Here is a 72089-nt window from a genome sequence, read left to right as displayed (position 1 = left end):
ACGCGGCGTCCAGTCGAGTCGTAAAAAAATTAAAAAAAAACACATGACCTTCTCAGTGGGTCATGCTTACCCCTGTGAGCAAGCAAAATATGCCATGCATGGCTCATACCCCTCTAAAACTGAGGCTACCAGCGCTCAGCAAATTGAAGCGAACAGTGCGTACATTAATCGAAATCACCCATACAACACTCAGAAGAGCATACGTTTCAATCCCCTGCTGGGAGGATACATCGTCAAGCCGAAGAGACACGTCGTTGGCGCGAGTCTGACCCCGCTATACACTGCAAACTGATTTACACGCTTAAGGCTCCTTAAGGGTGCAAATCGGGCTATAATGTACGCACTTACACCCGCAGGTGGGTAAGGGAGGGAGTTACGGGCAGAGAAGCATCCTTAAAGATGCAAATTGGTTTACAGTGTACGAGCGCGCGAAGCTTAAGCGTCGAAAACGAGCCGAAGTCGAACTGCGGCGGCAGCAAGGCGGCGGCGCGAGAAGGCGCATTACCAAGCGTGCAGCAGGCTTTCGCCTTCACGTGTTACAGAAGCGTAACATGCTGCCGAACTTTTCAATACGAAGCGACGTGAACGGTGTTTGAGTTGCAGTGTTCACTGCTTGTGATCCCCCTGTTTTCTAGCCAGGGGGAGCGAATGGAGTGCTCAAATTTTCCACGTGAGGGCTATGCGCGGAACGGTGTGCATTCTCTCTGATACTCTGACGTCCTACTGAACGGTGGTATAATCGCCGTTGTGGCAACGTGGCTGCATTAAGACCTTGCAGCTTAACTTTTAAAACGGATGGTGAAGTACACACAAAGCTCAATCAGGCGGTATCTTCACGTGTATGTGAAGAGGAGACCGCCTGGCGTTGTGCTTTAGCTTCAAGGAGACCGGCACGGAGTAACATCCCCTGTATTCATGAACTGGAAAGCACTTCTGTGGTTAAGCTCTTATACGCCATGCAGGTTCATGGCTATCGGCGATGCTATATTTCGGCCAGAGAGACAGCGCGAGTGGTGTGAATGTGTAGCGGCCGTGCATGGTGTCGTATGCCATTGCTTTCCATCGTATTTTTTTTTAACTTCTCACAAATGTACATTTGCACTGTACAATTATTCAAGAAGAAGGTGACTTGAAGGCAGCAGACTTGAGAAGCTCGACTGGATCCGCCTAATTATACTCGTCGTATGTTATACTGATATAATCGTATATTAATACGTCGAATTGCACAGCAAGCAACAACGCAGATTAGTCAATAACATGCCTTTACCACGCGCATCCAAGTTACCTGGGCAAGAAATTAACATATGAGCAGGTGAGGATTGTAGAAGAGGCACTTAAACACCGATGAAAAATACATTCTTGCATGTTTTGCATAACGCGAGGACAACGGTACTCTACGCGCTGGAACACAATGTGATTACGAGGTACGTTGTAGTGGGAGACTCCAAAATAATTTTCGCCATCTGTGGTTCTTTAACGCGCACCTAAATATAAGCACACGATAGGATTTTTTCCATCTCGCCCCTATCGAAATGCCGCCTCCACGGTCGGCATAGAATTCGCTACTTCGAGCTCAATTAACAGTGCAACGCTGTATCTGCATCCAATAAGCTACCGCAGTGGGCTTTCTGCTGGTAGCCATATACTATATATATAGTATAGTACTAGTACCTGTATAATAAGCATGTGGTTGGGGCATGTCAGTCAACTCTGTTGTGTAAAGAGAATGAATATATTATTGAGAGCTACCTGATCTTTATAAATAAATAACACGAAATACAGTAACGTCTCTCTCGTCTCTCTCGCCATGTACATTCAATTTGTGCGCTACACATAGAGCACGCGCATAAATTAGCGTTACCTGATCTATCTAAATAAATAACATTACATACAGCAGCGTCTCTCTCGTCTCTCTCACCATGGATATTCAATTTGTGCACTACACATAGAGCACGCGTATAAATTAGCATCGCAACGCAAGTGAGAGGCGCTAAAATACGGACACTTATTTTCCCGCTTCCCGCCCACGGCGGCCGATCGCTGCATTGCGCAGCACTCATTCGTCGACCTTCGCCCATCCTTCATGCAGCTCGCGCACAGCTGCTCGACGCGACGACCGCGCGACCGCACGTATGTGCGCACCGCAGACCGCGCGCCGTCGCCCGCTATCGCGACTTGCGACACCGGCGCTCGGGTTCACACATGTGCGCGCGAGCGTCGCCAACTGCACGCGCCGCCGAGGTCGCCGCGCCTCCGGCGTTGTCAGTGTGGCGGCGATTCTCTCACTTTCCGGGAAAAGCGGCGCCGTATATGCGTCTCTATACACGCGTATACGCGCCGGGACAGGGCACGTACACCTATACTGATACGCTCGCCGAATCGCAGTGTGTCTGCGGTGCAAGGCACGTGCATTGCAGCCGGGATATAGCGACGTGTGCAAAGTGGCGAGCGAGGGCGGCACGAACTCGGGGCAACGCATCATGGCGAAGAGAGAAACGCAGTTACCGAGTGTACCCGTATATATATATATATATATATATATATATATATATATATATATATATATATATATATATATATATATATATATATATATATGTACATGCAGGCGCAAACATTCAGCGCTGTACACCAAAAGGGTAAACAGCGCCTGAAAGATTACGACATGGTTACAAAATATCACGACTATGACCTGTCAGTAAAGACATGGGAAATGAATCTTACTTCTTGGCACACGCGAAGGAGGATAGGATAGGAATAAACTTTATTTGTCCAACGGTTATTGATGTTGGTGCCCGGGGCTAGGAATCTGTGTAAATACCACCACTCTCTTTGTCAGGGCCCCCGACGGTGCTTTCACTCTACTGTATGGTGGTTATGAAAGCGTGCATATACTATGTCGATATGTATGCCAGCAGTAGCGACCGACTATGAACACACCTTGAAAGCAACTAGCGACTGGGAGAAATCGAGCTCTACGTATGTATCACTATAGTATAGCACAACTCTCAGGGGCAGTCACAATGGCGTGAGAAACATTGCAGAGCTCTAACAATAAGAATCGGTGCTATACGCTACTGCGTATTGTATATATCATAAGGAGCGCTCAAAAAAGATGAATTTTTGCCTTCCCTTCTGTCATGTATTTGAATACTATTGCCTCTTAGCGGGACGTTTTGGTAATGGTTGATAACGATTGCTTGCGTGGTTCTCATTAAAGCACAATGCACTTGTATTAACTACAAAGCGGATTTTCGTAAGTACCCTACTTACCTTTTCTTTTTCCTATGCTCTTCAAATCGTCTCAGTCAAGTTCATCTAAAAGCAGCAATACTTAGATCCACAGCCTTCATTCAACTTTTTGTCCCTCTCTCTTTTTGGGTATATAGAGGTATATCATAAGCTTGCAGTTTGGCATCTCAACTCTTATGGCGAAATTAGTTTGCACGCTACGTATTCCAAATGCTATTACTCGGGTACTTTCGTTTAATTAAAGAGTTACGCAGAGCTCATTAATTATGTATGAGTAATCAGTGCTACCGCAAGCTCTACAAATTTCGATGACGTGTATAGCCTTATCACCAGGAAAGAAAAAAAATACCATCCTCAATAACCATCCTAGAAGGATTCAGTTTTCGTTACAATGCGTATATATAGTGAAACAGTTGCAGTTACGAAATAGTTCCTGTGCCCCCCCCTCCCCTCTTTTTTTCTTCGTTATTTTCAACTGCACCGTCAAGAAAGGACCTCAATTAAAAGTGCGTCACGCTTATATCATTCCGTAATTAGACATTTCTCGTTTGCGTTTCCAGCTCGTTCATCAGTGCTTTTGCAGTTTATCTCATTACGCCTCGACAGCTTCGTTACTGGCTTTTAATTCCTGATGCGCCTTTGACTGAGCGGGCACACCTCCAGGGCTCGCACACTTCGGAACCGGTTCTGCGATTCGCGAATCCGTCAAGTGCACAGCCGAACTGAGTGACAGGGTCGGCATTGCGACTTTCGTTTACGGCTGTGTGCATATATATATATATATATATATATATATATATATATATATATATATATATATATATATATATATATATATATATATATATATATATATATATATATATAAAATATATAATATTAGCGCAGCGCAGTTGCCGATGTCGAAATCTGGCTTATTGCATTGCATGGTGTCTCCAGCCTGAACGATAACAAAGAAGGAAAAATGCACGCGTAGAGTATATGTACCGCGTGGCCACGTTGACGGCAGCACGTGCTTTAATTACGCCGGAGCAGGGCGTGGTGCGAACAGACAACGTCCAAAGCGCGGCCGTCATCGTGTGCGGTGTGCGCGGCAGTACTGTGTATTTTTCGCGCATACGCGACGCCGTCGGAGCATGCGCAAAGGGGTGCGCGAGAGTGGTGCGTCTGTGTAACCTCCCGGTGTGTGGATGTGTGTGCGTATATATATATATATATATATATATATATATATATATATATATATATATATATATATATATATATATATATATATATATATATATATATATATATATATACACACACACACACACGTGATAGCTGTAGCTCGCACGATTTTCCACCCACGACGTTGGTGGTGGGACGGGGTTATACAGCGAGCCTCTCGAAACGGAACTGCGCGCGGCGGAGCACGTTTGGTGGTGTGTGGCTGCTGGGGTGTCTGCACGTACGTGCGCGGACAACCGCACACGTACACACATGCGGTGCGCGTTCGTGGGAATGAGCGCTCGCACGTAGCTCGCGGGCTGCGGTCGGGCGAATCGTTTGAAGACATGTCTGCGTGCCGGCTGCGTATTACCCGCAGCCCATCTCTCGCTTTTTCGTTCTTATCGATTACTTTTTTTTTTTCTGGCTGAGTTGTGTCCGGCGACTGCAGTGGCGATTTGCGCCGAGGCGCAAATTAATGTAAAAGGCCCCCGCGTATATAAAGGTTCCTTTTTTTTATTGATGCCAAAAATAAGGAGACGTTGGCAATAGCCTGTGGTGTACCATGTGGCGTGGTGTGATTGATGCACACAGTGCGGCAAGAGAGAGGAAGTGACACAAATCATTCTTTCAGAACGAAAATGCATATACGCTCCAATAGATGTTGTGATGCTTGTGCTGTCGATATAGCTGATGTTTGATAGTGTTACACCGACAACGTCATTATTTGCTGAACATTCTAGCAACCACCTTTAAAGGAACACATGGGTGCACACGAAGGCACGCACACGCATGTATACACATACACGCACACATACAGAACAAGATTGGTCTCGTGCTCACAGACCACTTCGTATATACACGCATGACGGCTCACGTATTCGAAGAGTTAGGGCGAATCGGGAGTGCGAACATAAAATTAGTGAACGCAGACTCGCTAACGAGGAGAACACTTTACGAAAGCATAAAGCTTTGTGAATTTCACGCCAGCCTAGCATAACGTTCCATGCTCTTCTTCTCGTATATCTGGCAGCCGCACGAAGCACAAGCGAGGATGGTATTTTAAATCACTTCTTGAACCAAACCCCGATTATTTATGCTGAGTCACATAGGCCAGCGGCATTGCCTCATCAAGTGTAGTGGGGCATACACACATTTTCAACTGCGAATTCCGCTTGAAAATTGCGTGGTAATCATCTTCATCGGCCTATTTTATGTCCACTGCTGGACGCGAAGGCCACTCCGAGGGATTGAACATTACCCCTACATGTCTTGCGCCAGCTGACGCCATCTTATGCCTGCAGATTGAAAATTGCGTACGAGCGCCGAATATTCTTGACCCAAATGGCATAATGTACTGCTCATCGCGAAATAAATCATATTTTTTTATTGGACTCTTGGCCACGAGATATAAGACTTATATATAGTATATTATATAGTATATTGACAGTATTTATAGACGATCAAACTCATGACTCTGCTACATAGTTTCGGCAGCATACTTGTCATTGCTATGACAGCGCTTAATTTAATTCCATGCTAATAGCACGGCTGCATATTAATGTGTTGTATATAGTGTGAAACGTAATTCGTAGGTGACACGTTTAGAGGAATAATATATGAGGTTTTACGTGCCAAAACCACTTTCTGATTATGAGGCACCCCGTAGTGGAGGACTCCGGAAATTTTGACCACCCGGGGTTCTTTAACGACGTTTAGAGGAAATGAAGGTGGTATGGTTGTTTGGAGCAAGTGGGAGTAGCTGATATCGTGTAGTTGCAGGCATGGAGGTGAGTTTTTGTTTATTAGTGTGACCGAAGGGTGTACTATGAGTGAAGGAAAATATGTCGATGAGCACGGTACATCATTGCATGGCATAATGATGTTAGGGCATAGGGTATATTTTCAGCTGATGCAAAGCATGCACGGGTCATTGGAGATCGCTGAGAGAGACTCTATATAGTCCTGCACGTGGATGTGAAATGGGCTGATGATAAAAGTTGCCAAAGATATCAGCTCAAAAATCACTGCGTAAAAACGCGTTTAAGTTCAACAGCTTTATTCGGAAAAAGGTTAGCGCTATATTTTGACGCTCTTTGTAGGCCTTTGTACATTATAGGGAGTTTACAAGTGTATGTGCTTACAGTTGTGGTCCCTTCATTTAGTTCACCGAATATATTGGTCGTTGTGTGTTTACAATATATAAATTATGTGTGTACTTCTCGATAGAAGACCCAGCTATAATACACTGCCTTCTATTATCGTTGAAATATCGTACGAAGGCCTACAAAAATAAACTTTTTTATTTTAATGAATGGATGCTTATGCGATAAATCTTGCGATGGGCTGGTTAAAACGACGCCTTGTGCTCCAGTTCAGAAATATATCTCGTACGTCATCAGAAAGAAGTCCATTATACATGCTGCGTCCGCCTGAAGCAAGCGAAGTTGCATTTTAACGAACAACTTGCATAAATGGTAATGTGCCTATTATTCTGGCCGGGCACCTGCTTCGTCGATCACTGTGGCGTCTTGGGCAACATTTAATTATACGCTTCATTGTATTCCCAAAATATATATATAATATGAAATGGAATGAGGGCAGTGTGGAAAGGACGAGCGCTCTTTCTGCTAACGGCCCACAACCACCAGGCCCGCCAGGTGTGAGGTTTCTCCGTAGCCCGTGCCCGACAGTTTCCACAGTTGAGACATCGGCTTTACCCATATGGATGAGGTTCGATCGGCGGGCACGGCGTGTTCGCGGCCTTCTTGTCTTGCCTCATCCGGGAAGTGGACGCTGCACATCCCGATTGTTGCGACACCGAGAACCGAGGTGTGCCATGCCGGCCATTGCGAGCACTGTTCGTTCGCTCACGATTCCGCGTGTTCGCTCATCCCGCAATCTGCGGCGGGCGAAAAAAACGAAAAGAAAGAGAGCAGAAGGCCCGCTCTTCTGCAATATGCGTGTGCAATGGCGGCGGCTACATCAGACGCGTCCCTGCGCCAAGCGACGGCCATGCCATACGCTATTAGATCGACCCCCAAACCGAGGCAGCACGCTTTAATTGGCGAGCGGCGCGCCGGGGGGGAAAGAAGGGGGTGGTGCGCAGCTGAGAGAACCGCGAGAGATGCCGTGCGCGCGGCACGTATGCCCACCTGGTTCAACCTGCCCTCTCCCCTCGTCTCCTTTCCTTCGCGGCGACTGCGATGATGGGATGCACAGTCTTTTGCCCGCTGCAGCAGCAGCAGCAGCCGCCGCCTGCGCTCACAACACGGCACAAGCTCCTCCTCCCAGCGGGCTTCAGCTCAGTGGACGGCCTCCGTCCGCCGCTTTGGGAGAGGGAAGCTCCGGACGGCCAAGAACAAACTGGCTGCTGCTGCTGGTGGCGGCCCCCCCACCGTGGCACAGTCTCGCGCGGCGGGTATTCCCCGCCTTAATTGGTTCGCGCGACCACCGCCGCTTCTTCCCATGAGGCTCCGACAAGTCTTGTGGGCAGGCAGGCAGGCAGGCAGGCAGGCAACGCTTATTTTCCTCGGACGCGATTGTTTCTGCTTCTTTCCCCCCTCCCTCCCCCCGGGCTTCTTCTTTTTGTCTTGCTTTCTTGAACCATCGAGCCTTCTTGGGAGGAGGGGGAGAGAGAGAAAGGGACCGCCCGGCCCCCTTTGCGCCGACGCAAGTTCTTCGCCTGCTGAGACGAAGAAGACTGTGCGCGGCCAGGCTGGCTAATTTTTCTTTGTTCCTTCATTTAATGCTTCTTCTTCCTCTCTTCCTCCGTTCTCCTTTCTTCGCTTCTTTCTTTCTGCCATCGCGTACCCAAATCCCTCACCCTGGCCGCCCTTCCGCGACTGCAAGAGTTCCCGCAATTTTCTCCTCTTCTACGGAAAGGGGGGATTATTATACCCACAGCGCTCGATGCGGTGTTCCTCTCTCATCCGCCCTCACACCTGGCAAAGTTTGCGAGCTTGTTGGTGCGCTTCTGCGGCCCTTCGCGTCATCCGTCGGCTTGCTGGACGTCCAGCCGGAGGACTTCCCCACCTGACCTCCTCTCTCTTCCCTCCCTCTTTGTGCGGAAATTCCTCCGACAACGTACCTTCCCTCGGCCCTTTGTGAAATTTACATTTATCGCCCCATCTTAGGCTTCCCTCCTCCCTCCATGAATAATAACAATAAAAAAAATGCGCTCGGCAGTAATTCCTCATCTTAGCCCTGCGACCTTTTGAGATCTGATCGCTCGCCCGTCTACTGTTCTTTGTGGTTCAGTATATAGTTACACATGGCTTTCTCCCTTTAATTCACCCTTGACTATACTTCCCACAGCCTCCTCTAAATGTGTGTGAGTTGGCTTGCATGGTGTGCGTTTAGTTATTTTATCTCCGCACTCATGGGGCGCTGTAGACCGAGAAAACTGAAACGACAGCCGTAATTGTAGAGGACGCTTTTGCGGTACACTTCCTTTCCTTGTCTTTATTCGACTTGCAGACCCCCCCCCCCCCCCCGCCTCACCTTTCCGAGCCAGCGCTTGCGCAGGCAGGCGTATTATACTCTGCCTGCCAGAGCGCAAGCGGTCTTGCGGTGATGGATACCTCCCGAGGCGGTCATGCGATACGATATTAACGAGTAATTAGGCGGCAAAAAAAAAAAAGTCCCACGCGGGTGTTTCGGGCCGGGGCGTCGTCGGACCGCCTCGTCTCGCAAGAACTTCCCTGTCGTGACTGTGCGGGCCCCTGGCTGTACATAAATTGGTACACACGCGCCCGCGCGCCGTGCCTCAATATTAAAAGAAAAAAAGAAAATCTTTACACGCTCGCGGTCACGGCGTGACGTCCAACGATAACGAAAACCAACGCCGCCACCGACGACGAACCCCTTGTGGAGAGCGGAGTGTGCGCGTCGATCTTCGAAATTAGATTCTTTCTTTATTTTATTTTTCAAATAGTTTTGTTGCTTGCGGAACAAGAAAACGTTCTTTTCGTTTCCAAAGTGAATTTTTTATGAGCTCAACTCAGTTTATGATATATCGTGAAATAAAAGCTTGCCAGGGGGCGGAGTATATCCCCATACACGCCTTTCAGAGAAAAAGGATCACTCTGCGTTGACGCAATATAAACGCTGGTTTCTGGCGAGTCGAACCTTGACATCAAGCTCCGGCTTTTAAAATAAATAATATTTTTATGTGCATAATTTATAAAAGTAAAGTCGATATACTTAATTGTGCAGATTTCAAATGCACAAATTGCGAGGCTCCTTCGGAGGGAAACTTTGCTTATACTTTCTCCAGTTTTGTGCATTCCTCTTCCTCTTATGTAAAAAGGTCAGCTTTATTTACTCGGACAACGCAAAAAAAAAAAAAAACGGTGACAGTTCAACAGGCGTTGGAGTGACGGCGAATAAATATCTGATAAGGGATCAGACCACTTTCTCTAAGTTTGCCATCGAACTCGCAGCAGGGAAAAAAAACGAAAAAGAATGAGACATAAAAAACATAAGGCGGGTATCAGAGATATATTTCCATAGATACAAATTGACGCCGTATCCATCCTTCTGAGCTCATTTGCAACGTTAATTCGATTAGCAACCTCTTCGCGATGGGTGTGTAATCGATGAAACGAGTTATGATTTGTGTGCTCATTATATGTCACGATGCTTATTGTCATTATTCTATCCCCATTACATATGTCCATGACATCCTGGAATCGCGAGACCTTATGGGCACAGCAGCGACAAACTCGCTACCAGCCACAATGCCGAGGTATACCATGGCATAGTGTATACATGTAGCGCTCCTCGATATCAAGTAAAACACGATAATTATACATGTTTCCACCCCGAACAAGTTTGGTCAAAATCGGGTTGAATACGATTTCACGATATATATCACATTACTGATAATATTAGTAAGAATAATCATACGAGGGCCGTTTTTTTTTCAACCTCCGATAGGCTATAAATAAAAGACAAGTTCATCTAAAACAATAATTTTATTACCAAAAGGTTAGTACAGTTACGGTTACTTTTCGAAATAATCACCGAAGAGATTGAGGCATTTGTCATATCTGTGGACAAGCTTTGCAATACCCTCTTCAAAAAACGTTGCCGCCAATGAATTCAAGTAGTCCTTGACGTCGGTTTGAAGGTCGCCATTGGTTTTAAAGCGCTTCCCACGAAGCCACCTCTTCAGTCCAGGAAAAAGATGAAAGTCACAGGGTGCTAAGTCTGGACTGTATGGCAGATGATCGAAAATGTCCCATCCAAATTGTTCGAGAAGCCGTTGAGTTGCTCCAGCAGTGTGTGGACGGGCATTGTCATGGATCAGAACAACTCCAGCAGTCAGCTTTCCTCTTCGTTTGTTCTGAATGGCTCTACGCAAGCGTCGTAAAGTTTCGCAATAAACAGCTGCAGTGATTGTGGTTCCGGGCTCCATAAACTCCACAAGCAACACACCTTGTTGGTCCCAAAACACAGTAGCCATGGTCTTTCTGTTGTTGAAGGTTTTTTTGAATTTCTTTGGCTTGTTTGGTGAATTTGAATGCATCCATTGTTGTGATTGTCGTTTTGTTTCCGGTGTGTCGTATTGAATCCAGGTTTCATCCCCAGTCACGATTGATTTCAAAAGGTTGTCTCCTTCATCCTGATAACGCTCAAGGAACTCCAAAGCTGACGCCGTTCGTCGAGTTTTGTGGCCGTCTGTCAACATTTTTGGGACCCAACGTGCACAAAGTTTTTTGTAGCGTAACTGTTCAGTAACAATAAAGTACAAAACGGACCTTGAAACTTCTGGAAATTCCGTAGATAAAGCAGTTATGGTGAATCTGCGGTTTTCTTTAACCATTCTGTCAACTCGTTGAACCAGGTCATCTGAAACGACAGATTTGCGTCCTTGGCCCCCTTCATCATGCACATCATTACGTCCATCTTTAAAATTTCGACACCATTCACGCACAACACCATCACTCATGAAGTTTTCCCCATACACTCGACTCATTCTCCGATGGATTTCTGCAGCACTATGGCCTTCAGCCTGTAGAAAACGAATAACACTTCGCAATTCACACTTGGCGGGAGCAACAATAATGGCAGCCATGTTCACGTGGCTGTAGCACAATACCGACTGACGCCTGAATGTCAACAATGGCGGAGTGTGTAGTGCGAGAGCTGCTCAGTTGCCTGCAGCGCATGTCCGCGTTCTGCTGCCCGCGTAGCGCCTGCGCGGAGCGATCGGAGGTTGAAAAAAAAACGGCCCTCGTATGTAGCTATATGTATTCCCTTTCGCTAAATCCTCAAGCGCAAACCGGCGAGTATACGTATATGATATAGTCAGCTCTTGCCGGTCTTCAGTGAACGAAAGCTTGTCGCTTTATTTTTTTAGTTGCCTCATTCACAGGAATACGACAATGATGCATCGCATTGCAGTTCCCGCACGTAGCATACAAGTGAACGGTGGTATAATGCGCTAAGAAACGTACGCGGCGCTGACGTTTTTCTGCACTGCGCACGACATCTGTTATATGTTGAAATGACGTTTACCCTACTCTGTTACGTTTACAGAATCTCTGCATCTTCGGCTAGTCGGTGGTCCACTAATTTGGCTGTAAGAACATATGGCGGGAACCATGCAGTAAAACAGGGTGGCAACAAACGAGGACTAAAAGCCCGACATGTTTCCGATAGACACACGAATGCTAAAAAGTTTTAGGATAACGTGTCACTCAACAAGGCTTCTTCGCCTTACACAAGTAAGGCGAGAAAAAGCATCTCATCTCTTGCTAGGCCCATGCCCGTGGGTACTGCAATTCTTTCTTTCTTTGTGAAATAAAGTGCAGAGGACAAAGTAAGGGGCGGTACACAGCACATGTCTCTATTTGTTGTGTTTGGTTACGTGGTTTTTTTTTAATACCATAATTAATGTGGTGCCAACAAGGATTTGTACAAATTAGTTCGTCATACGACTAGCGAGCAACACTCGTTGTTTTTGCATGTTCCCGTGAGTGATTTCACTCGTTTAAATACGCCTGTGTCTAAAGAAAATCGAGCATTGTGCACGTAAAATTCTTAATTAAAATTACCAGGAAAATCCTATGAGCTTCATGCTTCCAGACAGCGAAAACGCCGATTTCTCACCGGCTTCCATCTTCAAAAATAAAACGCCATTTTTACCCTTCCCCTCCCCCAAGTTAAAAGAACAAAGGGCACCCGAAAAGGAAAGACACTAAGTATATATCCTAATCACTTCGTCCCAGCTGAACCCCGTAGCAACCCACACTATCTCTAAGTATCTATGCTTGCAACTAAATTGCAATGGCTATTCATCAATCGGTTGCGAGCGACGCGCCGGTTTCGGTTGTGGATGGGACGCTATCGTTTTAATGTACTTAATCCTAAATACCCCTTCTGCCGCCTTGGCACATCGATTCTGGCCGAGAATGGGCACATACGAATATCACATACGCAGTGTCCAGGTTGCCTGTTCGTGCCCATCCACAGTGGCACATAGTCAGTAGTCAAAGTTGTCTGCCCGTGGAGACAGCAACTAAAACACATACTTAGTGGCACAACCCAGTATGCAGCCAACTTGGCTCACCGGGTGAAGTAAGTTAGGTGCAAACGGACAAAACCGGAAGGTGGGTAAAGTTCCCAAAGAATGCTAATCGCGTTAAATGAACGCGTACAGACGATTAGGAATAATTGTCGTTGCGAATATACTTCACGTTCAAGCACACAATGCTCCCTAACCTTCCCATGATGACACACAAAATAATCCACAATGGAAATGACGCACCATGATCGTCCGAATCAGGTATTTCAAATAGAAGAATTCGCTACACGTGTGGCAAAAAAAATAAATTAAAAGTTCCAGACCAAACAGCAGGAAACACAAGGTTCTATAAAGCGATGCCTTTAAAGCGTTGAACTAAATGAATCTAGTCTGTTAAGATACGGGCAATATGAGACTGCAATGGTCTGGGTGCATGCATTTCGATTTCCACAACGCAAATTACTATACCACACAGAAAGAAAGCTGCGCACATCCCAAAGAAGATAAAGTCACAACTTATTTATCTAAAATTAGTTTTGTCACATTATCATTTAGGCATATTACTTTAAATCTATTTCCATACGCTTACTTCAAATTAATATAGTACTCTGTTTCGAGCGCACCGTGCAACAAACAACCACATAAATGCAGGCTTCATGCCCAGTCTGCTGTTGCTTGTGAACTCAAGCATATATATATATATATATATATATATATATATATATATATATATATATATATATATATATATATATATATATATATATATATATATATATATATATATATATTGTTACGAGCCACCTACTCGTACTACACTGTTTTGCATTACAGAAAGGAGTTATGTTTCCGGTTTTGAATTTTTCATCTTATTTCACTATCATTTTCCTGTCTCATTTTATGCGAATTTTATGCGTAAGGACAACTTTATATTTTCAGCCGCACAAATAGTTCCAGTGTTTTTTCTTTTTATTTTTGTTATATCGCATTTTATCCGGTTTCACTTTACAGAAATTTGATGTGGAAATACAATTTTGGATTTTCAGTCACAGAAATTGTTTTCTTTTTTTCATTTTTCTGTTATTTCGAATTCTTTTTCTGGTTCACTTTGCAGACATGTGCAAATGCAATTTTTCATTATGAGTCACAGTTCAGTTTCTTTTTTTATAGAAGCATGTTTTGTTTTAAAGCAACACATACTACTGAGTAAATAAGCAGCTTGACAAGAAAGCGGAAACAGCGTCCTTCGTGACACTGTACAGGGCGAACCAGCTTACATATGAAGTCATTATGGTAGGAAAAAAAAAACTAAAATTGGCCTTGCCATGCTGTTGAAGAGTTTTAGCCTCGAATGGAAAGGAAGGTTTTTTAGCCCTTCATTGCAGCGCATCTGGATGTACCCCGTTGTTCGAGAAAACAAAAGTAATCTTTACGCACATGGACGATCGCTCGCTCATCTTTGTGGAATCAGCTAGCAGGGCACGTGAAGAATGCCCACGCATAAGTAAGACTTCCCCGGCCTTACCACAAAGGGAGTTGATATTGAGCGGTGATGGCACCATTGTTATGTTTTTTTTTCGTTTTGTTTCTTCTATTTAAAACCTTGTATCAGACAATAAAATTTCAGTTTGCAGTAAGCGCTTGTCCTCGTTGTTTTCTCCTGTGGCTCCTGTCCCACTTCGCGCAGCACCACTCATCCTCTGTCACGCTGTAGTGAGAGACGAGCCGACTGGCATTAAAAAAAAAAAGAACAGTCGTGTTTTATTATATATCTGACAGCTCATTTGCGTACAGAGTAGTCAACGAGGTCACGCAGTGTATGCACGAACAAAATTAGTTATCTAAAATGAGTCATGGTTATACCGACCCACTTGGACAATGTGAAATTCCAGTGCCACAATATTAGTGGGCTCCCAGGACACCGAATATTTGATAACAGAGCCCATGAATCACTTCCAACCATATGGCCTGCTATACCAAAAAAAAAATAATAAATAACATTAGAACCACCATCGCACGTGCTTTCGCAAAGCATTGGCAATGTAAGCCGAAATGTCGGAACACATGTAGTTGCGGAGATCTGCACTGCATGTCCGCCTGAATTTTCTTTCCAGGCATTGTAGTATATTTCCATTTCATGAGCAGTTGAACACGCCGAAAGCATAGAATGAAAGAATACGTCGTATAATCCTTGTAATAGACTGCTGAAAAGCAAACCTGTAACTTTTCTTGATGGGCGAAAGAAGTATCGGAGCAGCCCAGGCGTTTGTCAACTCAAATGGCAGCCATGCACTTTGAATATACCGTGGGGCATCAAATCGGAACAGCAGACAGCACGTCATGCATGACATATGCAAAAGCCGCGGTGTAGAGAAGCAGAAAAAGCTCTAAAAGGTCATTTTGATAGGTTTGTGTGCATTTACATTATTTAGGACGCCTATACTGGCCGGAGATCAAGAACGGCAATTTTTTTAACAAGTTCTATCATGGAGCATTCACAGAAAACAGGAAATTTCTTGTGCGGAATGAAAAAAAAAACAATTTCTTTTATTTGCAGCAATTTTTATATTGTATGTCATAAGTGAGAAGAATAATTTAAAAATGTATAATTTAATGTGTCTTTCTCTTTTTTTTGCCGAACCAACTTCATTAAAATTGGCTCATCGGCTGCCAAATTACAGAATTCCCCTACTAAGGCGTTGAATAGGGAACTTGAGAACTAAAGTTTTTTTTTTTTCTTAACGGCTGCACATTTTTGCTGTAAGTGATAGCGTTTCAAAATGCGCATATAGCAGTTGCGAGAGGGTGATGATATTGATCAGTTTCTGCCGTCGCCGTGGCGTCCGTCGTGGTTTTTCATTGCACTCATTTTTGACTTACCTCACTTTAGGCCACATCAAATGATGTATTTTAACGAGCTGATTAAAATGGCGTGTCAGCCATAACTGTAGACGCAGAGAGGGCAAACGCTGTCACGGGGTGCTCTGTTTAGCGCTCTGTGTCCATGTTCAGTGCAACATTGTGCTTGACAGTGAGTTAGGCGCAACTTTGATGCGTTGCACTACTTTCAGCCTTTCAGCGGCTGATGCTGTCAGCCCAGATGTACGGGAAACAATTTTTTTTCTTGGGGGGGGGGGGGAGACATGTTTGTGCACTGCTCAAGCAGTGCGAAACAATCTCGTTTACATGTCACTCAGCGCTTTTTAAATAGCCTTGTTTTTGTGCTGTATACACATAGGTGTGTGAGCCACTTGATCAAACGAATATTTACAGTATAGAGAGACTGCTTCAGGCTCTCTGCATATTGTTAAAGCATTTTAACGCGACAGCGTTAAGGAGCTCGAGTCGCAGAAAAGCCGGTGTTGTCGGCGTCGTCGGCGTTGGCCGTGAGCGATAAATCCCAGCAGGCACTTCATGAATAGAAAACAACTTGCAACATGGGCTGGGTGGGAATCGAACCAGGTTCTCCGGAATGTGAGACGGAGACTCTACCACTCAGCCACGAGTTCGATGCTTCAAAGCGGTACAAAAGCGTCTCTAGTGAATGCGGTGTTGCCTTAGAAACGAGCTGTTTCTAAGGCTCAGGCGCGCGTCGCTTGCTCAGGCGCACCTTTCGTTGCCGCGCCGAACGCGGCGCTGATCGACGCTCACCGCGTCCGATGCGGGGCGCTTGGCGGGTCGACGGGAACGCTGTCGCGTTCCACTCTTGAAGGCGAAGCTTAAGCGTCCTCCAATTTTTTTTACTCTCTGATAATACACAATCTTACAATATTGTTCTAAATTGAACTCATTTCTTTGGTGAAGCAACTTTCGGAGAGCAATGCGGCCTCTAAAGGTAGATTAATTGGAGGTGCACATCATCCGTTTAAAAGAATTTCGCCATTTGGGGCTTATCACTGCGATAGCGATTATACGGAGGCCCGAGGTGCGCTCGCGTCGTCAGCGTTGGCGTCGTCGTCATTGCGTTGCCCCGCTATCAACGGGACATGCACCGCTCACGCACGGAGAGTGAGACGGTTTTGAGAGACGCGGAGCCTGCGCCTGGCTGCAAAAACCCTAGAGTTTCGTACAATAATTATTGTACGAAACTCTATGGGAAAAACGATGAAGCGAAGTGGACGCATGCTGCGAAGGCTCCACTCCCTCGCTCAGTGGAAGAGCCGCCGGTCAGTTTTGCCTTCGGCTGCTAACACCATCATTCCTACATTGCATCATCATCATCATCATCATCATCCTCATCATCCTTTTTATAGCCACTGCAGGACGAGGGCATCTGCCAACGATCTCTAATCGCCCCTGTGGTGTGCTAGCTGATTCCAATTTGCACCTGCAAATTTCTCAACTCCATCACCCCATCTAGTTTTCTGCTGTCTTCGAGTGCGCTTCCCTTCAGAGTGCGCTTCCCTAAGTAGATGTATTCCCTTACCACTTCCAGTGCCTCGCTACTTATTGTAAATTGCTGTTCTCTTCCGAGACTGTTAAACAATACTTTAGTTTTCTGCCGATTAATTTTTAGACCTGCTATTCTGCTTTGCCTCTCCAGGCCAGTGGGCATGCATTGCACTTGGTCCCCTGAGTTACTAAGCAAGCAGGGGCGTAGCCAGGGGGGGGGGGGGGAGGGCTTACGGGGCTTCAGCCCCCCCCCCGTAATTTTATCGTGCTGTCCATGCACCGCCGACCAAATCAACCCCCGGCACCAGAAATAATTCTCGATTTTGTCTATAATGTCTTTTTCACGCTCGAAAAAGCAAAAACATCGCGGACTCGGACGTGATTTCGCGACAAGATCCATGCACCGGAAGTGACATAACGCAAGCAGCCCCATCCGAGCACAAAGTTTCGAGGGAGTTTTGCTGGCGAACGGGCTCGCCGCGGCATCTCGCGGAGGCCGCGGAATCTACGGAGTGCATGGATGTCAATTCTGAAACTTTACGGGTATAAAGTTCTCATGAACTTTTGATGTGAAAGGTGCATTGGCATTTCCAAAGTTGTACTTTCGGTTTTCAATTGCAGAACATTGTTGGTTTAATGCTGTTATTAACATTTGACGCCAAAGGTGTATTTACTTTTCTAAAGTGGTACACCGGAACCAAGCGAAATCAACGCACTATCAGACAAGTTGACAAAGCACGTAACGAGGTCCAATGAGACGAAGCGTTGTGGTGGTTCATTTGTGCCGCCATCTCACACAGAAAAATATCAACATTTGTTTTCACCTACTCCAAAGCATCCATGTCAAGACACTAAAGCCAGCAAAGGTAGCTACGTCCTTATTTATTTTTTCTACTTTGAATTTTATTCACGAGGACACATTGAGCCTCTTCATTTTGTTTGTTCTCGCTACCCCTCCCGCGGGCTGCCAAAACCATCCAGAGCGCATGCGTTTTTCACGTGTTGCCGTCTACCACGGCGCGGCGCACTTCGATGCGCATTCGGTTTTCTCTGGCGGAGTGCATTTTCGCCTAGCAGAGTTTTGGACGCTTTCTGGCTAGCAGACGAGAAAAAAAAAAAAAACAATGGTCGCTCGCCGCCATCACTGTGGGGACTCGACGGATTGCACCATGTTCGCTCGAGAGCAACATCTCCGGAAAGTCTTGTCTAGCCGGTGTAGGATACCGAGCAGTATGCACATGGTTCTCGGTGGACCAAACCTCTTACGTTTTTTTCGATATTCCTTCGGTAGCCCCATTAGGGCCCCAAAGTAGGCATTCGATTGTGCCCAAGATACTTTCCTTTGCGTTTTTTTTTTCATTTCGGTGCCCACGCCCCACAAAAGGAAAAAAAAAAGACATTCTTGTGGCGCCGCGAATTGTCGCATGGTGAAAGTTCGATTTTGTTAGCGCTTTTGCGGAAAGAAAAGCAATGGACCACGGGAAGCTTCACTTACCGGGTAATCTTATTTTATTATCGGTTATACGGAAACTACCGGCGCATTTCTGCCATCACCGTCGCCCTCACGTTCCGCATAATGTCCAAGGGCGATAGCATCGGTACTGCTCACCGCATGCTGTATGTGCGAGGGAAAGCGTAGGGGAGCGGGGGTGGCATGGGCGGGCCTACGATGGTGGCTCAGTCTTGTGTGCGCAAAGGAGAAAAACGGAAAAGAAGCGTTCCGCCTTCCGTCGCGGGCGATACATCGGGGCGATTGGATGGAATGGGGGTGGGATCTAGTATTCCGTGAATCTGTGATTGTGCTACGTATTTATTTGCCTTATTTCATGGATTATATACAGTGACGTTTTCTTAGATACGTAGATTTATTGGAGACTTATACGTATATTTAAATAACTTGTTGCGAGGTTTTGTGTTTACGTGCAGCGAACTTGGTTTCCAGTGACACTTTTCTGCCCTTTATCAACCTGTATCTTCGAATTTGTATATTCCATTGTCTCTTAGAATTTCTAATGTATGAGGGCGAGTCAAATGAAAGTGAGTCTACCCACCCCGCGCAATAATGGTTCAGTTCGTTATCCGCGAAGCATGCGCGTAGCACACAGGCAGCTCTCATTTACAAAAGTGATACGCAGGTTTGAGGATAAATGTTCTTTAATGCTCTCATACACTGGGTTGAACATGGTTGCGTGAGGTAATGGACGCTGTAGAAGTTTAGCAGCGTGGTGCCGTGATGTTTTTGACAGCTGAAGGTGTTTTCTAAAAAGAAATTAGTCATTGTACGGCTGCCGTGTACCTAGAACATTGCACTTCATTGGCCACTGTGAAGAGTTGGAGCAAACGGTTCAAACAAGGACGTGAAAGTTGCAAAGACGATCAAAGACCGAGCCAAAGCCACCATGCAATCACCCCCAACAAAACTGCAAAGATTGATGAGCTGATGAGGCAAGAACGGAGGATCAGCATTGATGAACCGGCTGAGCGTGTGAACATCAGTCATGGTTCCGTTCACGGCATAACTCATGAACTGCTTGGTTATCGGCTCTTGTGTGCTCTATGGATGCCCAAGATTTTGAACCACCGCCAGAAGACGGATGAGGATGACGACTTCTTGTCTGCAATTGTGATCGGGGACGAACCATTGTGCCATTACTACGAGCCTGAAACACGACGGCAAAGCTTACAGTGGAAACATTCGAATTCACCAGCCTCAAGAAAGCAAAGGCCTTCATTTCCTCCGGAAAGGCGTTGACTTTTTCGATCTTCAGGGGCAATTACTGATAGAATTTGCTAAATCTTGAGAGACTATCAATTCTTTCCGATATTGTGAAATGCGGGATCGGCTACCTGTCGCAATCAAGAACAAACGACGTGGAAAATTGACAAATGGGGTCATCTTGTTCCACGACAATGCCAGTCTCCACGTCGCTGATGTGGCTAATATAAAACTGGCGAAGTTCAAGTGGGAAACTCTGCAATATCCGCCATACAGCTCAGACCTGTCGCTTTGTGACTTCCACATTTTGGGCCAACTGAAAAAAAAAAGTTCAAGCGAACCAGATTCTTGTCATACGATGACGTGAAAGAATCAGTTGCAGACTTTTGGAGCAGCAACCAAAGGAGTTTTATGAGACGGGAATCACGCGACTGCTTAGTCAATGGGACAAATGTCTAATTGCTCATGGAGACTACTTTTAAGTAATGTATTCCGTTTGTCATATATCCGCATTGGATAACTCTTATTTGACTCGCCCTCGTGTATTTTGCAGAACGCCTCCTTTCTATACACGCTCTTTGTTGAGACTATAATTTCGCTGCAATTACTCACGATACAGGACCGCTGACAGCTGCTCTTGCGTAATACATCGGAGCAAATGACAGCGTCATTGAGATTTTTCCCTGGCCATTGCATGTGTGCAAGAATGTAAACAAGGTGCTGAATGACAAAGTTTCATTAACATGATTGTCCTAAACTTGTTCATTTCATGGGCTTTAGATTTTTCACATCAGCGGTATATATGCAATGCTTTGCTGGTTTCGAACTGATATAGTTCTAAAGTTCCTCTGATATTTTCTTTACATATTAAATAGGCAAAAACATGGAAGCAATGATATCAGTTACATGGGTACAATTTTTGGCACATAAGAGTATATTTTTTTATAAAAAATAATTATTTTACTTGTTTTGACAGTGCGTAGCGTTCAAGAATTCGTTTGCAGCGTCTATGGCAATGACAATGCAGTCATTATTAATGTATTTGATCCCTCGACAAATCGTTTAAGAGGAAGCTTTAGCTCGGGCCCAACTCCAACACGATCTATTCTGATACATATAAAATGCAGAAACGCTTTTCTGAGATAACCCCTGGATCGCTTTTAATAAAATCTGTTGCATTTGAGATAGAAAGTTGAATTCTACTGTCTGTTGGAAGAGGAATTTCGATTTAGGGCCGGAATATTGTTTAAATATTTTGAAAAATTCGAAATTTCGAAAAAGTAGGAGCACGATGTTTACAAACTAATAGCTCTGCATCAAGAACAAATATCGAGGTTCTGTACACGGCATCTACTCTAACCGTCAAAGCGGACAAATTTTGTATGTCAGTTTGTATCTTACCTAAATTGGTTACGTTGTGTACAATGGTTCTGCAAAAGCCGCATTTCCATAACACTAGATTTTTCCAGATTCATGTGTAACATATCAATTTTGTCCGCTGTAGATGTATCATTACGTGCATTTCACAGAATTGTGATATCATTTTTATTGTTGAGTTACAAAGTTTTAAACTTGATAGGTTCATTTTCTCAATATTTGCGATTTTTGCCAATTTTTAATAAAGAATTCACAATCCAAATGAAAAATACATAAAAAAAACAGTCTTCAGAATTTAAGATTTTCTTTTAAATGCAACAAACCTCGTCAAATTTGGTGCAGTGGTTGCCGAGAAAAATGAATTCTTTTTCTACATGTATTTTGATAGGAGCACCCGAACTAAAGCTTCCTCTTAAGGAGGAGGCCGAACTACAACGTGAGCCCCCCCCCCCCCCCCCCGTTGGCCCCGCCCCCCCTCCCAACGAAATTTCTGGCTACGCCACTGATGGTAATAGTGCCTGGACGAGGACTTCGTTCGGAACGAAGGACCGCAAGAAGAGGCAGGTTACGTCAGTTACCTGCGGACCGACGGGAACGACAGGACAACGCTCGCCACCGATGACAAGGCAGCCAGCACCGACGATTAGAGCCATGGAAGCCATGCTCTTGACGGTGACTTGGAAGTTGAAGCCTCTCATGTGCTGAACAAACGCAATAGACCTCAGAGAGACCAACTATAGAGGCCGTTGCGTCGACGACGGTGTCGGGACCATTCCCCGCAGGGACAATAACATCGAATCTCTGGGCCTTCGAAGGATTCCGCGGCACTGCAGGCGCCATGGCGTGAGATTTCAACAGATTGATAAGGAAATTTATTCACCCGTAGGCACACTTACAACTGTGGTAGGAACGAAAAGTACAATATGAGGTACATCACATGTAATACATCATACTTGATGTAAACAAAACAGATTAACAAACACATATTCGGCAAACATGCAAGCAGGGTTGAGTGACGTGGTTAGAGCCGGTCATTACAAGCGCAAGCCCACGAGTTATCACTCATAACCACCGCAATTACTCTGGCAATCTTAGTCATTGTCTGACAAATACTTCTTCATTGTATGATCTACAAAAATTCAGAACAGTACTCGTAACTATACTTCGGTGGCAGCGAAAGCCTCTTAGCTCAATATCTCCCATCCATAGCCCTTAAATAGCACAAACGTGATGTTGAAGGTCATATTTGGCAGGAACGCGCTTCTCTATAGAGCAAAAAGAAACCACAAAGTCGACGCCAACCCTCACATGGAAGAAAAATTGTATGGCGTGAATATCTCCGTGCAAGTGTGATGTTGTGACGCTTGCAGTGACACAACTTTACGTCAAAAAAAGTTCATTGAAGAGCGGCAGATGCCCTTTGGCCTCTGGGGCACATACCCAGTGGGGCACACCCAGCGGCCCCATGAATACATACCCAGTTGCATGTATTTTATACGTTTTTCATACATCGTCGGTGATATCTTATTTCTTTGTCCTCTTAACCCTGTTTAGAAGGCTAAGTACGGGACAATGTGAACGTGCACAGCAAAAGAACACCTGGAATATAAATGTTGGAGTTTCACGTCTTAGCTTCCTGCGCTCTGAGTTCTGTTGGCGGGTTGCATTTGTATCGCAATTCTCACTAGTTTTCTACTTTATATATTACCTGGTGCCATGAATGTGACCTGCCTCGTACAAGTGGCGACTTTTCTCAAATGTAGACGGACGAAAATGCGTTTTCCCGTACGTCAGGCCTAAAAACTCGCAGTGCGAAATCGCTGGAAGCACCATGAGCGTCTTCTTCTTATCGTCTGTTTCGCATGATAATACTTCTGCCATTCGCGGTGCTGTTCACCAGCACGTCGCTGACGCGCAGCTGGTGCCTTATACCACGGCCGCCCGGTGCCTATAGTGCGAGTGGTGCTTTCGGCACCCAATAAACTTTGTAGCAGCTGTGCTAAAGTGAACAAAAAGTGCAAATAGCCAATCAAAAACAGACAATCCGAGGACACCTAAGCACTTCTCATGAAGTGTGAATGCAAAAGCATTAATGTCGAAATGAACGCAGCTGAGCGGTCCTTCGAGTTATAAACTCCTTGAAGGTAAGCGACAGCATTGTGACGCTTGGCCAACGCGTCCTATACAGAAGGCCGGTACACTTCGTTCCGTGACGACCTGCTACCTTGCCCGGCTACTATATAACTAGGGCTTCGTGTTTTCGGAGTTTATATTTTGGCGGAAATTCGGCATTTATCGGAGTTTATTTCTCGTGAACCCCAATTCTCCGAAATTCGGAGTTTAATTTTGCATTATTTTCAATACTCCAAAATCTTAGATGAAATGATATCTGAACACGCAAACATCAGAACACGCGAAACGTACTTTTGTTGTTTTGAAGGTTTGAATGCACGAACACATAAACACACAAGCATCAATACTTGAATACAAAACGCCTATATTTGTGCGTATTACAACTTTAAAGCTTGTTGTAATATATGCAAGCACACTTTCGGAGGTTGCTGTTACTGATGGACGCATGCACCTTTGGATTGATGATTCTCAGCTTTGAAAATGCCCTTTCAACGTTTGCGCTAAAAGCAGGGAGAGCCAGAAGACTCAGCGCGTAGCGAGAAAGCGCTGGCCACTGGACGCTGTGAATTCTACAAAACAACAGGGGTTCAACAATGTTACTGATTCCACAGCTCTGATAGTTTGCAATATCACTCATGAGCTGGCTCATGTCGTCAATTTCAAGAAACACTAACTTAAAAATCGGCGCGTAGGGTTCGAACGTGCGGAGTAGCTCATGCTACACATTTGGATTCGCAATTTGAACACTGTACCAAAACAATTCACTTGTGTACTGGAGTGCATCGCAAAGGTTCCTCCCAACTGTCTGTCTCCACTTTTCAGCCACAGCAGCGTAGTATCCATGAAGATCTGCGACAGCCGTTGAGCGGTCATTCTCGTCAAGGAGATCCGACAGACTCGCGACATCTGATGTGAAGACCTCAGGTGGATCACGCCATGGACTGAAGAGTGCGAGCAAACGAACTCCCAATATGGGGTAAACCTGGTCCTCCAGGGTACTCTCTGTTCCAAGTTCCTTAATGATTGAGAGCACAGCACACGAATTCGTCTTAAGAAACCTCAGCTTAATCAGCAAGTTCTGCACAACTTCAGGCGATGAAACAAGAGTTCTGAGCTTCTCACACTTCTTTTTCTTGGGATCGTCGCTTCTCAAGAAAAACTAAATGGCACGCAAATAGTCCAGGACATCTTCTAGGGTTTCATGAAAAGAGAACCATCAAGACGGAAATACAGTCTTCAGGTACTTGATGGTCATGCCCATGGCCACTCACACAAGACCAAACTTACCACGCATCTCCCGCGACGACTTCAACAGGGCAGAACAGTGCAGAACAAAATCGTGAACTACTCTAAACGAGCTCGTCTTAATTCCATCCTCCAGGGCGTTGCTAAGTAGGTGGCATGGATCTTTGAAGTGAAGTGCCTTGAAATCGGGACTGGAGAGTTGCAAGTCCTTGTGAAGCTTCTGCATGTAGGAAGCTGAATCGGAGCACAACACGGCTACGTCGGCTAAAGCCTTTCCAACTTTCTGAAGAGCAATTTTTATCAACATGCCAATTGATACTGCGTTACACTGCTGAACTAGTTGGAAATCTATCATGAGAGTCCTACGTCTAGGAAGCTCGTCATCGTAGAAGGCTGCAAGCATCGCCACTGCCGAATGTCCGTGGAGTTCCGGCGACTCGCCAGTGATGGTGGAAATGGGGCGGACTTTCATCGAAGAGCTTATCATCGCAATGTCTTTCGCACGGACATCATGTGGGTATTTCCGTTATAGTTGATAACTACCTGGCATCGTACGTGCCGCCGAACACTTGCTTCGAAAGGGGCTGCCAAGAGGTCCATCAGCCTGGTGCTGTGGAATCCCAGCATGACTGAGTGCACGGCAAAACTGGTGCGGGATGTCATGCACGTCTTGTCTGTTGGATCGGGCCCGTGTGATGCATACTTGCAGCGAGCTTTGCTGTGATGAGTTGCCAAAGGGATACGAATGGTTGGTTGGTTTGGGTTTAATGGCACAAAGAAGGGATAGGAATAAGAAGATGTTGCGAACCAATTGGATTGCGACCATGTGAAGTCTGTTGAGGCGCCTGGTATAGAAGGAAGAGCGCACAATAAACGGAGAAACCGTGTCAGGCTGCACGATCGCATGCTACACACACTCTCACATAGCCGTAAATTCAGAGCACCAACAGTGAAAAGAGGACTCACCTGTGTCTAGACGGGGCTTCTTCAGCTGGACGTGGCGTTGTAACTGTAGGTGCACCGCAATTCTCAAGGCGCCCTTGTCGTTGGCATTGCTGTCACACGACAAACCTTGCGAACAGTGACTCCTTCAGATGACGTTGATTCTTCAAAATCACTAAACATCCTTGCGTAGTCTCTGGAAAGCTTTCGTTTCCTTCCCATTTTGCTTATTCAATATTTCTGTTCACGCGTTACGGAAATGCGTGATGTTAGCATGCCATGCTTTCCACAAGCAGGCTTTCTGGGCTCGATTCGATCCCCTGGCGCCCCGGTGCCGCCAGGGGAGTGTATGTCAAGATGTTGTCTCGCGCTTCCGGGGGTGACAAGCCCTTTGCTAAATGTGCGATGGGTGCGGTTTACGAGATACTGTTAACGTGAGACAATGTTTATATCGGCCAGACTGGCCGATGTATCAATGACCGCTTAGAACACGCCCTTTATCGAAAGGCTTTCGATAAAGAGCGGTACAGGGTCATATTGGCCGTTAAAATCGGACTTTATCGGATAAATCTCATTTGTCAAAAATGTTAACGACGAGTGTATATCGAGCATTCTCGGATTTATCCGAAAACACGGACCGCTGCATATATAATGACGACACTCCCAAGTAAGCAGTGGTATTCTTGACGCTACAGCTTTCGTCACACCGGGCTTGACAATGGAAATTTTAGTCCAAGTAGCACGATGTCATAAAGCGTACTTGCCGTGTTTTGCTTTGCCTTCCTCATTATGAACCCCAGACACTATTCGATTACTTTCGATAATCTTCGATGGTTTCTGCATAAATTTTGAATACATTACTCAAGTTTGGGTAACAGCCACGGTGCTACAGTGATTCCCACGCTACACCTTTAAATGAGAAAATTAATTACAATTCTCGAGATGTCACTTTAACGGATATGTGCTTTAGGGACGCTTAAGATGGACTGTATATGCAGGTACCGTCACGTGATTTACTGTTTGATAGCAAATAACAAAAGTAGTCACTCTGCAGAAATGTAAAATATGTTGTTACAGGTTTTCATATATAGTGTGACCTACAGGGAACAACGAAAAGACGCCCAGATCGAAGCAACATGGTGTCACCATGGGGTCGTGTGCATGTTTCGTGGTGGCCTGTCAGTCTCGCCTCGCGCTTTAAAAGTAATCTTTTATTGTCTCATTCTGGGCCTACGTTAGTGCAATTTAGTCTTGTGTGCAACAGCCTCCTGCAATAGGCCACATTACTTTACTCAATAAGAGATCGACGCATATCAAATACCGTAAACCTTAAAAGAGACGTACGCCTGAAGTAAAATTTTGCTATCCGCGGAATCAGCTCTACTTTGCACTGTTGATAATTACTTGGGCAAGCATTGGTGCTGTTGTGAGAACCGGAACAGCATTAGCACTTTTCCAATGAGATGTTATCACCAGTGTATTCAAGAGTTGTTTCAGCGGTTAGCAAAAGCTGAATTCGCGCAGATACGGCAAGCTTTCGCCCACCTCCTCACCATCCACGTTCCTTGAGAAACCCCGGCGCGTTGGAAACCAGTTTCGCCAGAAGCGGCTACATGATGCGCGTTGGTCTATCTTAGGGAAACAAAGCTCATGGACCAATTCTAAGGTGCCGAGGACCACATCTGCCCCCTCGACCCATGATGACAATGCTAGACCAATTCGTAAGGTACAGTCTCGTTTGATTGCCTGAAACCTGAACGTGCGAGTGAATTAAGCAAAATCAGCATTTACTCTGAAATACATGGTTACTGCTAGGCTGCTATCGTCAACAGGTTGTGATCGTACCGGAGGTATACAGTGCATTTTACGGGGCCACAAAGCGGTGAGGGAGGAAGAGTCGAGGAGAGGGGCATGGGAGGCTTATCTTGATCGGTTACGACTACAAGCCTTTCGTTTCGGATATATATATACAGGTAAGGAGTCAATAATAAAGGGAAAATGAGACTTCCGCCCTAACGTAAATAAGTGCTGCAAAGGAAACACTTACGGGTTCCTAGAAAGAAACGCATCGCATTTGAAGAAAAATTTGTCCTGGTCCGGGAGGAATTTTTCTTCAACTGCGAAGATTGCCTTTCGAGGAACCCGTATGAGTTCCGTTTGTAGCACTTAGCCACGTTTGGGTGGAAATGTCGTTTTCCCTTTATTAATTACTTCTCTCCACCTTGCGGGTTTCCGCAGGACTATTACGTCAACTAAGGACTACTCAAATGTCTAAAAACGTTCGTTCCCGATACTCCGCGAAACTTTGATGCAGCAAAATAAAACAGGAAGGACGAAATAAATAAGTTGTATTATGTGCCAACCTTTACATCTGCTTCCGTCGCGAGACCTTCCACTCTCTATATGAGAGGAGTACTTTCACCCTGCTAGAGGCACATATATAGAAGAAATGCACCCTCTATATAACGGGAACTAATCTAAAGGTGGGGTAAACTTGGGCGAGAAGTTGGTGCGGTGATTGAATAACAATCGGAATTTCTCGAGAAGTTGTCCCTCGGGAACTCGGGCCGAATTATGCCAACTTGAAGGCTACTGTGCGCAGCCACACTGTAAGCAAAAATTAGCCGAGATGGGAGTTTTATCGGCTTATCAACCCCAATACCTCCCATGCCCCAAGCATTTACTCCGTCATAGCGGAGTGAAGACGGCATATGTCTTCATTATACTCCGATAGGTTAGGAACGGAGTATAAAAACGACATGACACGATTATACTCCGCACGGAGTTTCAGGTCACGTGGTTGGAAACTCCCCACGGAGTTAATAGCGACGTGCGTGCGTGTGTCAGCGCGCGTCCGTGTGAGGCTTGTGAAGCTCCAGTGCCTTCGCTGGTTATTTCATGTGATCATTTGCCGAGAGAACGTATCATCAGTGCACCGAGTAGCTGCAACGACCGATTAGTGTTTTGTGTGAACGTGTCGAGGTTATTTGCACACAGCCGAAAGTGGGACTTCTCCGTCACAGCGACGATTACTAATCGAAACAGACGACGAAATGTATCACGCTGCCTCCTCGTTGCGTCGTCTGCAGCCGTCGCTGCAGCTCCAGTACCGAGTGTCCAATACAATGCCGGATTATGGGCCCGTGTCGCGCGCTGCATGCTGGGGCGCTAGTCAGACACGGCGTACTGGTGCGAAAAAGAGCTCTAGCGCGTTAAATACGCGGTTCCCGGAAACTTATATATATTTTTATATTACAGAAAGCAATAAAGAACGTACTAGTAAAAAAAAAAAAAGGTCAGACTAGTAGGAATCGAGCGATCGACCTTCAGATCCCAAGCGCGGTGCTTTACCACTACGCCATGTCCGAAAGTGGTAGCTAATGAAAAATTTACTATATTGTACTTTGGCAGAGGGAGGTCTCGTACAGATAGCAAATAGTAATTACGCCAAATAGTAAACTCACGCCTGTACCAGAGAAATAAAGTTGCTGTTCTTATTGAGTAGTATGCTTGGAAGTGTCACACCATCCATTTTCACTTGCGATAGGTACTTTAATTACGAAAAAAGTCCTAAATTAACCGCCGACCCGGGAAGCTGTATGGGCTGTTACCACTGATTTCGATAGCTGTTTCTTGTTCTTCAGGCATGGGATATGCAACGTTTTCTAAGTTCAGTGATGCGATTCAATTGACACGTCCGTTTAGTCATATATCTTCGTTAGAGAAGCGCAGGCTAGTGCTGGCAGCCTTCGGCGACAGCACGTATGCTTGTGTTTATGACGCGTCACATAGGCGCGCATCGCTTCTTGTACTGGCACCGGAGACACGAAAGCAAAAAAACAGTTTATTTAAGAACACCGATGCGAAAGTTGAAATATGGGGCGCTATAACGTAAAACTATTCCAAACTTTTCTATTCCAATTCTGCTATCAGCCCTCCACGATTGGTCAAAAACTTTTTTTCGACCACGCCAACTTCGCCTGTCTGTCACACGACGTCACGAAAACCGCTATACCTCCCCATCTGATATGATGTGTACACACTGATTATTCATGATTTGACAGAAAAAAGAAAAACAGTTATTTCTGATTCGACCTCTTTTCGCCATTAGCCCTCGGCTATTGGTAAAAAGTTTTCGGACTACACCCACTCCACCTGCCTGTCAAGCGACGTCACAAAACCGCACAAACTCACCGCGTCAAAGTGACGTGTACGCGATAAAGATGCATTAATATGCCGAACAAAACTGAATTTTCTTCGGAATAGCCGCAGGCTGCCCCGTTCTGAAAGGAATGAAATATAGCTGTCACCGATCGCTGAGACGCTGGCTACTCGCACCTGCCGGAGAGCATGGGTGTAATTGCGTATAATAAAGCTTCTTGCGTGGCCGTGTGACGTTTTCGAGCCCTTTAGGCACGTTTACCATCTCATTCTGCCAACTCTTCTTTGCTGAGGGTCAGTTTTAGCGTGATTCTTAAGCTTCCGTCGCATGCCGCCATAATTTTCGACCAGCCACCACAAGCTAAGTAAGGGAAAGCCGGCCACTCGCAGACGCCGGCACCACCCTCTTCATCCGGTTATCGATTTTCAGTGCACTGGCTCTGCCCCAGTGAATCCCTCTCCACTTGAACGTTCTCCTCGCCTCTTGTCAGCCAATTAGATACGACAAGCCGCTCAGTGTAGGCAGTGTTATTCGTTTTTCAAGCAAACAAAAGTGACCTCCTATGAACGAGGAGAGCGTTTGATTGGTCTGTTCAGACAACCCTGCGGGTGACCGCCCGGTGCTTGCGTCGGTGGTTACGCAAATTTGACGTCAGGAAATTGGAATAGAAATATATTGGAATAGTTTTACGTTATAGGGCCCATGGAGTGATTTATCCTTGTTTAGACTTGTTGATTCGTGAGCCCAGACGCGCCGATAGCGTGCAGACCGACTCGGCGGATACGCCTGAGCTTCGGTGGGGACCGATCTCGGCGCGGGTAGCTGGCGAAAGCTAAAATGCGTGTATTTGAGCCCCAGAACCTTCTCTTAGTACAATAGGGAAAGTGGAAGCGCGCGAATCGCCTCAACTTCGTTGTCGGTGCGATAATATCAATCAGCGGTAGGCTTCGAACTCGGCGTCCGTTCGAGCGCGTCTGAACAACTTCTGGATTTCATGTCCACTCCACAACACTGCGACAACGGTGACAAATCCCAGTCATATGTTACGCGCAAACTACTAAAAAACGCGGTGTCCTCTGCGTCTGCATGATTTCGTTCAAGAATTTAGCTATCCGCCCAGTCAAAAGGGAAAATGCAAAAAACGGGAGTGATCTTCCGTGCGAAATGTGCATGTATAAACAGGGCAGCTTACGCACCTTTGCACCAAGCTGCGACACGAAATAGAGTGTTATGACCCCAAGATCTAACGTTATTTAGGACAAGAGACTAGTATCAAGCGATGAAATTGTATAAAGCATTACATATTCAGCAGCGATCGTCCTCGCGCACTGGAACCAGCGCGGCACAAACACACCCAGCGCAGTTTCCAGTGCGAACCAGTGAACTGCAGCGAGAACCAGCGCCTGTACAGCACAAACCAGTGCGCCCGAGAGTCATGGCAGTGAAACCAGCGTCTCGTCCAGTGGGACCCAGCGTTCTCACTGGTGTCCCAGTCAGCCCCAGCGAGCGCCAGCGTCCCCATGTGCGATCCAGCGTCAAAAAACGTGCTGGCTTCACACTGGAAGGCACTGGAAGCAACAGACTTGAGCGGCGGCGCTCTCCCTCGCGTTCGGGAAACACTGCTTTGTGCGCGATCCGCCTTGCAACGCGTCGGAGTGGTTTCCGCGGCGATTCGTGTAAGCCCCTGCAAACACGACCAGAATACTTCGCAGCCAAGAAGCTGCAAACAAACGTCTATGCTCGGCACTCCTTCGTTTTACACAAAACGATCTTACTAAACGCGAGTGTCGATGTTATGTCGACGCGATGTTATCAACTCGAGTGTCGCCGCAGCGGAGTGCCGTCTATTTAGGCTCCCCTTGCAACCGCTGATATCGCTGGGAGCCACTAGGCTTAGAACGTCTCTACAATTTTGTTGACATGGTTGGCAGCGATGAGCAAACACATACGCAAGCCACGCAAACCAACGCGACTCACGATCGCTGTGCTGCCCGCCTATATACGAGTCAACTTGTATCGCGGATCTTGAGTTGTGACTAAATTAATTAATGTCGTGCCTCAGGGACGGGCTGACCACTTTTAAAACGCCGGGCCCTTTGGAGCTGGCTACTTATATAGGTCGAGGTGGTCTTTAAGCACAGTTGCAGAACCAATGAACCAAGAAAAATTGCTGTCAGCCGACATTGTCTGGCCATGACATAAATAAACTGCCAACATATTTAAGCAGAGCACGCGTAATCACGTAACTGTAACCAGAGATGATGAATAGTGTAACCTAGTGTCTCATGTTACCAAAGTTATATGTGCTATGCTGAATGAAATCTCTATAAGCTTACGCCAAGACAAACTGCCCTAATCTAACTAAACATAGAAAATTAAGGCTAAGCTTTAATAACATCAGCTCTACACATGTGACAGGTGGGTCAGTACATATCGATTCACCCTAGCTTATGGAACATGCTAACCTACCGAAACTCCTTCAAAGTGTAAGCTGCTATACCATATCTAATACCTTTCACACTGGTCATTTTAATGTCATTGGATGCAAATTACTTAAGTGCAATAAATGCCATTCGACCTGTGGTGGTGGTACACAACAAAAATTGATGTCATTCAGTCATGATATCAATAGCAATCATTGCGAAAAAAGTTGGTGAGAGAACAAGAGCAAGGTATATGTAGAATGTCTATGTAGAAAGTCAATGTATTTTAACATAAATATGGCGTGTCACTTCACCAGAATAACACGCATATAAAACTTCCAATTCCAGAATTTCTAGCCTCTACAAGCAAAAACAAGGCTTGACCAGCTTAGTAGCCATAGCCAATAAATTGAAGACAAACAATACGACTGACATGGCAGTGCTGGACGACGCTCGGTTGCAGTAGCCGAAGCAGTTAGTTGATGTGTGCTTTGCATTGTGAACAAAGCAATCAGAGGAAGAGGCGAGACTGTCAAAAAGATCCATACAGGCGCCCGACTGCTTGCAGTATGACCGACTAGTAAAGCGACAGCTGCCAGACGCCACTGAGGTGGAGAGTAAAAAACATTTTGTGAAAGCCTGCCGTACAGCTTTTTTCTAGTAAAAATAGCAGATGCCTTAAATAACAGAAAATTAATTACCTCTTTACATCACTGCTTCTGAAATTATGAATGCTCAATGTCATTTTAGTCATTCACCACGAGTGCAAAGCCGACTGATTTTTATCAGATTCATTTGATTGCAGAAGTAATTCGATTCTAATGGCAATATTGCTGCGTAACAACCGAATAATGTCATTCAATGATTCGAATGACAATAAAATTTCCAATGTGACAGGAGTATAACGCAACCACTTGTGAGCCACTGGCCATTTCACCACTATCCATTCATCTTTAGAATGCTGATTAATTATGTTTCAGAATGATTTCATTAAATATGCTAGTCCTATTCCCAAGCCTGTGTGAATCAGTCACTTGTGAAGAAACTTTCAATTTTTCTGTGGAGTATAGATTAGGTTGCTGCATCAGCTCAGATAGGGTACCAGAAATTGTTTTTACCCGTCAAATGACGAAACACAAGTCTACAGTTACCTTCATTGCCTTTACATTGCACTTATTGTGCAAAGTATAAATGGTATTGCAGCTTTCGAAAAACTGATTCAAAATCAGCTATTTATTTTGCATCCGTATTTTGCTCATGGTGCACGTCTTTCCACAGAAATTGCTATATCAATGTCAGCAGTAGAAGCAAAACTAAGGTACATCATTCTTGTCGCAGATTTTTAGAAAACATTTGAATATGAAGTATATTGCAAGCAATAAGTGCAGGCTGAAATTATTTATTTGCTTCATGACTTACAAACAACAGGCGATGGAGGAATCAGATTTTGTGTATTCATATACATACTTTGTACGTACAAAGTAACTAAGCACGGCACAACATATAATACTCCTCAATTCATGTCGAAAGATTGTAACGCATACTGTTGAGTAATATCTCATGGTGTCTTTTTAACTCTAGAAGTGAACAATGCACCCATAAAATTTTTGTAGTTGGAACAAATGATATGAAGAAATCATATATACTACTTCAGATGAGTAGACAATTACATTTGCCTTTACCATAGTGCACAGCCCTCAGCACTGAGAACATGCTAGAGATATTGACACATCATAGCAAGATTCACATACTGTAACAAGTTTAGATATATTGCTTTACAGCTCGATGTCCAGAGCTGGATTGCTATTATCTTGTAAAATTACCACTCACGCCAATTTTCAAGGAATAAAAAGCCGGATTATTTCAGCCCCATTACAGATATTTCTTTTTTTTAATTATCAAGCAAGAACGTCTATAAAAGGCCACTCATTAAAGAAAGCAAACAAAACACAAAATTCCACAATCACAATGCAAGGTCATGCAAACGCCTCGTGGGTACTATCGCAGATGCAGGTAAATCACAAAGATAACGAGGAAACAGTACGTAATCGCGTTTATTCGCTGGAATGCACTGCAGCCACTTGGCTGCAAAAACATCGTACACCACCGCACATTTCTAGCACACGCTACGTAGGACACATGTACGCTGCAGAGATGTGTGTTTTTTTTCTGAGGAATGTTCGTGAGTCGCACGATAAACACAGAAGGCAGGGGCGACAGGCGCGCACCCCGCGCACATTTAACACACCGGCACGAAAGCAAATGCGGACGTCACCGGTGTAACCTGCGCTACACGAGTGATGAACCCTGGTAGATTTGATGCTTTCCGACTGAAACAGTTAGAACACACACGGAAACATCGCACGCTGCACAAGCGTACATCTGATACCGTGTCAACAATTCCTGAGGCTACAGTTGATGTTGACGACAGCAGAAAGTTATTTAAAACGAAGTGACAACGCACGTAGCACGGGCAGGAATTCATAACGTCATGAAAACACTTCAATACAGCTGACTTGCAGTGCGGATCTCGGAGGCCATACTTTTGCTGGCTGCATACGGCAGAAGTTGTTCAAAATCAAAAATACGCCATAAAATTTTTTTTCTACAGTGAATGAAGTATAGCGTGCAATATAGACGCTTCAATGTTTTTTTTTTTTGTCTCGCAACTATACGTAGTTGGGCGCAATACGGCACACAATGAGTGCGTACTGGTTAATATTAAGGCATCACGGGGGCCACACGACCGCACAGGTCTACAAATGACGCTCGCCCCATGCGATCGGTTGGTGGCGCAACCCACCACCCTGTTTCAAAGGAGACGCTCATAGCATTCATTCGTCTACACTGCTCTCTATTTTGCAACTGCCGGTCGCCGTTCGGTTGGGCGAGCTGTTGTGGCGGGTTTTGTCTAATCGTGTGGTTTTGTGTTTGGTGTAATGAAATGTGACTTAGTTCGCGAACACAGAAGTGCCAGAAGATAGCTTGTGTCTCTCTGAAGACTCGCCATATGCAGGCCGTGCCAGGCAAATGGGGACCAACGATTTTCATGCCCTGGAGTGCGTTCTCTTTTGTGTCTGGTTGTGGGAAGTTCGCTGGACGTCGCAAAGAAATTATGTGTATTATTAGCGTGCCTCAGCTCGTCCACTACGTAACGGCGTGTAGGCTGGGTGTCGACGCAGCACCGGCAACTTGGAGAGCGCTTTTCGACCGCGTCGTACCATTCAAAAGGTAAGTAATCGTGCTTGCTAACTACACGTGTATTGTGCGTGCTTCTCGTGTGTGCACAGAGTGCACGAGCGTAAAATAGAACCAATAGAACTGCCACGGCAACAGTGGAACCCGTGCTGATGCTCGCTGAGCGCTGGTTGTCAGTATTTAGCTAGGCAAGTTTATTATAGTCCTAATGCGAAGTTTAAAATAATTATAAGCGTTTTCTTCCGTTGAGAAGTATTACGTTCGGAAATAATCGTGTTCATCATGTGCGCCTGTGCGTGAGCTCCCGCTTTTCTGCTTAAGTTGCATAACAACGCTCATCTGCATTTTAACAGATTCTAACTGCAATGACGTTTCCTCGCGTATAAATGCTTCTACGTTGTAAATAATCTCTGCTTACGCGGTTCTGAATTTACGAGCAGTTTAAAAAAAAAAAAAAACGTAAGCAGTCAAAGCTTGCAACTGGTACAGCTTACTAAAATTTTTTAAGACAAGATGTGTTGACATAACGTATGCGTAACTAAACATGACACGAGACAGTTGCTTAAACTAAGTCATAAAAAAATTGAATTGGTATGTAAACAAAGATTTCTTTGTAATGTGTTGCTGCTCTGTGTGTGTTAAAAATTTTACGGCGATGAAGGGGTCCCTCTGTTGCCACCCTTCATTATTGCAAACATTATTTTAGTGACTATTTTTAGATGCTCCTTGCATGTGTTCACACTGTGACAGCGTTAGTGTGCCACTGCTATAAGTTAACTGTGAACTTTCCGAACTTATTTTGTAGTGGCGAGGCCGTAACCCACACCAGTGTTCACATAATGGAGGAGCCAGCAGAAATGCAGAGAAACCTTGGATGACTGCCATAGCGCAGTGTGTAATCTGATTGCTTGGTTCAGGTATGTATGATGTGTATGTGTTCCAAAGAGTAGGACCTCGGTATCCTTCGTGAATAAGTTTATCAACATATTACTCAACACAGCTTACTAAGTAGGCTAAGTATTTTTGCAACTTGCTGTTTATTTGTTTTCATAGCTGTTATGCACATATTGTTTTCTACATGAAACTAAATCTAACATGTCCTGATTTTAAGTATTCTTTCTTGCATCAATTGCTTGGATGCAATTCAAATTTCATTTTTGTTTGACAGAATAGTTTGTGCGGCAACCAGCAAGGTGGAGAGAAGTAATTAACAAAGGGAAAATCAGACATCCACCCATTCGTTGCAATTGCTACAAAAAAAAAAAACCTGTACGGGTTCCTCGAAAGAAAAGCCTCGAAGTTCAAGAAAAATTCGTCATGGTCCGGGACTTGAACCTGGGACCACTGCCTTTCAGGGGCAGCCGCTCTACCATCTAAGCTAACCAGGCGGCTAGCAAATGGTAGGGCGAAGTCAAATTTGTCAACAGCTGACAAATTCTGTCCGATTTTCCCTTTATTATTTTTGAAAGAGCGTAGGTTTGGGCATGTTGGTATTTCATAACTTTTAGATTTTTGGCGCACAAAAAGGGGTGAGAGACAGAGGTACGACGCGGACACAGCGCTAACTTCCAGCAATTGTTTTATTCTACGAAGCGGTACACATATATAGGTAACAGACAACAGCGTACGCATGCGCATATGTACTGGTTTCTAATCAAATGAGACAGCAACGAGACATGTGTAATGGAAAGTTAAGATGATATCGAAGATGATAAAGCGACCATGCATAGCCAAAAAATTTTTTGTAATTGCAAGATTAAAATGCCATCTCCGTCAAGCCACCCTCTGTGACGTTTGAAAAATCTAATTCTTTTTTTGAAAGATCAATTGAAGGGGCGTGCTAACACAGATTATTGAAGTGGCGAAGATCGCTAGTTTGGGGAATGCTCGTGTTAGCACACCTTCATTCGATCTTTCAAAAAAAGAATTAGATTTTTTGAACGTGTCACAGAGGGTGGCTTGATGGAGATGGCATTTTAATCTTGCAATTACAGAATTTTTTTGGCTATGCATGGTCGCTTTTTCATCTTCGATATCATCTTAACTTTCCATTACACGTCTCGTTGCTGTCTCATTTGTTTAGAAACCAGTGCATATGCGCATGCTTATACTGTTGTCTGTTACCCATAAATATGTGTACCACTTTATAGAATGAAACAATTGCTGGAAGTTAGTGCTGTGTCTGTGTCGTACCTCTGTCTCTCGTCCCTTTTTGTGCGCTAAAAGCCTAAAAGTTATTTTTGCTTAGTACACAGTGTATTTCTCACTTTTTATTTTGGCTTTATTGTTTTGAAACTGTTTCCTATGCTGCAGCTTTTATTTCCATCTTCTTTTCTGTTTATTCTACACGCTTGTGCAGTTTCTGTGCACATAACAATTCAAAGTGTAGTGGGCCAACTATGTTGCATGTCTAAGCACATGGTGTGCTTACCATTGTTTAACATTCATATTTGCAATTATTTATCTCTTGTTCCCAGAATAACTGCCACTGGCAAATACACATTTGATGAGCCTGAACTTTTTGAAATGATACATGAAGGTCATTATTCACTGTGCTGCAGTTACTGCTCTAACATATGGGTAACAGCACAAACATGATCACAAGAAGGGGGACACATACACACAGTGCTGGCAAACAACTGGTTTTATTGGCAAGGATAGCAACCTTATATATGCCAGTGAAGCAAAGGAAATGAAGGGGAAAACATGTCAAGGGTGATAGCGCGCTAACCACGCAAGCAGAATACAGCCAACCAAGCGCGACAATATGCAAACAATTATTTTTCTTTGCCGTCTGAAGCCCCGGTAGCCACATGCAGAAGATCAAATTCAGCATCAAAGAGAGCAAGAGAAGGGGTGCTAAAGCACCTGCTACCAAATTTTCTAATGTGGTAGGCTTCTAAACTGATGCGTGCGGTCTTGTCACTGCCCTTTCCTAGAATCGTCTCTTTCAACCAGGCCACCCAATCCGTATACTTGCTGACATTCGCAACTAAATGTGCATATTTATCATCTAGTTGTTTCTTTTTTTCACTTTTTGAGCGTGTTCCCCTAAACGGTCATTGACGCAGCAACCAGTTTCGCCGACGTAAACCATCCCACATGACATGGGGATGCAATACACCACTCCAGTGGAACATATTACTAACGGCGGTTGGTGGTTCTTCTGGCATCCACGTTTTCTGGCGTTACAGATATGTGGCCACAACTTTCCCAGCTTAATTGGGGCAGAGAAGCAAATTGGCACACCGTGCCTACTTGCCACCTTCTTAAGATTGTGGGAAAATTTATGGATGTAAGGGACCACCTCTGTCTTACATGCCTTCCATTGATCCTCAGCCATTGTACTTCCTGATCCTCACTTGAATTTTGGAAGTAGGATTTCAGAAACGGCAGTCAAGACCAAGACGGGGAACCTGCAGCCAAAGGCGGCTTGCCTGATTATTAAACGTGGTCTTAATCTCATGTGGGCACAATTTTTGGAGAGCTGATGCCATACACAACACCGCTATACCTCTCTTAATTGTCTTGGAGTGGGCCGAGTCAAAGGGCAGCAACTCCTTAGCTCGTCGGTAGTAGCCCCAGCAAACATGTCCATCACAGAACCTGATTTCTAGGTCTAAAAACTGTAAACTTGAAAGGTAGAGGAGTTCATGGGTGAAACGCAACCAATGTCCATGTTTGCTAAAGATAGAAAATATTTTGCCTAATGTAGAGGGTAGGGGAAGGTAGGCTGCTTTTTTAAAAGCACTAAAACATTCTCAATATACCTAAAAAATTTTAAAACCGGCATCCATTAAACATCTGTTACAGTGCATTTTCCATCTTGGCCAGAAAAATGTCAGAAAGAATAGGGGCTACACACGAGCCTATGCAGGTGCCATCACGCTGCAGAAATGACTACTCGTCAAATACAATAAATGTAGTTAATTTAGGGAAAATGAGGTATCCACGAAATCGTAGCTATTGCTACAAAGGAAACCCATGCAGGTTCCTTAAAGAAAAGCCTCGCAGTTGAAGAAAAATTCGTCCTAGTCCGGGACTCGAACCCAGGACCACTGTCTTTTCAGGGCAGCCACTCTACCAGCTGAGCTAACCAGGTGGCTAGCAGGTGGTAGGGTAGCAGATGTCAATCGTAGCAATTAATTTCTACGATTGACATCTGCTATCCTACTGATTGGGTGGATGTCTAATTTCTAATTTTCCCATTATTAATTACTTATCTCCACCTTGCGGGTTTCTGCAGAACTATTACCACAATAGAAGTAGAGTTCAAATGAAACTGCAATAATGATAGAAAGTTATGAACAGACAAACCGACAGTGTTCTGGAAGGATACGTCGCCATTTTCAATGCAGTCTTTGACACACGCTAGCAGTTGATCCTGCGGAACAGAATGAAAGAAGTCCTGCACGTCTGCTGAAAAACCGAAACCAACATAATCATTTCCCTCTAAAATCTACTACTGTGACTGATTGCTTTAGAAGAAATGGGTCGTTCAAAGCTAGCGTCTTGAGCTTCTTAGCAAAAACTGGCAAACACACTTCTGCCACGATCCCACTTCACTAACAATAGTGCTAAACGGAACTTCGGGCTTATGTGTCTTGGCTGTGAAAAACCCCCTCAAACTGTTCCCTCTGCTGTTAGATATGTCCCTGGCAAACGTTTTGAGGTCTAATTGCTTACAAAACTCAACGAACTTGGTTTTTACTTGCACTTCACTTTTCTCTCCGGGGTCAAAGTTCTTATTAGCCGCTACCAAACCTTTTTCATTGTAAATTTCCTTGGGTAAAACAATGAACCCACCCTGTTTGTCAGCATGCATAAGCATCAGGTTGTTACTCTTAAAGAAAGAGATGTCATTCAACAATCTAGTACGGTACTAGTCCGGGGTTTCCGGAGCAAATTTCGCAGGCAGACAGTACCTTCAAGAAGGCAGCTGTCCCGATTATCATCTTTTCCTGAGTGGCCACTTTTCGATTCATTGCAGTGATATCATGCACAGGAACATCATCTTAGACCCCAAATTTGGATCCTTTCTGCAGATGTTGCATAATCTTCTCTGGTATATGGACGTCCCCCGTGATGCTGACATTGGCTAAGACGCAACTGGCTAAGGCGATCGGTCTGTAGGAGGAGAGCTCGTTAGGATATTTCCCCGGTTTAAGCAGGCCTACAACGCGACTGCATTTCCAAGAATCTGGAACATTTCCTGTCTCCCACATCATACTATAATAAGATAGAAGAAGACATCATGATTCGATGCCAAGATGGGTAACGTCGGCACCAGGACCAGACGGAATCACATACGTTACCCAAAGGAATTTACAATAAACAATTTTTGGTAGCGGCTAATAAGAACTGTGTCCCTGGAGAGAAAAGTTAAGTGCGAGGAAAAATTAAGTTCGTTGAGTTTTGTAAGCAATTATACCTTGGAAAGTTTGCCAGGGACATATCTAACAGCAGAGTGAACAGTTCGAGAGGGATTTTCAGAGCCAAGACACATAAGCCCAAAGTTCCGTTTAGCATTATTGTTAGTGAACAGGGATCGTGGCAGAAGTGCGTTAGCCAGTTTTTGTTAAAGAAGCTCAATGCGCTAGCTTTAAACGACCCATTACTTTTAAAGAAATCAGTCGCAGTAGTACGGTTTTTAGAGGGAAATGATCATGTTGGTTTCGGTTTTTCGGAAGACGTGCAGGAGTTCTTTTATTCTGTTCCACAGAATCAACTGCCAGCATGTGACAAAGAGTGCATAGAAGATAACGGCGACGTATCCTTCCAGAACACCGTTGGTTTGGCCGTTCATAATTTTCTATCTTTATTCAGTTTTATTTGAACTCGACTTTTATTGTATTTGACAAGCAGCTGTTTTTGCAGTGCGATGGCAACTGCATAGGGTCTTGCGTAGCCCCTATTCTTCGTGACATCTTTCAGGTCAAGGTGGACAACACACTGGAACAAGTGTTTAATGGGGGGCCAGTTTTAAAAAATTTTAGGCATGTTGACACTTATTTGGTGCTTTCATAAACAGCAGCCCACCTTCACCTACCCCTCTACAGTAGGCAAAGTGTTATCTGTATTTAGCAAACATGGACGTGAGTTGCCTTTCATCCTTGAACTCCCGGACCTTTCAATTTTAGGTTTTATACCTAAAAATCACGTTCAGTGATGGACATGTTGGCTGGGCCTCCAACCCACGGGCTAAGGAATTGCTGCCCTTTCACTCGGCGCACTCCAAGACAATTAAGAGAAGTATACAGGCGTTGTGTAAGGAATAGGCTCTCCAAAAATTGTGCCCACATCAGATTAAGCTGAGCTTTCATAATCAGGTAAGCTGTCTTTTAGCTGCAGGGTTCCCCATCTCGGTCTTGACTGCCATTTCAAAAGTCCTCCTTGAAAAGTTCAAGTGTGGATGTGGAAGTACAATGGTTGAGGATCAACTGAAGGCACCTAAGACAGAGGTGGTCCCTTACATCCACAAACTTTCCCACAATCTTAAGGTAGCAAGTAGGCATTGTGTACCAATTTGTTTCTATGCCCGAAATAAACTGGGAAAGTTGTGTCAATGTATATGTAATGCCAGAAGAACCACCAACCGCCGTTAGTAAAATGTTCCACTGGAGTGGTGTATTGCATCCCCATGTCATGTGGGATGTTTTCTGTCCGTGAAATTGCTCGCTGTATCAATGACCGTTCAGGGGAACACCCGCAAAAACTGAAAAAAAAAAACACTAGATGAGAAATATGCATATTAGTTGCACACGTTAGCAAGTATACGGATTGGGTGGCCTGGTTGAAAGAGACGATTCTAGGAAAGGGCAGTGACAAGACTGCGCACATCAGTTTAAAAGCCTTGCACATTAGAAATTTCGGTAGCAGGTGCTTTAGCATCCCTTCTCTTGCTCTCTTTAGTGCTGAATCTGATCTTCTGGGTGTGGCTATCGGGGCTTCAGAATGCAAAGGAAAAGAAAAATAATTGTTTGCGTTTTGTTGTGTTTGGTTGGCTTCATTGCGCTTGTGAATTTGGCACGCTGTCACCCTCGACATGATTTTCCCTTTCATTTCCCTTGCTTCACTCTGGCATATACAGGGTGTCCCGCATAACGTGAGCCAAGAATTTAAAAATGAAAGGCGCGTTTGAAGGGAATTGAACGAAACCCATATTATTCGCAATAGCCTACAGTAACTCAGACAATTTTTTTGTTTTCCCCATAACTTGCTAATTAAATAAGTTTAATTACAGAACTTTTAGTTATTGGCTGAGGACCCCAAGTATGGTACGCAGATTTGTAGAGCACCTTCAGAAACCACCGATCGAGTTCCTTCCTTTACTAAATGTCTCATGTAGTCCTTTTTTCCGGGTTGCAAAGAAAGCCCATGAAATATTAAGAAGGCCACGTGATAGAGCATAGTGGTATTGTGCTGCTCTCAAGCGTGTGTTCGGTGAACAAGGTTGGCTGCATCATGACTGGTGACGAGAAAGTGGCAGGGCATTCTTTATCTCATTGGCACCGCTCCGCCAGCAGCATGCATTTTCGCCATCATCCGACGGGAGCCGACCTTGTTCACCGAAGGCATGCTTGAGAGGAGCACAATACCACTGCGCAAGCACTCTGTCACATGCCTTGTTTCATATTTCGCGGGCTTTCTTTGCAACTCAGAAGAAATGACTATGTGAGACGTATCGTAAAGCAAACAACTCGATCGGTGGTTTCTGAACAGGCGCTACAAATCTGTGTGCCATACTTGGGGTCCTCAGCCAATAATTAAAGAGTTGGGTAATTAAATTTCATTAATTGGTGAGTTATGGGGAAAACAAAGGATTGTAGGAGTTACTATAGGCTATTGCGAATAGTATGCATTCGGTTCAGTTCACTTCCAATGTGCCTTTCATTTTTAAAAAAATTCTTGGCTCAAGTTATGTGAGACACCCTACAAAGTGTGCTGAGACACGCAAGGTGTGCTATCCTTGCCAATAAAATCAGTTGTTAGCACGTGTACGTGTCGGCCTTCTTGTGGTCTGTTTGTGCTGTTACCCATATGTTCCGAGATGAACCAACTTTCCCAAAAGGAAGTATTGATGACGTTACTGCTGTACTGAGGTGTTTTCTAGTAAGCTTGATTTTTTTCTCTCCCATTAAAAAAAATTTTGGCAAGTTATGCCCATTCATGCAAATAGGCATTGTAGCAGTTAAGAGTCTATGTCCAGTTACATTATTTTTCACCTTAAGTAAACACAGTATTGATCACATAGTTAGCTGATAGATCCGTGTATTGATGCCCAAGCATTAAAGAACACTATTTCGTACATAGTGCTCAACTGTCTGGTTGCTTTTGCTGTAGCATTTGCTCGTTGTTGCTCACCAAAAGAATTTAATTTCAACTCCACCACATAGAAGATTCCGATTGGCACTTCTGTAATTTTAATAGTGATAATCAACCAACAAGCCCTAATTCAACAGCTGTCATGAATAATTTCTAATACTTTGGGTCCCTTTTCATGTGTTCTGTTTCGCACTGTGTATTTGGTCAGCACAGTGGGCATTCTTCTATTCAATCTGCTTGGTGCTGTTGAGGTCAGAATATCTTCAACCAGCAAGTCTAAATTATGATGCTCTCAGTAAAACTTCGATTACTGGGCAGATGAAAGCATTTTATCTCATTCTAAACGTATCTTTTTTGTAACCACCGGTGTCTAGAGCAAGCATCATATGCACAGCAACTCATAATAAGTTTTTAAGTTGGATGGGCGAGTATCTGTAGCTAAGTATACCTGTGCATATACTTTCTACATATTAGCTAGTGTTTTAGCCACACGAAACAGCCTATGTTGTGTTTGCTGAAGTCAAATTTATGGTTGATGCACCTGCTTTTTTTGTTGTGCACTTGCACTTCTGTGGTCTCTTAAGCACTGTAGTCGTGTGACAGCTGAAGTATTGCAGTAGTGTCGAAGTTAGCGTGCTACACTATGCCAACACATACCTATCACCGTATTCGTGCATTTTCTGGGAACCAGCTGTGTTCACTAGTTGAAATTTGTAGTGTCCTTATGAGTTTGCCGTTCAGTTCATGTAACTTTTCAGGACAGAATTTGCACAGGGAGGGAAGGGAGACCATACAACATGACTGCTGCTAACAACTGTCTCTTTAGTTTCATGGAAGGATTAAAAATAACAATATCACTGGATATGTGCTTATATTGTGCACAAGTTCTTTCAGAGGGAAGATGTAAGTTGTGATATAAAGGCATTAAACCACAATAAACAGTATTTGCATAAAAAGAAAAGTAAATATGTGCAGAATAATTTCTGTTCCTTGTCATCTAGAAAGGACGCTTTTTTTGCATTGACAATGAGGGCTGGCTCACGTTTTATTTATGTGGTATGCCTCACTGATTTCTCTCGTCAATTCTTCACCGTGGGTGGAAACAGATGAACAATCTTAATTTAGCCTGAGGCCCTATCACGGCAATGCACGGCCTAGTTGGACGAGCATACTGGTGATTGTTTTGGCACACATTTGGCCCATTTAGCTATGGCCAGTCTACCCTGTGTACATTTGACCACATGTGAAAAGAATACAGTACACTGCCTCTCGCACACACTAGACAAACTTGCTTTAACCAAGCAAACCTCGTTTGCCTGCTCGTCTTTCTCAATTCACTTGTGTACTGTTGTACATGTGTATACATATGTATGTGTGTACAAATGTGTATCCCTAGCAAGCAATCTACAAGCGAATTGAGAAAGGCACCCAGGCTAGGGAGGCTTGCTTAGTTAAAGATACCACCAAATTTGTCTTGTGTTCGTTAGCAGTAGTGTAGTCTATTCCTTTGATCATCTGTATATTTGGTCAAATGTACATTGGGCAGACTGGCTGGTGCCTCAACATGCACCCAGGAGAGCACCATATGTCCCACATGACAATGCATTGACATGACTGATGCTATGCATCAGATTTAGATTGTTCATCTGTTTTGTTCACCTCTGGTAACTGAATGGCCAACAATAACAGTAAGGAATATCACTTAAATACTGGGACGTGTCAGTCCGCTCTCATTATGATTGCGTGAAAAAGAGGAACACTCTAAATGACACAGAATAGCAATCACTCTGTGCTTTCTAATTCTATTTGTTATGCAACATTTGTCCTCATTCTAAAAGAACGTTTGTGCAGTACAAGTGCACATGCAGTGTAAATATTTTCTGTATTCCTTCCCATAAAATAAACATTTAAACATTGAATTGGTAGCTTTTGTGCCCTGTGGTCTCTCTTCTGTTCCTTGTGTTGTACGCAAAAGTTAAACATGAACATGCACCAACTTTCTCAGTTACTCGTCAGTCAGTGTTGATAAACTCAAAATGTTTCCAGCCAGAACATTCTTACCGTTTATGTCACATCCAGTCAGTATAGTACTACTCTGGCTTTTCATAAAGCATGCTAATATGTACTTCTGCATTTATAGTTTATGTAATGATAGCCTAACAGCACAAGCCAAGAGTTGTAGAGATACAAGCTGTATTTTGGCTATCACTAATTGCTTAGAGGGTGATCAGAGGCAGATACTAAGAGAGCTCTTCTGATTGGCTGGTACAAACCGTACAACACCACAGTAACTTTCTCTTGAGCAAGTTGGTCTTTGCTAAATGCCATGCTGTTGTAGTGCAACAAACTGCAAAAAGAAAGATACGAAAGGACAGAAAGAAGGGAAAGAAAGATGGCACTACACTCACAACTGTTTATTAGGCACAAAACTTGCTACATATATATTGCGCACACTCTTGACATCAGGGGCAGCAAAAAGAACAAGTGACAGGTCATGTTGTTCGTGTGAAACCCAACATTTCCTTTCCACATCATATAAAAACATATGTTTGACTAACACATGCTTGACCACTGATCCGAATGTGATATGCCTCTAGTAGTTCCCGCGCGGTTTTATCTCTACTCTTACCTGGGATTCTCACCTCAGAAAAACGTGGCTTACAGGAGCACAATTTGCAGTGTGCAGAGAGATGGGTGGTCATACCCTTTTCTAAATTGTTTTTGTTCCCTCATTCACACAATGGCCAATCTGCCCGACACAGGTTTTCCCATAACTTAGCGGTGTCTGGTAAACCACAGCAGTGGACCGCTTTTCCACGTAGCTTTTTTGTCTAGTTTCAAGCATCATGTCCAGCAGCTTTTAAATTCCATATTTCCTCATTCGGTCATCACCTAGTGGCAGAAACCTCGCTGCAGGAACTCAGATGTAACAATAATCCGAAGGGGAGTAAGGGAAGTAAGCACGATTCCCAAAGAAAGGCTCAGGTGGCACCTTATTACCACAGGGTGAGCCACAGCCTCAAGGCGGTGAACAGGTATGAGGTACCTGTTGTTTTCTTCCTCGAACAAGCTGTCTTGCCTATGTCCCCGAATCATAGAGTGTGCAGTGCAGACGTACATTCAAACATGCAAAGTGCTACGTGGAAAAGTGTTCCACTGCTGTAGTTTCCCAGATACCGCTAAGTTACAGGAAAACCTACATCGGGCAGACTGGCCGTTGTGTGAACGACTGAATGAGGGAACATGCAAACAACTTAAAAGCGCATATGAACGCCCATTTTTTCTGCGTATTGTATACCGTGCTGCTGTACTGTAAGCCACGTTTTTCTGTGGTGAGAATCCTAGGTAAGAGTAGCGATAAAACTGCGCAGGAACTGCTAGAGGCATATCACATTCGTATAACTGGTCAAGCGTGTGTTAGTCAAACATCTGTTTTGTTATATGATGCAGAAAGAAATTGTTGGGTTTGACGCAAACAAGATGACCTGACACTTGCTCTTTTCTTCCCCTGATGTCGAGAGTGTGCGCATATATTGTAGCAAGTTTCGTGTCTAATAAACAGTTAAGTGTGGCGCCGTCTTTCCCTTTTTTCTGTCCTTTAGAACCTTTCTTTTTCCAGTTCTTTGTGCTGCAACACCATGCCGTACAACCTGTACCACTTTCTACGCTTCACAAAGCTGAAAGTCAACTTGGGCTCACTGAAACTGGTTATGTATTGCTTGTGTAGTCTCTTTAAAGATTGCTTTCAAACAGAGGTAAGCCATATAATTTTGTGTGGAGCCCCTACACTAATGCTACTGGACATACTTCTTCTTGCTGCCAGCATTTAGTGACATAAAACCAATGGCCGATTGCACAAACAATAAAAATGCATAAAAAATGCTTGATGTCAGATTTCTCAGGTTCCTGTAAACAAAGCAAATTAGCTGCTTTAATGAGAAAGTTTGGCAGACTGGGTGGGAATAGAACCTGGGGTGTGAAACAAGGACACTTCTGTGATGCCACAATATCCATGTGCTTTTGGAAGTAACCGTTGCGGATGTAAACACTGCTGAGGGTGAGCTTTGTGTTGTGTCAAGAACTAGGTCCTTATAAATCGGTTGTCAGTCCCTTTAAGGTGTGCCTACTGTGTGTGTCATATTGTGCACGTCACATTGCAGCCATCTGGTTCACTAAAGATGCTTTCACGTTCCCACACGTAAGCAGTCTTAACGTACCTCTGCCCTTTTATTGCAGGTACACCTAGGAAATGTATACATTGATGAGGAGTGGCACCTGCTCTAGTGCCATGGCTAGGACTCCGTGTTCTGCAAAGAACTGGCGAAACTGGTGTGGGGAGTTCTGGCACTCAGAATAGGAGCATCACAGGGGCTCTTTGGTGGTGCCTTCTGAACGACCGCAATGTCATTGAGAAGCCGGCATTGAGCCTCCATAAATTGGAAGCTGTGGACAGTATCATCGACATTGTTTCAAATTTGTTTGTGTAATGTTTGTAACAATACACGTATAACAGTGAAATGATTAATTTTCCAGATGCACTTGATGCATATCTTTCGAGATGTGGTGCCCCTGACCGTAGCCTAGCAGACATGCCGAGAGAAATTAAGTAAGCGTGTAATTGCAAACATGTGTACATGCAGTAAACCTCATTAATTTGAAGTCGTGGGTGCCATGCGAAATGTCAGGACTAAGCAAACGCAACTAAAATGGTTTAAAATATATATCTATGTTTTGGCTTCGCACGGGAGCCTTGTTCACAATGAAACCAGCAGCAGAGTAGGTAGCGTTCTTATCTGCAGCTCAAAACACGGTTAAGGTACTTGGCATACATGGACATGGATGATTAGAGATTCAAGATAACGACACGTAAAATGATTTCATTCCTTAACAATCAAGCGATATTTTTCCTAGCTAATTGTGACGTAGTTGCGCAGTGCTCGGCCAGGGCATTCGATGCAAAGTTTCGTTTCTGGACATCGTTCCTGTGCTGTTTAAGTCTTTTGTTGGAGTTACCGGTTTCTTCGATGTAGACATACTGACAGTTCGCACACCAAAGGCCCTACAGTACGCCTGGGAACTTGTTTTTTTCTGTACGGTCTTTCACATGCATGAGCTCGTGTTTAAATTTTGGAATGTGCACAGCCTCCACATCATATGACCACAACGCATGCAAGGGCCTTGCTTATGCAGGGGACATATGGTATTGAAGCCCATCTTTCGGGGGGTCCAGGGTGGGTGGGTACTGCGCAAGCCAGCTGGCACCCTACTGTGTCAATGGAGAACTCAGGGTATCCACAAGCCATCAATTCCCAGTGCTCAAGTGAATTGTCTTTTTTTGTGCACAGATTTTTCACCCAACAAAGGAGAGAGCAGACAACAGACCTCTTTTGCGAAGCAGGGTGCACCAGTGTGTAGTTGAGGTAGTGCCCCGTGTGAGTTAGCTTCCTAAACACCTCGAATAACAGGTTTGGCCCTTTATGTTGCACGAGGCTGTCCAAGAATGACAGTTGGCCTTAAGATTCCAATTCTATGGTGAACTTAATTGCTGCTTGCATTACTGTTTAAGTGAGCCGTGAAGAGGTGAACATTCTGTTGTTGCAAAACTCTGAAACAGTCGACATATCTGGAGAAGACCTTAGGTGTCGATTAAACGAATTAACCTTGAGTTAAACCTCGACCTCTTCACGGCTCACTTAAACAATATGCAAGGAAAATTAGGTTCACCATAGAAGTGGAATGTGAAGGTCAACTGCCATTTTTGGACACCGTTGTGCCACGCGAAGGGCCAAACCTGTTATTCGAGGTGTTTAGGAAGCTAACTCACACAGGGCGCTACCTCAACTACACATTGGTGCACCCTGCTTCGCAAAAGAGGTCTGTTGTCTGCTCTCTCCTTCGTTGGGTGAAAAATGTGTGCACAACAGCAGAAGACCACATGGCAGACAATTCACTTGTGAAGTGGGAATTGATGGCTTGGGGATACCCTGAGTACTTCATTGACTCAGTAGGATACCAACTGGCTCACGCAGTACCCACCCACCCTGGACCCCCCAAACAAACGGGCTTCAATACCGTACATCCGTGGCATAAGCGAGACCCTTGCTCATGTGGAAGGGCACGGCAGGAAGAACAAATCCTGACAGGCTTGCCAGCTGTCACGAATTTCAGTGCTCCAGGAATGGACAGAGACGCAATGAAAATATGTTAAATATTTTTCCCAAGACAACATAACCCAAAACAAATGAACAGCAAAGTAAATGCGCACAATATAAACCCTGTACACAAAAGAGATATTCACAAAACTAGGTATATAATCAAAACAAATTAGATATTATCTGTATAATGTTTATAGTCTGACTGGCCAAGTGACACAGTCCCCAAGAATTGAATGTTCTGACTGTCAGAGTAGCAGTGAACGTCGGCATGGCGTGGTACAAGATGTCAGTCTGCGTAGTTTCAACACAGCGTAGACATAGACCTTCATTGTGAGTGACGAGGTTGTAGCCCCCTTACGAGACTTGCATTGCACAGGACGCAGTCTGGACTAGTCGGGCATTGTGTGGCTGACGTGGTCAGGTGATTGTGGCACTGAACAAGGCCGGTTACAGCAGCGTAGCGTTGGGCCGGGGTTGCAGAGCATAGTCATGGCGATGTAGTCAGGTCTTGGAAGCTGTTGGCCAACTCTTGGATGTCCTCTCGTCTGTCCGTGGTCTCAAGCTACTACTTCCCATCTCCAAAGCACAGCTAGAGATGCGACTGCTGTGCTTCTCATCCATGTCAGCAATGCGCGCTCCTTGGTTTTCCTCCCCTTTTCCTTCAATTTTTCTCTGACACTTCACATGCTTCCTCACCTCATGTATCCATTCTCCATTTCACTGACCAATGTCGTCTGCTCCACATTATCGCACATGCTCTGCCGGTGACTCGTGACAGTGTGAAAAGGAAAAGCATGGCAGCAAACGTATCCACGTGTCAGTCAGCACTGTGTTTGTCTTTTGTTTTATCTCATCTGTTGGTACTGTTCCTCGCCAAGGTGGTTTGTATTGAACATATGAAAAGAGTGCAATGCAAACCGGAAAAGAGATAGTACCCCGGCTTGAATGGAAGCATACTCCTTGACTTCAGTTGCCCAAATGGCCAGGAGTGTACACCTTGAGACACTCCAGTTTATGGCATTGTAGGTCTTGAAGGCAGTGGAATTGGCTAACATGGCTAACACTTTTCTGCATGCTTCACTTTATGATTATCGTAAACCGCAAGTGTTCTCAGCATTATGTTCAAATGCCTTACGCCATTTTAATGTGATATTTAACATGCCTCCCTTCTCTGCTACTAGTGCACTTTTTATTTCGTTGCTTATATGTACCTTTTATTTACTTATTAGTTGTGTAATATCTGCAGTGTCATTGTCTTACAGCGACACTGTTACGAGGTGTTTCACAATGGTTACAGTCTATATTCTTTTTTTATTTATGTGCAATATATGCAGTGCCATTGAGGCTTCCAACATCTTATGTGATGCTGTTAAGAAAAGTTACACTGTGGATGCAGCTGCATTAAATGTAAATGCAATGCTGGTTCGGAGCCTTGAACTTGTTTTGAAACATAATTAACAACAATTATAAAATAAAAGTTACCTGCATATACCTTGTTTGAATACATAGCTTATTTGCACAGTTTCTTAATAATTCATAATTTTTGTTGCTCGCATTTTATTATACTGGCTTTGTGTTAAGTCAGCAAGGACCTTGTATGGCTGCTGCCGTAAAAGCAGATGCCAAGCTGCTGCTAGTCTGCATGCAGGCTATCACTAATACAACCAGCCTTGACCATGCTCGAGCGCAGCAGCACTTGCTGTGTGTAAGCAAGGCTGTGAGCCAGCAATCAGGTCCCTTATTCCTCTACAGGGTGTGAGAAATTTCTTATAACAATGTTGTCAGATTGGCACAGTAAAACTTCATTTGGGCCTAGTTGGTACATAATTCTGAACTTAACGTTACAGTGCAAACACCTAAGACGAACCACAAGAAACGCCAGTGTGTATCGTGTCTTTTTGTGGTTTGTCTTAGGTGTTTGCGCTGTAACGTTAAGTTCAGATTGGCGCACTTCTCTGAAAGATTTTTTTTTACTTTTTATCCTTCCCAAGATGTTGTGGAATGAAGCTTCCAAAAGTTGTCATCTCAACTAGTCCACATGTTCTTTTATGATGCGGTCTGCAGCACTGCCTGTTTTTTGCCTTTAATCGTCAGAAGTGAGCCCAGGCGGTGGTTCTGAGGCTCTGTAAGCCTTCTTGCACCAGCAGCATTGTCCAGGTGGAATATCAGTAAGGAAGCTTGGATGATGGCCCACTTGTCATTATTCTGCCACATTTGTTGGTTTTCTTTAGACTGCTTTTTTGTTTTTCAATGTTATTGTGTTAAGAAATTTAAGCGTGGTGTATGTTCGGAGCTAAGGACTTGATCCACCGACTTCAAAGTTCCTAGAGTCAGTCTGTGCAAGGAATTGTGAGGCGGTGCTGCTATTAAGGGCATTCACTTTCACCCGCTCTTAAAATCGGGGTACAATACAATGAACATTTTACCATCCCTTACAACTCTCTCTTAGCCACTATGTTTGCCTTTCGGTAATATGGGGGAAAAAAGCAAAGCTGAACTCTGCTTTATTTAGTCCACTCTGCCAGCTTGTCACAGCAAAAATGGCTCTGTTAGTGCCTACCAGAACTTTCATTCTCCTAATCATTTAATTTTTAAGTGCAATAAGTGTTTTGGCGTCTTCTCAACTTTTTGCTGCTTTAACTCTTGCACATGTCAATATCAATGAGAAATGATGTCCTCTTTACCTTTTGTAGTACCACAGTCTATATTTGTCGGATAATGCACTGTTATAGCTATGTTATTTCTACAATGACTGTATTGCACCTTGTTTGGGCACTTGTGGCTGATTTCCATGTATTTTTTATGTACTTCATAAGGTCTTGGCTTAAACCTGCAGCTGGATGAGTTGCTTTCTATTCTTACTGTTTGGTTTGTGCTGATAACACATGGGCAAGAAATAATCAAAAACCAGTTGAGAGATTGTGCTTGCGTCGTCCATTTCTTCCTTGCCTCTGCTTATGCAATAAATTTATTTTCTACAAAGCACTACTTTGCTTACTTTTGTTTGGATCTTCTAGCTTGCAAACCAATATATTGTGTATTTCTCAGTGTGGAAAATCAATATTGAAAATTCTTAAATTGGCATACTAGCCGAGTCATGTGAACAGATACTCCCATATGTTGCTGTAAAACCTCCATGATCAAATTAAAAAAGTATTCCCATAGCTTCCTGCAAAAGCTCCGTGATGGATGTAAACACATGCTCCCATAATTCCGTGCATAAGCTCCTTGATGGAGGTAAACATATACTCCCATAGTTCTCTACAAAAGCTCCGCGATCGAGGTAAACACGTGCTCCCATAGTTCCCTGCAAAAGCTCTTCGATGGAGGTAAACATTTACTCCCACAGTTCTCTACAAAAGCTCCGCGATGGAGGTAAACACGTGCTCCCATAGTTCCCTGCAAAAGCTCTTCGATGGAGGTAAACATTTACTCCCATAGTTCCCTACAAAAGCTCCGCGATGGAGGTAAACACGTGCTCCCATAGTTCCCTGCAAAAGCTCTTCGATGGAGGTAAACATTTACTCCCATAGTTCCCTACAAAAGCTACGAGATGGAGGTAAACACGTGCTCCCATAGTTCCCTGCAAAAGCTCTTCGATGGAGGTAAACATATACTCCCATAGTTCCCTGCAAAAGCTCCGCGATCGAGGTACCCAGCAGGGGCGTCTGCGTAAGCAGGCGTTTGGTGTGTGGCGACACCACGGACCCGAGCACACGAGGGTTGGACCCTCCCGCGTGTAGCCGTGCGCGGCTTAGCCGTGTCCGGGGAAAAGGGGATCCTGGAGGTTGAGCCAATGCCGGGTGTTTGGACCTTTACGGCCCCCCGGCGGCGGCAACACACCTCTTTGGCCTCTGCTTCACGTAGACGGCACCCCCGGACTGACCCACCCGGGGGAAATCGGCAGTCGCCTCTTCCTATCTCTTCCTCTCGAATCTTTGTCTTTATCTCTTACTTTTTTACCTTTCCTGTCTTCTCCTCTCTTCCATTTACTTCATTCTCCTCGGCGGCAAGGGTTAACCCTGTGTGGTTATCCAACCTTGGGTACACCATATTTGGTTATAGTGGCGGCGTACGGCTGGCGTCGTGCAGACTTGCGTGCAAGCTCTGCCGCGTCCCCTCGTTGGGCTCCGTGGTGGGTGGTCGGCGCTGTTGCCGAATTTTTATACATTTTCATGGAAACCTCTTTCCCCAAACTTCCTGATCGCCCTCAGAAACGAGGGCGCACCGAAGAGCTCTTTCAATTTTTCGGACGACAAGTCCACAACTTTCCTCGATTTCACGTCATTCACTCAGAAAAGCCAGACAAACTAGTGCGATCCATTTCACCGTTCCTTGTATCCAAGTCTTTGACCGAAGTTTTCGGTACAGGATATAAGGTGTCGAGAATGTCAAGTGGCGATCTCCTTTTGGAGCTCCAAAACCAGAAGCAGTATGAAAAGCTGCCGAAACTTGTCGCATTTGGCGAGACCCAAATAACAGTAACCCCGCACCGTACCATGAACACAAGCCGCGGTGTTGTCTCGGACGATGACTTGCTGGAGCTCACGGAGGATGAACTCTTGGAGGGCTTCAGTGACCAGAACGTTATCAATGTTAAAAGAATTAAGATCAGGCGTGACAGCAAAGAAATCAAGACCAAACACCTTATATTGACTTTCGGCTCAAGTATTCTGCCCGAGTCTGTAGAGGCCGGGTACATCAAGCTCCGTGTTAGGCCATATGTGCCAAATCCGCTTAGATGTTTCAAATGCCAACGCTTCGGTCACAGTTCGCAGAGCTGCCGAGGCCGTCAAACCTGTGCGAAGTGCAGTGCACACGAACATACTTCTGAAGCTTGCGTGAACACTCTCCATTGTGTAAACTGTGAAGGCGAGCACGCCGCATACTCGCGGTCGTGCCCGTCCTGGAAAAAAGAGAAAGACATAGTCACAATCAAAGTAAAGGAAAACATATCATTCAAAGAGGCACGCAGGCGGGTAGCATACTTGCCAAAGAAAAGCTTTGCCGAAGTGGCGCGTCAGGGGGCAGCGTCACAACGGCCTCCGGCGGCTGTCCGACCCACAGGCAGTGAGTCGGCAGCTACGCCATCTGCCCCCACGGCGGTTGCAGCTAGCGCTGCTCCGTCAACCCTGAATGAGGGATCATCGACCCCGAAGGTTGGCGCAGCCGAGGTTGCCCCGGCCTCCCCGGCCCCTTCCTGCGCTGGCAACAGCCGGCGCAGCCAAATCCCTCAGGGAGCCTCATCGACCTCCGGGCTGGTGGGCGCAGGGGTCTTGCCCTCCAAGGCGGGACCCTCTCTAGTAACTTCTCGCTCGCAAGAGCACGTGTCCGGCGCCTCACACGAGGCAATGGACACTACACCTTTCCTCACGGCGCGCCAAGCGCCTAAGGAGCGGCGAGGCTCCCTCGAACGCTCCAGAAAGGGCAAAACCCCGATTACAGGGCCTCGAAAGAGCTCTGTAATCTAAGACATCTTTCAGTTTCCGTACACACAGCACCAACTTACTTTAAATATGGATACACAAATCATACAGTGGAACGTCAGAGGTCTTCTTAGGAACCTTGATGATGTGCAAGAGATTATACACAAACACAATCCAAAAGTGCTGTGTCTACAGGAAACACACCTCAAATCACAACACACAAACTTTCTCCGACAGCATGTTACTTTTCGCAAAGATCGCGATGATGCAATCGCATCATCGGGAGGTGTTGCAATTGTAATCCAAAAGAGCATAGCATGTCAACATTTACAGCTACGAACGGCCCTTGAAGCAGTGGCGGTTCGAATTGTTTTGCTAAACAAACTTATCACTATTTGCTCTATTTATATACCTCCACACTACAAACTAAGCAAACATGAATTTCAGTCCTTCATAGATGAATTGCCAGAACCGTACGTTGTACTTGGGGATTTCAATGCGCACAACAGCCTGTGGGGCGACTCTCGTATAGATGCGCGAGGTCGTCTTGTTGAACAGTTCCTCTTCTCTTCTGGTACATGCCTGCTGAATAAGAAGGCACCCACATATTATTCTCTCGCCAACCGAACATTTTCATCCATTGACCTCAGTCTAGTTTCCCCGTGTATATTGCCTGAACTCGAATGGGAAGTTATGGAAAATCCTTACGGGAGCGACCACTTCCCCATACTAATAAGAACATCCATAGAAAACGAATATCCTCCACAAGCTCCTAGGTGGAAGATATACACAGCCGACTGGCAGAAATTTCGAACTCTCTCTAGCATCACATGGGCTGACCTATCTTCTTTAGAAATTGATGCTGCTGTGGATTATCTTACAGCATTCATAATAGATGCCGCATCACATTGCATACCCGAAGTAAGTGGTTTGGCATGCAAACCACGTGTACCGTGGTGGAACAGCGAGTGTCGAACCGCCCGTAAGAATCAGAACAAGGCGTGGGGGTTGCTGCGAGCTTCTCCCACCGCTGAGAATCTTATCAACTTTAAAAAAATAAAATCCCAAGGTAGGAGAACCCGCCGGCAGGCCAGAAGAGAAAGCTGGCACAAATTTTTATCGAGTATTAACTCGTTCAGAGATGAGGCCAAAGCCTGGAACAGGGTTAATAGGATTCGAGGGCGACAAACATATTCACTCCCTCTAGTAAATACACAGGGCGATACACTGAAAGATCAGGCCGACTCACTTGGGGAGCACTTTGAGAGTGTATCAAGCTCAAAACATTATTCGCAATCCTTCCTAAAATATAAACAAATAGAAGAATGCAAGCCCCTCATCAATAAATACCGACAGAATCAACCGTACAATTGCCCTTTTAGTATTGCTGAATTGAAAGCTGCCTTGAGCGCATGCAAAAGCTCCTCACCGGGATCCGATAGAATCATGTATGAAATGCTCAAAAACTTACACAATGACACGCAAGAAACACTACTTACACTTTTCAACACTATGTGGGACGCAGGGTACCTTCCAACAGCATGGAAAGAAGCTGTTGTGGTCCCTGTTTTGAAACAAGGGAAAGACCCTTCTTCAGTGGCAAGTTACCGCCCGATAGCCCTCACAAGCTGCATGTGTAAGGTATTTGAAAAAATGATAAATCGGCGACTCATCCATTCCCTTGAACAAAACAAAATGCTTGATTCCTTTCAGTGTGGCTTCCGAGAAGGGCGCTGCACAACCGACCATCTTGTACGTATTGAAGGACATATTCGTGACGCGTTTGTACACAAACAGTTCTTCTTATCGATATTCCTCGATATGGAGAAGGCGTACGATACGACCTGGCGCTACGGAATCTTGAAAGATTTGTCAGAAATGGGCATTCATGGTAATATGCTAAACATAATAAAAAGCTACTTGTCCAATCGTACCTTCCGGGTGAAAGTAGGCAATGTGCTGTCACGTCCTTTTGCACAAGAAACCGGTGTACCCCAGGGTGGCGTGCTCAGTTGCACACTCTTTATTGTTAAGATGACAACACTTCATGCTTCCTTACCACCGGCCATTTTGTATTCAGTCTATGTGGACGACATTCAAATCGGTTTCAAATCCTGTAATCTCGCAGTGTGCGAGAGACAGGTACAGCATGGTTTGAACAAGGTGTCAGGGTGGGCAGAGAAAAATGGATTCAAAATCAATCCTCATAAGAGTTCTTGTGTTTTGTTCACAAGGAAGAGAGGCCTAGTTCCGGATCCCTGCTTGGAAGTCTGTGGACAACAGATACCTGTAAACAAAGAACATAAATTTCTAGGTGTCATACTTGACTACAGACTTACTTTCGTCCCCCACATTAAACATCTTAAAGAAAAATGTCTGAAAACAATGAACATAATGAAACTTCTTTCCCAGACTACGTGGGGTAGTGACAGGAAGTGTTTAATGAATCTATATAAAAGCCTCATTCGATCACGACTAGACTACGGTGCCGTCATTTATCACTCTGCCGCCCCGAGCGCACTAAAGATGCTAGACCCTGTTCACCATCTGGGCATCCGTTTAGCCACAGGAGCTTTCAGAACGAGTCCCGTACAAAGTTTATATGCAGAATCGAATGAGTGGTCACTTCATATCCAGAGAACATACATCAGCCAAACATATTTTTTGAAAGTCCACTCTAATCCCGAACATCTCTGTTTTAACACCATTAATGATATGACATATGCTACACTATTTCGTAATCGTCCTTCCGTAAGACAGCCTTTCTCGCTGCGTGTGAGGGAGCTTAGTCATGAAATGCATGTTCCAATCCTCGAACTTCGCCTAATGCATCCAGCCAAGCTGCTACCTCCTTGGGAGTGGCAGTTGATACAATGCGATACATCTTTCATGGAAGTTACAAAAAACGCTCCAGAGATTGAAATCCAGATGCATTTCCGGGAACTCCAGCACAAACACTCCTGCACGGAGTTCTACACAGACGCATCGAAGTCACACGACGGGGTGTCCTATGCAGCCGTCGGGCCATCCTTCTCGGAAACCGATGTACTGCATGCGGAAACTAGTATCTTTACGGCTGAGGCTTACGCACTACTGTCGGCTGTGAAGCATATAAGGAAATCAAAACTCCAGAAAGCAGTCATATATACGGATTCCCTTAGTGTTGTGAAGGCCTTGATGGCTTTCTCTAACCACAAAAATCCAGTAATTAACGAACTTTATTCTGCTCTGTGTAAAGCGTATATAGGTAATCAGCATGTCATCATATGCTGGGTGCCAGGTCATAGGGGCATCGAAGGTAACGTTCTTGCGGACCAGATGGCCACGTCAGTTACATCGCATTCTGCTAATCCCACCGCTGCAGTTCCTGTCACAGACCTGAAGCCCTTCTTACGGAGGAAACTACGGAACCAGTGGCAACGGCTATGGGACGCGGAAACAAATAATAAGCTCCACGTGATAAAGCCACAGTTAGGATTCTGGCCTTCAGTAACAAAATCACGCCGGACAGATGTCCTATTCTGTCGTCTAAGAATAGGACACACATTTGGCACACATAACTTTTTACTCACCGGAAATGAGCCTCCAACCTGTGGTAGATGCGGGGAGAGGCTGACCGTCCTCCACGTCCTCCTGGAGTGTCGGGAAGCCGAACATGAAAGAAAGAAGCATTTTCCCTTAGCATATCGGCAGCGCATCCCCCTTCATCCAGTAATGTTACTAGGCCCAGAACCGCTGTTTGACTCCAGCGCAGTCCTGGGCTTCCTGAAAGATGTTGTATTACATGTTATAAGCCCCACACACTCATAGCGTCTCCTCTTTCCAGAGGATGCCGCTGTGAAAATTTCTTTTATGTAGCACATGCCTCTAGGCCCTTGTGTCTCAAGGGCTCTAACGAGGCAGTGGTGCTCTAGTGAATTTTAGAATCTTATATATTTTCTATTTTGCATCATTCTTTTACGATGGATTTTAATGTACATAGTATTCATTAGTCATCGCCATAATTTTATAGTACGTAGATTTTACGCACTTTACAGCGAATATTTTTAGGCCACTCTACAGCCAAGTCACATCTTCATAATACACCGTCAACATTAACACTTGTCATGGCGCTCTTTGGCCAAACCTGGCCCTTGCGCCACAAAAAACCACACATCATCATCATCATCAGCGATCGAGGTAAACATATATTCCCATAGTTCCCCGCAGAAGCTCCGCGATGGAAGTAAACATATACTCCCATAAGTACCTCCACCACCTCCGCACAGCAGCGGAGTAAATCTTTTACTCCGCCTGCCCGGTGTAAATTTACCTCCCATCAGGGAATGCGCTAGAGGACAAGTCATTTACTCCCATCTCGGATCATTTTTGCTAACAGTGCAGATGAGGACAAGGAAAGGGCACAAACACCATTAAGGTCCATCCCAGGCCACTGCGAAATTTTCTACTGAAGTTCAGTAGCTTCTCTACCGAAAGTTCATTGAACGTTTTAGGACCTTAGCAAGGATTCTACATGATGACCACAAAGATTTCCGTAACGGCTAGCTCTCACCAAACGCGCCCTCGATCGTTGGACATTTCCAAGGGCCCCTGTTCGCTCACTCAAAGGCGCCATTAACCACTATCGCTAAGATTTCACCGACTCCGTTTTCATCAGTGAGTCCATGTTATATATTACAAAAAAGTAAGTGAGAGGGCGCCACTTGTGGAATGCGGCATTCCCAGCATGCACATGTTTATATTCAAGCGCACTGTACACTGGCTTCTTCCGCATGTGAATCGATAATGGTGACGATTCGTGCCAGTTAGTCATGTTAGAACGGCCGTTATATATAGTGCTGATTGACAAGCGCGAAAACCAAAAAGCATGTAGGTTGTTGTGGAAAACACTTGCATCGCTTATACCGGTGACCGCTTAGCAGGATAGTGTCCGTACCTGCTCATGGTATTGAAGCGCAAACTAAGGCACAAACTGAGGCCGAGACACGAACCACCATCGACGAACCAGCCCATGTAGCTACCCAAAATTCTGCTGCCAATACGCATTTTATAGACAGGACATGAGGGCGCGTCCGTACGAGAACCCAGGTGTGATCTGGTGCTCGACCCACTTGCACTTCTGCTTTTTTTGTTCCTGTTCCACTTTTCGGATCACGAGTTCCTGTCTTCTTCCTTCTCGTTCGTTTTACGAGCCCGGGTTAATCCGCGCGCATTTGCGAGGCGTCAATCCTCGGTTCCGGTGCCCGTGCGGTCATCTGCGGCCAAAGGAAGGAACGGGCGACCGGGGGTTCCGAGCCCCGCTGGACGTAGCGATCAACACCGGCCCACATGCCCGGCTCCAGAGAAGGTGGTGGGGTGTCTTTTCTCGCAGCAGCAGCAGCAGAGTCGGCAGAGCCATGGGGATAGCGAAGGGGGGGGAGGGGGGTGGACATGCAGCGTTCTGACGGCTAGCCGCGGCATGATTAATGATGGCACCCAGAGGGGGGGAGAAGACCGGGAGGAGGGCCTGGGAAGGGCCGAAGGGGCGCTCGCATCTCAGCGCGGCGGGCTCAAGTTGAAGTCCCATCTCGGTGCGCGAACGAGAGCGCATGCCGCTGCTCGCCGCGTCCTCTTCCATCTTGTGGCGCCCGATTCCGTCCGTCTTGAAACTACGCGCGCTCGTGAACCGCTGCTGCTGCTGCTGCCGACGCCGCCGCCTTTGCTGTTGCTGTTGATGCTGCTGGGTGTGCGCGTGTGTGTGCGTGCCTGTGTGCGTGCGTGCGTGCGTGCGTGTGTGTGTGTGTGTGTGTGTGTGTGTGCGTGCGTGTGTGTGTGTATACAAAGCTCTCTGCGGCGGGGCTGGCCTGCGTCTCCTGTCCAGAGCGGCCCTCGTTTGCTTTTTGCGAACGCTTCTTTTCTTCTTCCTATGCGTGCCCTTATTCCCAGTCTCTTCTCTTCACCTTCTTCCTCTTCTTTTTTATACTCATCTTGTTCCGGTGCGCGAAAGAAAACTTCTCGCGCACGCCGTCGTTTCTCGTGCTCGACCTCTTCGAGCATTGTGCCGCGCTTTGCGCATCCGCGAACTGGCAGTGAAAAAAGAAAGGTTGCCGCCGCTTTTCAGCGACTCCGCGCACGTTTTGCGGGTACCTCTCTCTCTCTGTGTGTGTGTGTGCGTGTGTATGCGTGTTCTTGTAAGTATACATTGTTGGGCGCCGCCATAGCGGACCTGCGTGCTGTCCACCGAAGGAAAAGTGCGCGCGCGGTCTCGGTGTTGATGTACGGTACGATTCACGAGTGTTTGAACGCCGCGCGGTGGGTATGATTGAGGGCAGGCGCGCTGCAGCCGTCCGCGTGCTTCGCGTATGGACATGTTGGTGAAAAGAGCCTCTCTAAAGTATACTTTGAGCGGGAAAGAGAAGCAACTTGTAAAAGATTAAAAAGAAATCATCTCTGACACGCCGGGAGCTGTCAGCAGTCGTAGTATAAACCAGAGCAATGTTCGGTTAAAGGGTTCATATTTTTTATCACCTGAAGCTCGGACAGGTTCCTTTGGTGTAGGAGATACTTACTACAAATGTACGTAATTCAGTTTAAAAAAATCGTATTTGCTTTATGACGCTTACGCAGGAGAAAACTGGCATACCTGTCCACTCTCCCGAATGTTCTATATTGTTTACAAATTTGGGCTCGTTCTACAATATTGAAAATGGGTTGCCAAGTTCTATGAAAAATAAACCTTGCTGGAAAAATGAATCGCCTTGGAAGTCTTCTATTCGCGAAAGGAAACGACAAGAATACCTGCTTGGAGAATGTTTATTCAGACAAGTTCCTGAGGCAGGCAACATCGGCAACAGCAAAGTGAGATAGATAGTGAGATAGATAGAGGTTATTGAAGAGTTGATGGATTCATGACCAGATAGCGTAATGTAGCTTGATAGGTTAGGTTGGAAGCCGATTTGTAAAGACGTACCGACGTAATGATGACGTACCAGACATGATGCCGATAGCATTCCACTGGCACATCGATAAATTTCTGATTTCCGTACAAATTGATGACAGCGGTGGGCGAACTACCATGTTTACTGAAGGCATGCAAGTAGTGTATGCAGTGCGTACAGTACAGTTGTAAGGCGCTTCGAGCCGACGGCGTCTGCAATTTAGTAAAAGGAATCAACCAGTGACTGCAGTGTCACGACGATCTCCTGTTCTTGCTCTGACAGTTTCTCAGGAACAGATCAGGAGTTAGATGCTGTTAGTTGGATGGATGGCTCGCGGAGAGTACAGACCAAGGATCAGCACACAGGCTCTTCGCAGCTCATTTATCCCTAACTCCTTCGACCTTGGAGTCAAGCCTGCTTGGCGTGGATTGCAAAATAGGTGGTTATTAAGAACGTGGCATGCACATCCTAGAAACTTTAATGGTGCTTGGTGAACGCCGGCAATAGGAGCATCGTCGGCGTCATTTTCTAATTATGTAGGCAGCTTCTCGGCAAGACAAGATGGTCCTTCGCCATTTACTTCAATATGTCCATATTGTTACGCAGGAAGACGCAGACAAAAAGCTATATGCAAGTATGTTTACAAGGAAATATGCCGCACTTGGCCAAGAGGCAACCCCGTACAAAAATTAGTGTTGATTAACCATTGATATATTGTTGGGGAATTGTTGAAACAACTGACTTCAACAAATTTTCAAGAGCAGTTGAGTTCACTCAACTCTTGCACAACAATATTACCGTTGAGTGTTCTCAATAAACAATTTATTGGGTACTTTGTGTTGATTTTTCTAGTTGTTCTTTTGTTGTGTAGCAGTTGAGTCCAGTATACATTAATGAGAAATCGCATATGAAGACATTCCAAACATGTTTTGCGATGCGTTCCTACCTCATTCCTGTCACTTTGCGGCACGTAGGTCCTTCTTTCGCCTCGCTTTCATTAATAGAAAATTATGTGTGACCGATGGGGTGGAATCAAACGTCGGCCGTCGAGCCTGGTACTCTAACCAACAGGCCACGAGCGCGCGCATACTCCTCACATTCTAAAGCCAGTAAGCTCTGAAATGCTTGGAGCGTGCGCCGCGTGCCACTTCCTGATGCTGTCGCTACAGCTGGCACTTTGAAGCGCCTAACTCCGGGACCGCCCCACTTTCGTAGCCATTTTCGCTACGTAAAAACTGCAACGTTAGATTAGATTCATCACCGCCCAAGTTCATAACGATTTATTTCTTCGCCGGTGTACAAATGCCATCGTCATTTTAACATACACTGGATGACATAACCATTGGTACGACCCGAAATGAGCACGTTTCGGGGAGCAGAAGAATGCGAAATTCACTTGCAAACACGGTGACTACTCGCATGTGGAGTTCCCCAAAAGTAGACACGGCGGCAGCGCGGCCGGCGATAAGACAAGTGCCGACAGGCGACGAAGCTACCTTCGAGCATCGGACGCACTGTGGGAACCGTAGGATGCAAGCGCGCACACGCTACAAACATACACGGGTGAGGTCTTCGAATTTCCTGCGACGTACCCTCTGTCCGTAAAGCAAATACAGTTTTTTGTCCAATGTCCGTGGTACTAGAGATCAAAGAATGAACGCGCTTTGAGATCGCAGCGCGCAGCCGCTATAACCATTGACTTCAAAGAGCTTCAGATTCAGCAACAGCCGCAACAGTATCACAGCTAATCGCTGTATCTGCGGCTGCTCCCGTTTCTCGCCTTGCAAGAAGCACGCGATTTTTTTTTAGCCTCGCCGAACGGTCGTCTTACGTTCCAAGCCTGCAGGTCTCGTATGTTCAGTAAAGCACACCAAAGGGAAATGAAAGAAATACAGGTAACGGACTCTTATTGTAGCTTACTTGTCACCTCGTCATCTGCAAAGATCCTACAAACTATTTTAAAAGCTATATTTTTGTAAAAATACCAAAACTAGTAGTAATTTTTATTTCTAGGTGGCGCGACAAACGTTAAGGTAGCGTTCGGGTGTGTATGTGTGCGCGCAAACGGGCGCAACCGAGCTTCGTTTTGCGCACACTTTTGCAACAGTACACATGGTTACCGCTAGTTTCGTAGTCGCCTTTTTTGGTTGCAGTATTTTTTGTTTACGCTATAAATTAGGTAGTTCTTAAAAATTTATGAAGTTTAGTTGATGAAAAATTATTGCTAATCAATTAGTGGTTCTTAAGTGCCGTTATTTTGTGTTTGAAAGGTTTTTATAACTGAATACGATTGTGAAGCCATGTGAAGCTGTGAACGGCTTTCATACTCAGTTATTCGGTTGCAGTTGTGCGGTGGATCACGCCTCGTGCTTCTTGATGAAAGTATTTTCTTTTCGGACATCATGACGCACATTTTAGTGAAATGCTTTAACGACGATAAGTGGGACGTTTATCCGGTGAAGTGGTTGACTCAACCAACAACTAGTCTTCTACTGATGTGCGAGCCTGACGGTTTTGATGAGTTGCGCGCCAGAGGCCATGATGCCTGTTGGAGAGAAGGCACCCCGAAACAGTCGTAGCCGCACTTCTGAAGATCGGTAAGTAATCTCGTTTTCTTGGGCACGTAGCCTTCTTTTCTATTTTGACATTGACGAGCGGGACATGTTAAGCAAACCGTTCACTTTCTTTAACCACACTCGTACCGGAAGGCGGTGTTGCACGTCACGCTTACGCATTTCGTAACTATGGCGGCCGCCGTGGCAATTTGGGGCTCGAGGTCGTGGATACGTTCCCTGCAGCGGCCGCATTCCAAAGGAGCGGAATGCAAAAATGCTCGTGCATTGTGCATTGTATGCACGTAAAAATTTCCAGGAAGTCGAAATTAATACGGAGTCCCCAACCTCCAACTACGACGTGCCTCGTAATGAGATCGTTGGTTTGGCACGTGGAACATCAGAATTATTTTTTTTTTCCGTAGTGGCTCATCGTATACCATACGGTTAGTGTGATCACCTTTTGTGCCGTAGCGGTTAAGCGCGCCTCGATTCAGGTTTCGGCTAATGATGCGGCGCACCGCGAAATATATTTCGCCTCTCTGGGATTTGCGGAGAACGGCCAACCGATTAGTCGCAGATTCCGCGCGGTGACTGTAGACGGATACACAGCGCAAATGAACAGAGGTGTGGTGACGTGGTCAAAGAAAACAGCCGCCGACGGGCTCACCTTATCGTCTATCACCGCCAAAACTACCGCAGTAAGCATCTTTATCTAGCGCGGCGGGTTGCCGTTGAAGGCGTACTGTACAATTTTAATAAGCGATAACCGAAACATGCCACCGTTCTCTGCTGCCTCTTTGAGTTGGACCGATCCGAATGTGTGTTGTTTCCAGAAGCGAAAGGAGCGCCAATCGGCGCGTTGTCGCCTCGAGCTAAGCGTCGCACTCGAGCACCGTTTGCGCGGTGAAGAATGACGCGTGCATGAAGCTAGCTCACTGCGCGGACACTACCGCGCAAAACGCGCAAGGGTGTGTACGCGACGTTCTGCACACAAATCGTGCGGGATGATCGGAGCCACGCCGGAGCGGCTAGCTTCAAAGAAGCGGTACATGTTCTCACTCGTACAGGCACGCTCACGCTCGCATCGCTCTCGGCGTATGTTTAGGTCATTCCTTCTACTGGACTTCTGCCCAAAGATTCGATATCTGTTTGGTATGGGCTATGCACTGTCGCGTGGTCTTTGGTTCTGCGAGAGAGCCGGGAATATTTTCCCCACTGTGAAACATCGCTGTGCGTGTTTTAGCTAACATTTACCGTAGCAACCCATTCCTTCCTTTTCTCGACGGCACTCGTAAAGAGTCGCAAATTTTTACTTGCCAGTATAGTGTGTACTTCTATTTCGTACGTAGTTAAGTGCAGTGTGTGGCAGATTCTTAACCCACGCAATCTCATTTTCTGTCCACATTCCCTTCTCACAGGTTACGTATGCAGTAAATTCCCAGATGCTAAAGTGTTCTACGCCAAAAGCACCTTGGCGTCGTGCAAGAGACACCCGTTGATATGTGGCTGACTCACTAGCAAGCTCGCATCTCTGTTGCCACTCTCCATCAAGTGGGATATTCAACTATTTTTTGTGTTGCTCTGTGGTGTACTAGCTGCCGCATGGACGCTGTGAAGGCTTGCTTTCGATTTGCTCTGGCGTTTAGTAGTAAAGGATGGGCTACGTTTTGAGGGGAGGCATTTACTTTTGTTTGTGAGAATGTTTACTAGCCTAACCAAGTGATACGTGGGTACTGTAAACAGCAGCACGAACAGAGGTGGACGACGAAATAGGTAGGAGCACACACGAGCGCAAGCTCTACTAAAGGTTTGCTTTTTATGACAAAGGTATTAAACACACTGGTCAACTTGGCAAAGGTAAAAAAATCCGTGCATGCGTGGCAGAAACAGCCACGTGCGACAAGAAAAAAATATGAAGCCATGTCATGTAGAATAAACGTGCGTGAAAAACGAGAACTATCGGTCAAATCTATTGAAAAAGCGAAAGATTTGTCCGATAAGTGATACTACCCAACGGGAAATACTCTTTTGAGAACAACTTTTTCCCACTAAGGGCAACAGATAACTTGGTTATGCAATTGTTTCGTTTGTGATCAATAAATATTGCTTCTGGAACTCCTCTGGTGTTGCGGTATAGAGCAGAAAGAACGATTGTTTCATGACAAAGACCAGAACACAAGAGGACTTATGGAAGCATTATTTACTGATCACGAAGAAATATTCATAAGCAAGATTTCTGTGACCCTTAGTGGGAAAGAGTTGCTGCAGTACTTCTCGTTAATATCACTTACAGGAGAAACCTTTCAGTTTTCATGTTATTGTTAGTTTTTGACACACATGTTTATTCTACAGGACGTATTTCGGTCTTTTTCGTTGTGCCGGGCTGTGTATGCTGCGCATCCATGACTTTTTCTTTGTGAAGTTGGCCAGTGTGTTTAAAATCTTCGTCTTCACGAATAAACTTCTACTTGAGTCAGTGTTCATGTGTGCTCCTACCTTAATTCATCCTTCTCGTCTCTGTTTGGGTGGTTGTGAAATATAAATGTACAAAGAATTGGCGAAGTGTCCATAGAATTGATACAAGAAGTTATTTGCGCTGCTTATTTCAGGAAGAACGCTATAGGGTCTTATCTTCTCTTTGTTATTGACACTGAGTACATTTTTCTAGTTCAAATTCAAGCAGTCCCCTGAGGAAGCCAATAAGAGTGATGGTAACTCTCTTTGTGTGTAAGATTTATGAATTTCATCCATTCAAGGCATGACATGGCACATGCCTGATTGTAGGTTGCAAGCATTCGTAGTAAGATCTACTATTCGGTTCTCATGACGCTTCTTTGTACTGCGCTGCATTCTCCAGGCACATGAGCATTTTTATGCTCTAAGTGCATGCGTTCTTTTTCTATATGTTGGAGCGAAAATTGTAAACTAAATATGCAGATATGTCATTTTCCTTGTAATTATTTCAACATGGGTGCTGTAGCTCCCTCTGTCTTTCAGTTACTGCTTTGTCCCACTTTTTATGCAACCTTTATGTATTTTATGCAGCGAAATTCTGGTGCTATTTAATAACATTTTATCTGTGAAATTGAGGTAATTGGTGTTTCGTATATGCATTTATTGGCGTTTTTCACTGTCTCAGCAATCTGGCTGTCGAGTCATTGGAACCTTTTCTCATACTTTATGACTATTTCTGGGGTGCTTGATACTGAAAGTGCAAGTGACCATTTATTTGGCTGTTTGGAATTCTGTTAGCCATGTGTTACTACCAATTTTCTGTGCTAAATAATTATTTTTTCTCTTATCGTTCAAGGTATTAGCCTTTCCTTATCTCTTTATTGACTGAGGTAGCACTTAGTTGCTGGGTATAGGAAAAAAAGGCCCCAAAAAGTGCTTTATTTAGCTTTGTGCAAGTCCACAAAGATTACCTGAAAATGAGCTCACTAAATTGAGGAAATGCCACTAACGAACTCTTCTGTACCCCAAATTAACATAATCAAATAGTGTACTGTTTGTTCTTGACTTGTGCCAGGGAGGTAAGCTGCTTTCATTACACAAAAGCTTTACAAGTTTATTTCTGAAGAAAGCAATCCTGGCTTGTCAGAAACACGAGTCAGGTGTTCATCATGCCCGACAACTTTATAAATGATGTCTCGTCAAATAATAGCTAAGTTGAGTGAGGTTATTTTATAAAATAATTGGGCAACATGAAAATATATATGTCTCGAAGACAAAGATCAGGCAAGTCTACTTTGGTACTTCATTAAATTTTAATCGTGGTTAAAGACGTGTGCTAAAGGTTGTATGTATTTACGTGAAGTCATTTGTTTCAAGTTGGTTATTTTGCCTTCTCACAGTCAGCCGTAGCTCTTCCTGTGATGTGTTAGTGTGCGCAACATTTTAATGTAACATATTCAGATGTCTTTTGTGTATTCACATACAAGCAGCTCCAAGTGTTCATGTCTTCAAAGTTGGTTGTTACAAGGGTATGCTTAAGCCCTGCCTTTTGAGTCGCTTTGCCTTCTAGTCATAAACTTAAGTCGAAAGTGAAGAGCGCAGTGATCGTTTTGATTGGATTCATATGTATAGGTTTTTCAGATGTATTTACACTGCTAGAGTGCTGTAGGTACTAGCCTATGTCTCCAGGTTCGATGTAGTGGTGCCCTATGTACTGTAATAATGTTTCACGTGCACGCATCTTTAGTGTAAATAAAGGTACTTCAAGTTGATCAGTCTCTCCTTTGATTTTGTTTACGAGCAGGCACCGGGGCATGCAAGTGTGAACAGCGAAGTAATTTCAATATATGAATAAAAATACACTAGCAAAACCAAACGTCAATCATATTTCAATGGGGACTTCTGAAATCTCAATGGCATCTCAACTGTGCCACAATATGCTTTTCAATGCTGTGGCAATAATAACTCAACAACAAGTCAACAGAACTACCACAACGTTAGTTCAACGCAGAATGAGTGGTAACTCAACAACCATTCAACTAAACGAACACAACGGGCCGTTTAAGCACAATGGACTTTCAATGGTAACTTAACACTTATTCAACATTGAGGTACCCAATGGTGTTTCAATTCGATTTCAGTGGCCAATATTCACAACACTCAACCCAACAATTCTCCAACATACTCTCAATAATTCCTCAATAAAAAACTCAACATTGACCAACAATATTTCAATGCCTTCTCAATAATTTTTTTTGTACGGGACAGCCCGCGCTAGCCTCTCATCATAGTCGTCATTTTCGCACTGCTCGCCTCTTCGTCATTGTAAACACTGTTCCGTAGCAATATCTTTCTGAACGAAGACATTCCTTGGAAGAACCATCGCGGGTGTCAAAATAGTTAAGGCACTTCAGAGTGGTGGATGGCGTACAAATGTCAGTGCTGTGAGGCTGGCAGCCGGGCCACCGCGTTTGCGCACACACTGTCCACGTGTCCAAGTTTAATGCATTTCCTGCTCTGCTGTGGTCTTGATACGACGGGACAAACCATATATGCCGAAAGAGGCCTATTCTTCACACAGCTGGACTTGCTTATGCGAGAAACGTGTGTGATAACAGCTTTACCTGTAGCTGGCTGAATAAGCATCGGCAAATCCCCGTTTCAAATGGCCTCGACAATGTCGTCGATAACGCCGGTGGTAACCTCCTTGCCCTGCAGAACAGGGGAGCAGACTTGCATGCCACCGAGGTCAGCGAACTGGCGCAAGGTCTCTTATGTGGCCGTGTGTGCAACATTATGGCCTCGAAATACATTACTTCGGGTGTTGACTCTGGTGTCCTTTACTTCATGTGGCACCAGTGATTCAAGACGAATATCTACTCTTTGCCTTTCGAAGTGTTTGACGTTGCTGGGGTCGAGTACATTGCGAGTACGAAAAATATGGTGAATGGCTGTGGGGTTTGCGCCGCACCTACACTGGACTTACTCGAACGGGATGACACGCTGAACATTCTTCTGCTCCCCTAGAGGCTCCAGCACAACATCAAAGTTGTCCTCAGAAGATCCGTCACTGTCAACGAAGTAGATCATGGTGTCGTCGGCGTCAGCGCTGCTTTCGTCGCCGCTCGTCTCCCTTGAGGTGGCCGCCGTGGATTCTGCTGCGTCAGGAATCGTGCAACAGCAAAGTCACAGTAAACGTCGCTGTGATTTAGAAACTGTGTTTCTCGTCCCTTTGTACTCTTCCTTGTGTGCTGCTGCTTGTGCGCTGCGTCTAAAGGCTAATCATCGTTAATAAAGTGCGTATGTATGCAACAAATTATGTGTCCTTGGGGAAAACTAAAAACAAGAAAGGACCCGGGCCTCAGAAGGACGTCGTTTGATGTGATCGTTACGCAAAGTGAACTTCTTTTAGAAATTTAGAACTATTATATTTATTAACCAAACTAGCTTATCCCAAGAGCTGCGGCCGTTGAGTGCATTAGAACAGGGAAAGTATATGCGCAAATAGGTTTGCAAATATATCACATTGAAGTGCAGGCTGTTTCAGCGAACACCTTGGAATATTTTAAAGATTGCCTGTGGCAGTAGCACAATTCTAGTCCCTAAACCGGTCTACTCGAAGATACGGGCAATACTTGCAAAAAAAAATCGAAATTCATAGTCGTCTAATTAAAAATACTCACGAATTAAGATTTAACTCATGAACTTATGGCCCGTATTGCAATTTACAAATTCTAGCGGATGAGTCTGCAAGGCATAACCACTTGAAAAGAATTGTGTGGCTGACACCATTTATGAAATATGCGCTGTCAAACTTGTAGCTCAATTGTAGCTGGAGCGCGAATGCAGTTTAAAATCTCGAAACTGGCCTAATCCTGAGAATACATTCCAAGTGGATCCGCCTTGCGAATTTCCCGGCTAGAATTTGTAAATTACAGTATGTACCATAAGGCAACTAATAAAAAAATTGATTAGTCGATTGTGCATTTAAATTTTCTCAGTAATGTCGGCCTCTTCGAGTAGACCAGCTCGCAAATTAGGATTGTGCTATTTGCTACTGGCAATTAAAAAGAATTCTAAAAGGGCAGAACACATATCGAAAGCATGAACCAGAGGACCCGCCGTGGTTGTTCAGTGGCTATTGTTTTGGGCTGCTGAGCATAAGGTCGCGGGATCGAATCCCGGCCACGGTGGCCGCATTTTGATGGGGGCGAAATACGAAAACACCCATGTGCTTAGATTTAGGTGCACGTTAAAGAACCCCAGGTGGTCAAAATTTCCGGAGTCCTCCACTGCGGCGTGCCTCATAATCAGAAAGTGGTTTTGGCACGTAATTTAATTTAATTTTTTTTGGACCGGAAGGCAAGAAAATAAAGTATAAGAAACGTGACTCGGCACCACCATCGAGCACTGCATTTAAATAATGTGGACTCCAGGAAGCTCTCACGTGACAGCACGTGCTTATAGGTGACGTTCGCAACGACTCTGCCTTGCCTCGATGCCAGGTGGGCATCGAGTCATCCTAAATCCTCCGTTCTATCACAAAAATAGGTGAAAGATCCAAGGAAACATATTTGTTTTAAAACGGCAGCAGGAGTCAGCACAATGCACTTTTATTATTCAAAGAATGACGCACTTGGAGGCATGTATTTCGTTACGTATAATTGCGCAAGGA

General features: G+C 44.9%; 1 long non-coding RNA gene and 1 other non-coding gene across 2 annotated transcripts; one reads left to right on the top strand and one right to left on the bottom strand.

Annotated features, from left to right (window-relative positions):
• The first annotated feature begins 35380 nt into the window (after window positions 1-35380).
• Window positions 35381-49148, top strand: LOC139059651 (uncharacterized). Its single transcript, XR_011514276.1, has 3 exons — window positions 35381-35615; window positions 36388-36499; window positions 48144-49148. It is a non-coding gene; the product is annotated as an uncharacterized lncRNA (long non-coding RNA).
• On the bottom strand, window positions 39611-39684 carry TRNAF-GAA (transfer RNA phenylalanine (anticodon GAA)). The gene has a single exon. It is a non-coding gene; the product is annotated as a tRNA-Phe (tRNA).
• Window positions 49149-72089: the final 22941 nt, after the last annotated feature.

This window comes from Dermacentor albipictus, chromosome 4, assembly GCF_038994185.2.
Source record: "Dermacentor albipictus isolate Rhodes 1998 colony chromosome 4, USDA_Dalb.pri_finalv2, whole genome shotgun sequence".
NCBI classification, from domain to species: domain Eukaryota; kingdom Metazoa; phylum Arthropoda; class Arachnida; order Ixodida; family Ixodidae; genus Dermacentor; species Dermacentor albipictus.
The sequence above is the reverse complement of the archived record's forward strand: the minus strand, read 5'-3'. Positions and strand labels throughout refer to the sequence as shown.